The sequence below is a fragment of the Macrotis lagotis genome, chromosome X (genome assembly GCF_037893015.1).
Source record: "Macrotis lagotis isolate mMagLag1 chromosome X, bilby.v1.9.chrom.fasta, whole genome shotgun sequence".
Classification (NCBI taxonomy): domain Eukaryota; kingdom Metazoa; phylum Chordata; class Mammalia; order Peramelemorphia; family Peramelidae; genus Macrotis; species Macrotis lagotis.
Window position 1 is genome coordinate 124,517,499 of NC_133666.1, and position 72,089 is coordinate 124,589,587.

Genomic DNA, 72,089 nt, shown 5'->3' on the forward strand with positions numbered 1-72,089 from the left:
GGCAGCTAAGTGGCGAAGTGGATAGAGCACCAGCCCTGGAGTCAGGAGTACTTGAGTTCAAATCCGACCTCAGACACTTAAACAATTAGCTAGCTGTGTGGCCTTGGACAAGCCACTTAACTCCATTTGCCTTTCAAAAACCTAAAAAAAAAAAAAGTTGGAAGACCACTGTTTCAGCCCATTCCTCTCCATTTCCACAAAAACAGCATAAGAAATTTTATCAAATGCTTTGCTAAAAACTATAGTAGTTCCCTGATCCAACTCCCTTGTTCTAGAGATAAAGAAACTGCAGTGTGGAAAGGTCAAGTGACTTGGATAAATTTGGCAAAGCTTACTTTTGGATCCAGATTGTCTGGATCCAAATTCAGTATCTACTTTTCACTATATTAAGCTACCTATAGTTCCTATGGGTTAGAGTGGTCTAGGAAGGATGATGACAAAGGGAAGATATGAGCTGATCTTTGAAGGGCAATTAAAATTGAATAGATGAAAATGAAGTTGAAGTCAGGAAGAATAGCATGAGCATAAGGGAAAGTCAAATTTAAGGGTCATTGAAAGTTCATGTAACTGAATCAGATAAGGTTAGAAAGCTACAAAGGATACAGGTGATGAAGAGTCCCAATGAACAAACTAAGGAATCTGATCTTTATTTACCAGACAATGGGGAATCACAGAGTTCACCCATACAATACTCAGGACAGAGAAACAAAAGAAGTAATAAAAAAAATTAATGAAAAGGATCCATAATGTGCAACACTCTAGGAAATGTGAACTTCTCTCCATAGAGGATATAAGAGTGGGGCAAAAAAAACTAGAGGCTTTTAAAGAATAGTTTAGTTGATAGAGTATTGGACCAGAAGTCAGGAAGACATGAGTTCAAATCCTACCTCATACTTACTTGCTGTATGACCCTGGACAAGTCAGTTAACCTCTGATTGCCTCAGATTCCTCAACTGTAAAATGGTGATGATAATAGTATCTATCTAGAAGGGTTGTTATAAGGATCAAATGAGATAATATTTGTAAAGCGCTTAACAAACTGGTTACACTACAATGTAACTGCTTAAGAAATACTCGTTTCTTTCCTATTGATTACACTAAATCACAATCTTATTTATCCTATGATTTACCAATATCCTTCATGAGACTGCTGTAGTAGTCTTGTTCATTCTCCTCCACAAGATTTTTTAATAAGGTTTCCAAGTTGGGATTCTTTAGCAAATATGATGGAATAAGCTTTAGAATTCGGTCAAGTATATCCTCATCCTGCTGGGCAATCATGTCTTTCCGAATCCCATTAGTCACATAATAATAATATCTCTACCAAAAACAAAACAACAAACCAAACAGTAATAACAAGAACAGCTTTAAAAAGGAAACAAGTGATTGGATGGATTTCTTGGAAAGGCTCTAAATAACTTCACTAAAATTATTGATATTCTTTCTAGGGACATTTGACCTTAGACCCTGGGACTCCATTACTTTTCTATTTCAAATCCCCTTTAAGATTCTCCTTTTCTTGCGCAGGGTCATTCCCCTAGTAAGTGTTTAAAATCCAGATTTGAAATCAGCATCAAGGGAGCAGTTATTTACTATTGTTTTGATAAAGAGGCTGACCAGTCATTCTCTTTGCCTGCAGAGTACCAATCAACAGCAAAGGGTCTTAAACAAAAGCAAAAGAACTTTTGGTTGAACACAAGGAAATTCTTCTTGGACAATGGGGAATAATAATCAGTGAAGGGAAAGGGAACAAAATAGATCCCACCTCCAAGTCTAACTCTGAGGGCTCAGATTCTGATTTTGCCCTTTCCTTTTCTTCTTGCATCATCATATCAATCTGTTCTTCTGGACTCATTGGCCGACTTCCAGGGAGATCAGAAATATCCATTCCTGAGACCATCGAATTTGAGCCAATGGAAGTCAAATGCTTAGTGGGTAGTATGCCTCTGAAATAAGCACATCCTCTCTTAGTGATCTGTTTTACATCAAGATATTATGTTATCACATTCTACCTTCTGTGGACTGACAAAGGTAATTCTGTATAAATTTCTATGCAGGTTGCCTCTGCTCTGTATCTTTTAACAACATTTCTTTCCACATTTATTCCCTATGTAGTATATTCCTGTATGGTAGGTAAAAAATGAATTCTTATTATTGAGCATCTGCTAGGTATCCATGTCAATGGCTTGTTAGCTCAGTTGCATAGTGTATGTTCCAGTAAGACTAAGCTCAGAAGACATAAGTCAACTTATTTCCCTCTATCTTTTGTTAATAGACAACAACTCCTAATTCCATTCATCTCTCTCTCCCAAATATATGTAATGTATTTGATCATAAAGAGAAATGGGTGAGACAATGTGGATGAATCAATGAAAATCAATATATACTACTAGAAAATCATTAAATGTATACTTTTGACAGCTGCCATCATCTTCCTACATTAAGGGAAACACTTGCAACACACATAAGGCTACATTAAGTCAGGCTTAGGTGAGTGTAGTGATGTTGAAACCATGAGGAAGTCATTCATTACATTAATCTACATCCTTTCCACTGTAGTCCAAAAAAGTTATTTGTTCCACCCTCAAGGAATAAATAAGAGAATAGTAATTACTTGGTAGGAAAGGGTTCTTCATTATCTCTCTGATAATTCTGATGTCTTACTAGAGAAATTTAAAAAGGAAATTAAATTTTTTGAGTGGACAATGTAAAGGGAACTACATCTCTGGTTCCTAGATGACCTTGTATATTACACTCAGAGACCCTGATCAGGTTCTCCCTGTCCTTATGGACAGGATGAATAAGCAGCCACCAGCATGACTTGAAATATTTCCCCCTCCTGCCTTGACTTTCTTCCAAAATTCCTCTTCTTGCCTATTATTAAGGACTAAAATTCCACTAGCATGGAATTTCTCTAATGTTATTCTCTGATAAAATATGCAAATAACTGTATAAAAGGTAATAAATCAAAGCATTTATTAGTAATTTATATACCTTAAATGTATGAGGATGTCAGTTCCTTTCCACTGACAGAATAATGACAAAAAGAAAAATTGGAAGTGTATGAAGCATTAGATATTTGAGACCAGTCAAAGGATGCATTAAACTTACTTTAATAATTTAAAATAGCAGCTATCAAACTGTGCTTTGGGGAATCCCTACATCCTCTCAGTGAATCTGAGAAGTCATTATCATGTTTCAATTTCTAATAGCATAATTATCCATATGTGTGTGTATCTATATACACATATATAATCCACATGAATAAAACTTCTTCTGAGTGTAGGGTCCTCAACTTTTTTTTTGAAACTGTCCAAGATCCTGACACCAAAAGTTTGAGAGTCACTACTTTGAAACACTAGTGAGAGATATCACATGCAAAGTATTTAGTTAGCTTTCTAGAGTTTCAAAATATTATCCTCACAACCCAATATAGTATAATATTGTCAGTTACAGATGAGGAAACTGGGGTTCAGAGTGTGTTCACACTTCTAAGGAATAAAATCCATTAGTTAGGAAGTTATCAGATTCAAACCCCAGGTTCTTCTATCATTTTACCCATTACTGCCACATCCTATCCTGTGTCACCACTGGGGAACCTGGAAAAATCTCTAAGACTATAAATTGCATAAAGGATACTAAGAAAGCATATAAAAAGAGTTTTCTCATTCTCTCTCAAGGAAGTCACATGTCAGTTCCTTCAAATCTTTATCTACATCTATATCTTCTATATCTTTAAGGATGACTATAATGAATTTGAGGAAGGAAAAAGAGATCTCATAAAAGTAAAAAGGTCAACTTCACCTATTTTACAATTGAGTCTGAGATCAGTCTTGTCCCAATCTGGAATGCTTAATAAGGCAGATTACCTTAAATTATCACTTTTTTTTTTTGATGCAAACTTGAGTCTTTTGGCTTTGGGCCCATCTCTTGAAGCTGAAAAGTGGAAATGACAAAGACAATAAAGACAATGAAGTGACTTAGGATCATATCACTTCCTCTCTTATGAATTTTCTAATCCATGCGCAATTCTGTGTCCAGGAATTAGTGGGTACAGTATGATGGAGTAAACAATGAGCTGTTCTAGGAATCATGAAGGTCTGGGTTTCAGCCTCATCTTTTATGCATACTGGCTGAGATTATAGCATGTCAGTTAACTTCTCAGTGCTTAAGGCAAACTTTTTTGTTTTATAATTTTTTATCTCCCCACATTAAATGTAAAAAAGTTCTATACATTCATTTTTTTTTTAGTTTTGAGCTCCAAATTCTATCTTTCCCTCTCATCCCTCCATTTTTCCTGAGACAGTAAGCAGTCTGATATAGGTAATACAGGTGCAATCATGTAAAACTTATTTCCATATTAGTCATTTGTGGAAGACAATTCAACCCCCCCCAAAAAATCATTTTGAAAAAGAAATGAAAAATAACATGCTTCAATCTACATTCAGATGCCATCAGTTTTTTCTCTGGAAGTAGATAGCATTTTTCACCATAAGTCCTTTAGAATTGTCTAAGAGGCAACTCTTAAGTTGCATATAAATTGCCTACCACGTAAAAAAAATGTCCTCAACCCCAGAATTCTCTTTATGAATGAGATCACAGCTATCATACCGATCCCCTGATATCTACTGAGAAAATCTGAATAAGTCACTTAACCTAGCACTGATATGCTTCACTAAAAGGAAGTTTCCCACTGGGAGCTTTTTACAACAATGAAATCACAGGTCAGGAGAAAAAAAAATCACAAGAAAGCTAACACAAAGTGAGATAATGTCTGTTCTGAAGAATAGGCAGGATATAGGGGATTAACTAGAAGGTGTAATGGTGTGGAAAAGGAGCCAAACTCAAAAGTCAGCAGAAGTGAATTCTAGAGTCAAGTCCACCTCTTCCTGGCTAAATGTATTACCCAACTTCCCTGGACCACTATTTTCTGCTCTGTAAAACCAGGGATAATGATGCTTGCTATTACATACTCATTGTAGTGCTGATGGAATCAGATGATGTGTATATTACAAATTGTCAAAGTATAAAATGCTCTATAAATAAGAATTATAATAAACCACTAAGCACTCCAATTCATTCTCTATTTAACTATCAAGTTGATCTTCCTAAAGTTCAGGTCTGATCATGTCACTCATGTCCCCTCTTTTCCTTTCCAGCCCCATCCTCTTCCCATTCAATAAACTCCAGTGGTTTGTATGTTTTCTTGGATCAGGTTAAATAAAATTATATGGTTTTTTCCTAGGCCTTCATAAACTGGCCCCTTGCTATCTTCCCTTAGGCTTCTTATGTCTTACTCTTCTACATTTATTCTGCTATCCAGTAACATTGGCCTCTCTCTTGTTTCTCAAACAGACATTTCATTGCTATCCCTAGGGTCTGAAATTTGTCTCCCTCCTCTCCACCTCTTGGCTTCCCTGTCTTCCTTCAAGTGTCAGCTAAGGTTCCACTTCCTGCACAAAGTCCTTTCCCATTCCTCATTTAGTAGCTTGCCTTTGAGAGTAACCCCAATTTATCTTTAGATATTTGTATTTTGTCTCCTCCATTAAGCTGTAAGTCCTTAAGTATTGTTTTTGTCTTTATTTCTATCTCCAATATTTGACACATGTCTGCACATGGTAGTCATTAATAATTGCTAGTAGACTTACTGAAGCAGGGTTAGATTTAGGAGAATTTAGAGTTGCAAATATTGCTCTTTGCAAGGGTCTGAAATACACTTCCCTAGCATTCTGATACACCCACCTATTCTGTTTGGATTCTGGATCCAGATGTCTCTGAAGTGAGATTGGTGACTTAGCACAGCACTCCCCTTACTCAAATCCAATTCATGTGCTTGGATGCCATGATCATTATTCAGTCTCCCAGTTTGAGTCTGAACCTTTATTCCATTCCTAGGGCAGCTAGACAGCACAGTGGCTAGTGCACTGGATCTTGGAAGTTCAAATTTAGCCTCAGACACTTGACTCTTACTAGCTGTGTGACCTTGGGCAAGTCACTTCACCCTGATTGCCTTGCATCCAGGGCCATCTCCAGTTGTCCTGATTCATATCTGGTCACTGGACCTGTGACCCCCACCTCTGGAGGAGAAAGTGAGGCTGGTGACTGAACACAGTCCCCCTCACTCAAATCCAATTCATGTGTTTGTCATGGCATCACCTCCCCTGGTGTCATGGTCTTCTTCAAAAGTGAAGGACAAACATTATTACTTCCATTTCTATAAAACTAGTTTAATTTATACTGAACTTTGACTAAGACATAATTCCAACCTTCTAGAATTGTAACTTTAGGCCCACAATTAAATTTTTCTCTGGCAAAGGAAAAAGGACAAATTTTTAACCTTCCCCAGAAAGATTAAAGATAATGTTAGTTTTTTCCTCTCCCTTCCTGGATTACCAAATCTCAGTTCCTTCTCCACTCCAGTACACCCTCATCCTCCAACATGCAGATAAAGTGATTTTTCTTAAAAACAGATCTGAACAACTTGTATGAACTGATGTTGATTAACAGTAATATTGTGAAGTGATCAGCTATGATGGATGCAGCTCCTCTCAGTAGTTCAGTGATCAAGGAAAATCCTGAGAAACTTGTTATGGAAAATGCTGGGTGGCTAGGTGGCACAGTGGATAGAGCACTGACTCTGGAGTCAGGAGTACCTGAGTTCAAATCCGACCTCAGACACTTAATAATTACCTAGCTATGTGGCCTTGGGAAAGCCACTTAACCACATTACCTTGCAAAAAAACCCCTAAAAATTGTTAAAAAAAGAAAATGCCATCCACATTCAGGAAAAAAACTAGGGAGTCTGAATGTGGAGCAAAGCATACTCTGTTCACTTTTTAAAACTTCTTTTATGTTGTTTCTTTCTCATGATTCCCCCCCCAACCTTAGTTCTAATTCTTTTTTTTCACATGCTTAATATGGAAATATATTAAACATAATTGTAGATGTATAATGTATTATCAGATTGTTCACTGCCATGAAGAGAGAGAAAGGAAGGGAGGGTGGTAGAAAAATGTGGAACTCAAAAACTTGCAAAAGAATGAGTGTAGAAAACTACCTTTGCACATCATTGGAAAAAATAAATAAAATTTTTTTAAAAAAAGGAGATCTGAACATGTTAAGTCTCTGTTCAATAAGTTCAATTATCTTGATGCCTCTAGGCTAAAATATTAATTCTTCTGTTTGGCTTTAAGTACTACAATTTTTGCATATTTCTTCATATAAAGATAAAGATCTACTGTAACCCCTAATTAATTACAGAAAGCCCTGATTAAATTAAACAAGCAAACTAATTTTTTAAAAAAATAAGTTAGGTATGAGTAAATCCTTAATTGGAAGTGATTGATTGCAGAAGATGAAGGACTAACTCTTAGGTTACATCTAAAACCAGAAACCTAGTTCAGAATTAATCAGTCAAATGGAAGAGGACTCCTCCATATTTAGTGCTGAGAATCACAGGTCCCTGAAAGTGAATTACTTCTTTTTCTTCCCTAATACCCAACTTATTGGAGAGATTGAATTAGTAAGAAATGAAGTAACTAGTTGAGATTAAAGAATCATGGTCTAAGAGAAGATCTCTTAAGAAAAAATAACTGAGTATAAAGAGATGAAACTGATCAGTTTATAACTTTATATTACCTTTAAAAGCTGGAAGACCTGGAGGTCCCATTGATCAAAGTATTCACTGAAGGTGGTAGCAGTGTCTTGATACAATATTTGTATCAGGAACCAAAAATTATATTGAGGATAAGGTAGTCATATCACAAAAGGTAATATTATACTTCAAAGGGCACTGACATTGAGAACTCAACAGAGTTACACAACAAATATATTTTCCCTACCATAGACTATATTCCCTTGAGAGCAGGGATTGTTTCAGTCTTTGTCCTTGTATCCCCAGTACTCAGCACATGGTAGGTACTTAATAAAAGTTCAAGAATACTACTTTCCTTGTAATTAATCATATATATATATATATATATATATGGAAAACATAATCTATATATAATGTATATGCCCATACACATTATATATACACGTGTGTAAATTTATATTACCTTATTATTTTGAATTGCACCTATCTTGTATTGTTATCTTATTATTTTAAAGTACATTTCCCTCCCTAGTAACTTTATAAATTCCTTGAAGCTCTCAAATTTCTTTTGTATCTTTTACTAGGCAAAAACTCAATATTTATATGCTCAATAATATTGCTTTAATTATTCATTCTACCACATATTTTAAGTGTTTGAAGTTTTAAAACTAAATGAGCAACTTTCAGCTTTTCATTTAAAAATATTACTAGACTCATTATTTCTAGAGCACTCACTAATTTTAGCTGAATGTGTGGAGCTTTTTTGGAGTTTCATTTTTTGTTTTTATTTTTGTTTTTTTAAACAAACAGTTATTAATTCCAAAAGGTATAAACTAGTCAAAAAAAGACAATTCAACAAATTAGAGAATAATGACTATAAAATGAAAATTATAACTAATGAAACTCATTTAGAATCAAAAACTAGCAGACAGATTTCATGTTTCTAGACCACTTGAAATATTTCTTTGTATGTTTTCTCATTTGGTAATCACTAAAAATTAAATACAACTGATTCTCCATCATTGGAAATCAATGAGGACAGTAAAATCAGGAAATTAGACATTAATAATCGAAATAAAATATATTTTAATTGTATTTTAACTTTTTTTTCACCCTTTTACTTAACCTTTCATCAAAACTGCACTAAAATCCCAATTTACCTTTCCCCTCCTCTTCATAACCCAATCAACAAAATAGTCAAGGGAAAAATAAAGGGTTTCCATTGTTAACATGAGAGTAATGCTATGCTGTCTTTTTCCTTCTCCCTTTGCTTTCCCCTCCTTCAATGAAAAGATTAGCACCATTCAATTTTATCTTGTAGTTAAATATACCAATTTTTGATCTCTGATGTTCAGATGGGGTGATGATTGTAACAGGCTGGTAGATCTTCAGCAGGTCCCTCAATTTCAGTTCTCGAGCCGCCATAGAATAATTGTTAGCAATGGAATCACTGGGACCACAATAGTAGATTTGATCCTTGAATGGCGCAGCCTTAGTCCATGATGTCCTTTGCATCAAAGGAGGATAAAAGCTGTGTGACATGACTGTCTAGATTTGAAGAAAGCCAGAAGAAAATAATAGTAACAACTCATATTTATATAGTATATTACATAGTATATGAGTTCCTTGAGATCAGGGACTGTCTAATTTTCCTATTTTAAATCTCTAGTGGTTAGTATAGTGCTTTGCACATGGAAAGCATTTAATAAACACTTCTTTTTCATTCATTCATTCATTCATTCATTCATCCATTCATAGATTGTTGTCCATCTGTTAATCCATTTTTCAACCATTCATCTCCTTTCTTTGACTTTTTCTACTGTAAACCAATATGTTTAACAAGGTCCAATGGGATTTAAATGATCAAATACTCAAGTTAAACACTTCTTATATAAATCATTTTCTTCCCAGGAAATATCTACTCCATCTTTTCTAGTAGTATAGGGAGTAAGAAGCATTACCTATCTTGACAAATTAACTAAGTATCAAAAGGATACTGTGTAAATAAAATGGAAAATCAGTTAAGAACCTGGAAAGTCAAGAACTATGTAAATAAGGGTGTTATTACTATAGTACATTTTATAGTGCAAATAGATCTATTCTTAATTAGACATATCAGAACAAGTATATTAGCCAGTGTTTCCAGTCCCCAAGTGCCTAGCCCAATGCTTAATCAATGTTTATTGAATGTATGAGTTGAAGCTGACCCTGTAAAAAAATTAATTACCTTATAGAACAAGGACTGCTTATTGTTTTTCTATTTCCACCCAGCACAGCAACTTATCCATAGAAAACATTTAATAAATATTTACCCAATTGGGGAACCAGAAATTTTTGATCATGTGACAAATATAGATGGATGTCACTTCTGAAATGACAACCAAGTTGTTCAGAGGACCATCATGGTTTCTGAAAATAACAAAAATAAGCAAGTGTGACTAGTGATGTGTGTGAACCCTTGTTACATTTCCTGTGGGTCTAGCTTGACACTTCAAAAGAGTAGAATAATTTAAGTCCCAGCACATCTTCTCATGGGGAAAAAAACAACACTTCTACAAACAGACCTTGTAGAGATCAGATGGTTCTTCATTGGCAGATCGAGGCAGAGGTGGCAACTCTGGTCTCATTCTGGAATGGGTCATGTTGTGTATGGAGTCATTTCTCATAGACTGCAGAAAATAAGAACAAAGATTCTTTTCAAGGACCAGGATATGTTTGGAACACTCTGTTGGTATGGGAAAGAAAGGGGTAAGGTGAGAAAGACACAGACACATTACCAGTTTGGAATTGTAGACAATTGACCAAGTATGTATTTTCATTTTTAAATCCCCTCTTTGAGGGTTCTTCCTAGAAAATCATTCAGAAGATTCTATTTGCTTCTTTATTTAATTTCTACCTCTATATTGGTTTAAGGAAATCACTGTTAGAAAGAACCTAAATTTAGAAGCAGCTTCCAAACTGACCCCTTTTATTTCACACTTCCCAATCTCATATCAGCTATTATCCTATGACTCTTCTTCCTTTTCCAATAAAACTCCTAGAAAAAGCTATTTATTCTCATTGCCTCTATTTCTTCTCTCCTCAACTGTCTGCAAACTGCTTTCTGACTTAAGCATACATCTGAAACACAATAGTATCTTTTTAAAAAATGCTTTTTATTTATATCTTTAATTTGTATTTATCATCTACAATTTCCCCTGTTATTCCTTCTTCTCTTCAGAAAGGCTTCTATTAAATATAAATAGGGCATTATTTTCAACTTTTAATTCTATGTATCTAATCAGTCTTCAAATCTTGTCATTTATCTACAATATCTCTTGCATCTGATTCCATTTCTTCATATCTTCATCAATGTAGTTGAAACCTCATTCCAATGCAATCCTAATTGTTCTCCTTACTTTCTCTCATCCTAGTCCAATTCAGCCTCCATCTGGATAGTAAAAAGATTTTTTCTTAAGCATAAATCTGACAGTGTCACTCTCTTATCCAATAAACTTGAAAGTTCTCTGTCATTCTCATCAATAAACTTCAGCAGTTTCCTGTTACCTGTAGGACCAAATATAAATTCCTTAATTTGGCTTGTAAAGCCTTTCACAATTAGGACCTATTTTTTACTGTCTTTATTTTTTATTTATTTACACATAACTAAAATATTCTTGTTGTAAGAATAAACATAATCCCCCTTCCCCCCACAAAAAATATAAAACCTCATGAGAATTAAAGTTAAAGAAAGAGAAAAAAAATGTACTTCAGTCTGTGTTCTGATACTATCAGCTCTGTTTCTGGAGTGGATTGCATTCTTTATCATAATTCTATCAGAGAAGTTACTTCCATATTTTCCACCAGTTACTGTGGCTGATTGTAATTCCCTTCATCCATTGCTCTCTCCTTTCACTCTGTCCCTCTTCAAAACTGTGTTGTGGGGTAGCCAAGTGGGGCAGTGGACAGAGCACCGGCCCTAGTACCAGGAGGTCCCAAGCCTACATCCCACCCCAGAGACCCAGTAACCAACCATCCCCTTGGTTCTGGCAGGTCACCCAATCCCACCACCTTACAAAAAGTAATAAAGAAAATGTGTTATATTTGACTATCTTCTCCTCTATCATCTACATCCCCCCTCCCTTCCCCCTGTCCCCTTTCTCTCCTTTTTCTTTTAGATTTCTATACCCTATTGAGTATGTATGCTTTTTAGGACCTATTTTTTTGTGTTTAATTATACATTGCTGTTTTTCTGGCACTCTACAGTATAGCCAAATTAGTGTTTTCCCACTCACCATATTCCCATCTCTCCTTTTTATTTTGCATTCATTATCCCCTTTTTTTGGCATATACTCTTTCTTTCAAGACCCCTCCAAGCATGATCTTTGGTATGAAGTCTTTCCTTTTCTCATTCTGGCATAGCCTCTAAGAATTCAGAATCACCTACATACCACCCTGAATCCATGTAGTAGTATGATAGTGGAAAATGTCTCTGATTCTAAGTTTGAATACTTTGTTTTAGGGTATTTCAACTTTGCTTTATATATCCTGGACCTCAGGGATTACATCAAGAATTGGTAATTCAAGCAAAATGTGCCAGGACAATAAGCTGGCTACTAAATATGGAGCAGTTGACACTTGCCCTTTTATTTGCCTAGGAGAGTAGTCAATTACTATCCTACCTCCTCCAGAAGAGTTAGTTCAAATTCACTATCAATGATACCCGAGATACACAACCTACCAACCCCAGTCACAAACTTGGCATATCACTACTAAAAGATTGCCAAATCTTGCAATTCTTTAAGCAAAATCATGCATATAGGTGGCAATTTTAAAGCATTTTGAACCCTGGAGTTTTTCCTAAACAATAATAGAAGTGATTCTGTCCATCCAGCCTAGTTCTTTCAATTCTGAGTGCAACCTCAGAGTTGTACTGAAAACCTTTTTCTCTAGTAGTATCCAAGGTCAGGCAACCTAGTATACAATATCTCACAATTCTCCCTACTCCCCTTGCTTTTATTACCAAAAAACTCTCTGATCAATGAGCATAAAATCTCCCCAGGTAAACTTAATATGCCAAATAGACTCCTATTACCTTGGGTGATGATGTTTGTCCTTTGTTCTTGAAGAAGACCATGGGAAGTGATGCCATGTCAAGGAAGTGAATTGAATTTTAAGTGAGGGGTTGCTGTGCAAAGTCAACAGTCTCACCTTCTCCTCTGGACTCATCTGGGTCCAGTGACTTGATATGAATCAGGAAGACTAGAGATGACTTTTGATATGAGGCAATCAAGGTTAAATGACTTGCCCAAGGTCATATAGCTAAAAGTATCAAAGTCAAGTGTTTGGGTTCAGATTTGAACTCAGGTCCTTCTGACTCCAGGTTTTCTAAGCACAATACCACTATACCTTCAGAGTGGCTGTATGAAGCAAAAAAATCTTGGGCAGCAAAAGCAGGTTCTATACCATTCAAGAAAGATTTTTAAAATTGTATCTTCAGAGTCTTAAAGTCACATGTGATTTTCTTTCATGATCTCAGAAGAGAGTCACCTATTGTTTACTATGTAAGATTAGTCCCCTTTCCTCCCCTATCTCTTATCCACCTCCTCAGTGAGAGTTTTCCATCAATACCAGCCTGTCCCTTGGTCTAGATTTAAATCTAATTCAATCAAAGATCATGATTAAAAGAATGGTTCACAAATATCAGACAGTATCTGCTTCACTTTCAACAGTTGCACCTTGGGCTAATAATACCAATATAATATGGATTACTCACCTCAGAATAGAAGCTTTAAAGAATAATTAATTTTCAATCTATCCCTAAAATTTTTGTGGTGAGCTCCAAAGAAATCTATGTTCCAGAAATTTAAAAACTCAAGTTCAAAAGACAACAAATCACGGTCGTCATAGCTCAACAGGAACAATTAGACCAGTTCAGTCGGGAAGGTTCCATTACCTACCTTGGTCAGTTTATCACAAGACCACAAGAAAAATTTCCTTAACACAATGAACATAGAATTAAGGGTTATAGGGCATCCCTTAAAATTCCCACACCACTCACCCTTTCAGTAGAACATTTATAAGATGAAAAATTCATGATGTCCAGGCAAATGGGGTACCTATCCTGAGTCAACAGACAACCCTTAGTTTCTGAAGGCAAGTTTATATTAGACAGCTCCAAAACGTCCCAATTTATGCATCATAATGGAAGCATCACAATGGATTTTTCTCTGGAAATTCTTCCCATTAAGGAGGTCATAGGTCTTGGAAACAAGTAAATCCTTAGGAGGAGAAATAGGAAAAAGGAGACAAAAAATTAAAGAAACTGAGTTTGTCAAACTTCCTCTTTCTTGATCTGCACTTTGTCCACAGCCCTGTTCCTTCCCCTCAGACTGTCTTGCTAAGTTTACATCCAGTACAGTCCCAAGTAGAAAAGTATGCAGTTTTTTCTGGCAACTCAGTCAATTTCCCTCCCCTTCCTCATACACTTCTCCTTGCTCAGCTTTTTAAAAGCTAGAGTTTCATTTTCTCTGGTCTTAGGGCTGGTAACCAAAGCTACAGCGTCTGTTACTAAGAGAAGGAAAAGCTGTTCCCCTCCTTCCTAGGGGACACAGGGAAATTTGACTTCAACACATGTCCCAGGTTTCATGGGTTGTTATAGAAACCCCGATCCAAGCAGGGAGAGTATTTGGTGCAAAGTGTGAGGACATTATTTCTTCAATAATGAGAAATGGAGAACGAACAAAAACTAAATATGCCATTTTTTGCAAAAGAAAAGGACTTCATAAGCTCTACATATCCACACACCAGTAGATGAATACAGACTTGTATACATATCCACTATAGTGACTGCATTTACTGAAAATCATGTTGTGATTTGACAAATGACTTTTTCCCCTGACTTTTAATTTAGGTGAACAATCTTGTAAAAAAAATGAAACAAACCATATAAATTTTTTCATTTCACAAATTACCTCTATTGTAGTATGATACTGTAGAAAGAATTCTGATTCTGGATTCAAAAGACTTGATTTCAAATTCAGCTTCTGACACAACTTATTGGAACTAGAAGTTAAATGACTTAACCATGATCGTACTCTCCTCAAAAAATAAGAAAATTAGTTACTTCACTCCAGGAGCCCCATTTCTCAACTACTGTGCCTTTAGAATCTTCATGTACTCTGTGTCTAAAGTACAAAACTGGACACTGTCCAAGTCTTCCTGCATTCATCCCTTGCTTACTACTTCTTATAATAGTCTTTCACTTAGTTCACAGTCTCATTAACTTTTGCCTGAATTATTGCAAAAACATTCCTTAACTGCATACCACTCCTTGCATGATTAATTTCTTATTTTTTTTTTAGATTTTTTTTTTTTTGCAAGGCAGTTGGGTTAAGTGGCTTGCCCAAAGCCACACAGCTAGGTAATTATTAAGTGTCTGAGGTCGGGCCAGTGCTCTATCCATTACACCACCTAGCTGCCCTGATTAATTTCTTAATGTTCAGATCTAATCATGTCTCTAGACTACTGAAAAAACTTTTAATTGCCTTCCATTAGCTATCAAATCTACCAGACACCTTAATCTGGACTTCAAGATCTCCAGTTCTTCTGTTTTACTGTATTTTCCCATGTATAAGACATACCTTAATTTGGGGGCCCAAAATTTTAAAAAAAATTTATTACATAGAGTTATTGAACTCAAGTTTTATTCATCAAGAAATTCAAGAACCTTCTGCTCATAGTTTTCAGGCATCTTTTGGGCAAGTCTGGTGCATGGACACATGCTTAGTCCATTACATTTTATGAACCTGAAGCACCAACTGTGTGATTTGAAATCAGTCACTTTTTTAAAAATTATATTTATTTTATTTTTGTACAAATGATGTTTTTTTATACATTACTAAAATATTCTTTTTTAAGAGTAAACACAATGCCCCTTCCCCCCCAAAAAAATATAGACCCTCATGAGCAATAAAGTAAAGGAAAAAGAAAAAAATTAAAATAAAAAAATAGTAATAATAGGGGCAACTAGGTGGCACAGTGGATGGAGCACCGGCACTAGAGTCAAGAGCACCCGAGCTCAAATCCGGCCCCAGACACCCAACAATCACCCAGCTGTGCAGCCCTGGGCAAGCCAGCCCAACCCCACCCACTGCCCTGCAAAAGCCAAAAAAAACCCCCCAAAATAATAATAATAATAATAATAATAATAATAATAATGGCAGCCACGTAGCACAGTGGACAGAGCACCAGCCCCAGAGTCAAGAGCACCTGAATCCAAATCCAGCTTCAGACACCCAACAATCAGCCAGCTGTGAGGTCCTGAGCAAGCCACCCAACCCCATCTGCCCTGCAAACCCCCTCCCCAAATAATAATAATAAAAAATGTGCTTCAGTCTGTGTTCCAACACGACCAGCTCTGTTGCAAGTGGATCACATTCTTTAGGATAAGTCCATCACAAAAGCTACTTCTATATTTTTCCAATGTTGCCATTGCTGATCACAACTCCATGCATTCGTACTTCCCCACTACCATACACTATATTTTCTCCCTCCTTTCATTTCACTCTCTCCCTCTTCTTAAATGTGCTGTAGGGTAGCTGAGTAGGGCAGCAGACTGATCCCTGGCCCTGGGGTCCTGAGCTCACATACCACCCCTTAAGACCCAGCAACCACCTGGCCCTGTGGTCCTGGACAGGCCATCCAATCCCAGCCCCTTGCAAGAAGTAAAAAAAAAATGTGTTATATCTGACCACTCTCCCCCATGGTCCACCCTCTCCTCCATCACTCACATCCCCCCTTCCCCCTGTCCCCCTTCTCTCCTTCTTACTCTAGATGTCTGTACCCCATTAAGTATACATGCTGTTTCCTCTCTGGATCCCTCATTCCCCCTCGCCTTCCCCCCCTTCCATATCATTGCAATAGCTCATTATAATTAAAAAAACTTATTATATGAATTATCTTAGCCTCTTCCTCCTCTTCTTCTTCTTCTTACTCCCATTACATTTCCCTTTTTGCCATTGACTCTACTTTTACAATATATTATATCTTCAAATTCAGCTCTCTCCTGTTCTTCATCTATAAAAACTCCTTCTACCTGCTCTATTAAATGAGAAGTTTCTTATGAGTATTATCAGTATCATTTTTCCATGCAGGAATACTTGCAGTTCATCATTATTAAGTCCCTCATATTTTACCCTTCTCCTCCAGTCTCTATGCTTCACCTGAGTCCTGTATTTGAAGATCAAACTTTCTGTTCAGCTCTGACCATTTTAATAGGAACATTTGAAATTAACCCTGGTTCATTGAAAGTCGATCTTTTTCCCTGGAAGAGGACATTCATTTTTGCTGGGTAGTTGATTCTTAGTTGCATTTGGAACTCTTTTGTCTACCAGAATATTATATTCCAAGCCCTATGAGCCTTTAATGTAGTTACTGCTAAGTCTTGTGTGATCCTGACTGCAGCTCCACAATATTTGAATTGTGTCCTTCTGGCTGCTTGTAATATTTTCTCTTTGACTTGGGAGTTCTGGAACTTGGCTGTAATATTCCTGGGGGGGTTTTCTTTTGGATCTTTTTCTGGAGGAGATCGATGGATTCTCTCAATTTCTATTTTGCCCTCTGCTTCTAGGATATCTGGGCAATTATCCAGTAGGAATTCTTTAAAAACTATGTCAAGGCTCTTTTCTTGATCCTGACTTTCAGTTGTCCCAATAATTTTTAAATTATCTTTCCAAGGGGCAGCTAGGTGGCATAGTGGATAAAGCACCAGCCCTGGAGTCAGGAGTACCTGGGTTCAAATCTGGTCTCAGATACTTAATAATTACCTAGCTGTGTGGCCTTGGGCAAGCCACTTAACCCCATTTGCCTTGCAAAAACCTAAATAATAATAATAATTATTATTATTATTATAAAATAAATTATCTTTCCTGAATCTCTTTTCCAGATCAGTTGTTTTTTCAATGAGATGTTTCACATTTTCTTCTAATTTTTCATTCTTTTGGTGTTGAAGTATTGTGTCCTGACTTCTCATAGAGTCAGCAGCTTCCTTCAGCTCCATTCTAGATCTGAAGGATTTGTTTTCCTCAGAGAGCTTTATCTCCTTTTCCATCTGGCCAATTCTGCTTTTTAAGGCATTCTTCTCCTCAATAACTTTTTTGAACTGCTTTATCCATTCGACCTATGCTGGCTTTTTAACATACTATTTTCTTCAGCATTTTTTTGGATCTCCTTGACTAAGCTGCTGACTTCTTTTTCAGGTTTTTTCCTGCATCTCTCTCATTTCTTTTCCCAATTTTTCTTCTATCTCCCTCATTTGATTTTCAAAATCTATTTTGAGCTCTGTCATAACCTGAACCAAATTTCCATTTTTCTTGCAGTCTCTAGATGCAGGAGCTTGGACTTCCTCATCTTCAGACTGAGTATTTTGATCCTTCTTGGGATCATAGACAAAGTATTTCTCAGTGGTGTTCCTCTTTTTTCTCTGCTTACTCATTTCCCCAGCCTGTGCCTGGTCTTGGGGTGCTTCCTGAGCTTTTGAGCATTATTGGGACACCCCCACACACACACACACAAGGGTCTCAGTGTGTGAAGCTTTTTCTTCCCTCCTGGTCTGTGAATGACCACAAGCACACCCCTCTGCCATGGGGCTGAGGTGAGGCAGGCCCTGCTGTTCTATGGGGGGCCTAGACTGTGATCAGGATCTGAATGTGGCCAGAGCCCCAGAGTCCTGTTGCAGGGACAGAGGACAGACCTCAAAGGTCTTTCTCCACTCCCCTACCTAGGCTGAGTACTCAAGGCTGAGTTGCCTATAGGCTTCTGCTTACCCACTCTGCCTGCTTCTGGTTCCTGGATCTGGGCTGCCACAGCCACACTGCTCACTGAGTGCCCTGAGGGCTAGCTTCATGCACTCTCTCTGGCAGACCCCCCCCCCCCCCTGCTGATCTTCCAAGTTGTGCCTGGTGCTCCCTGGGGTATAGGTCAGGAAACTGCCCCTGCTGCCATAAATCGAAGCTCTCAGGCACCCTGGGGCTGACTCCAGGAAGCTGAAGTTCCTTTGCTCTAGTGGGCTGCCCCTCTAACCCCATGGAGCAGAGCCTTTCTGCCATTTTCCAGTTACCTTGAGCTGGAGAACTGCCTCACTGGATCCCTCTGTGGGTTCTGTCTCTCAAAAATTTAGTTAAATTCCTTATTTTATAAATTTTGAGGGAGAGCACCTAAGAGAGGCTCTTCTCTTGTCACCATCTTGGCTCTGCCCCCCTCCCCATCACACCTTTTTCAACAATTTTTCTTGCCTCCTGTTGAACCATCTTTGTGGACACAGGAATTCCACTTGCCCTTTGCTCTTCAATGCATATCTTTAATTCCCTCTCTAAATCAGTCCACTTTTTGACTTGCCTCTCATGGTCTTCTGCTGTGGCATTTTCAATAGGTTTTCTTCTTCTCATAGCCAATCTGGATTGTTTTCTCAGTTAGAGGAGGACCAAACTTACATTCGGCAAGACGATTTCTTTTTTATTTTATTTTATTTATTTAAGACAATGGGATTAAATGACTTGCCCAAGATCACATAGCTAGGCAATTTTTAAGTATCTGAGGCTGGATTTGAACTCAGGTCCTCCTGACTCCACTATGCCCCCTAACTGACCCCAGCAGCACAATTTCCATTCACTTTTGCAAACTGGATCATTTTGAACTTGAATTCAGCATTTTATCAAGATCTTTTCTGAGTCATTTCTGGGTAGATCCAGGCAAAACGTAAACCTAATATACCTGTAACAAATGCAAAGCAATGAGGGCAAAGATAAATGTGAAAAAGCAGGAAATGCAAGTAAAAAAATCTACAACCACTGTATAAGATGCTCCTAGTTTTTAGACTCCAAATTTTTTTTGAAAAAAAGGTGCACATAAAATTTGGGGAATAATGGTATTCATATTACTTTCTTTTTTTTTATTCACATTATTTTCCAACCACTTGATATTCCCCAAAATACTCCACCTCAATTTTTTTATTTATACTATTCCCTATATCTGCAATACTTTTCTCTCCTACCTTTTTTGTCTTTTGATATCCTGCTGGTTTTTCAAGATCTGAGCTCAAATTCCACTTCCACCATTAAGGCCTTGCTCGTCAACCCCAAATGTGGAAAGTCATTCCCCCACTTAGCTTATAGTGAAGTTGGGGGGTGGGGGCTTAAGGACCAATGTAGATTTGTTTTGGGTGAAGAAATCACCAGGCTTTCAGGGAGGTAAGGAAAGGCATAAATTTTAATTCACATATTACTGCAAAGGTTTACAAGTTACTACAAAAAGTTCACAGGTTGCTAAGGGAAAAAAAGGCTAAAGTGAAGACAGGAAACTGATGATACCCAAGCAGTTGTGAACTAAAGGGAAAGAGAGTCTAAAGGGGCAGGAAACTCCTGATCCCTAAGCAGAAAAGGAAGCTAACGGAAAGAACTACCTAAATTTAAACCTCAATGAGAGGTTGAGCAGTAAGAAAAGGTATAGGGGCAGGAGAGTTTGGGGAATCATACATCCTCAAAGTGGGCTGCCCTCCAAAGGATGACAAGCCAGCAGGGAATGAGTAGTAGAGAAGAGCAGAGGGGCATGAGAGGTTATTTGAGGGATGGTGCTCCTCCAGTGGACTAGCTTCAAGACAAGCTACTCAATTGAGGAGTGAGCTGAACTTTTAAAGGGGCAAGAAGATGAGTTAATTTAGGTCTAAGTTGATGGGGGCAGTAACTAGGGATATGTAATTGAGAGGTGGTAGGTCAAAGATTTAATCCTTTCAGGCTAAGGCAGGGATCCATTGTTTGTTGATGGAGGTTTGTTTTGTGCCTGTGGATAGGGATTTTCTAAAATCTTGCCAGGGAGGGACAAGGTACTTTACTAAAAGTTCATTGACCTACTGTCATAGCTTGGACAATGGGATGGGCTAGGGGTGGGGTCAGCTTTAATATAGGATATATGGTCAGTGCAGAGGGAACAGATGAATAACTATAAAACATATTTCTCTGTCCATTATTTCCCTCCACTTCAGGATCTTTTAATCTAGTTACTCACTTGCCATATTCTAAAGGATTCTATTACACTCATATTTATGTAGTTCTGCATGATTTACAAAGTGTTTTCCTTGTATAAAACCTGTGAGACAGATCAAGCAAGTAATATTATACTTATTTTACAGTGAGTGATTTTCTTACAGTCACATAGCTTAGCTAGCAGGTGTCAGAACCAGTGCTTGAAACCAGGTGTTCAAACTCCCCACAGAGTGTTCTTTATATTATACCTTCCCTCTGTGTCTCTATCTGTATATATATATATATATATATATATATATATATATATATATATATATATATGCTTTATATCTTCTAATAAGTTACAAACTTCTTGAGAAAAAGGACATTCCAATTTTTCTTTGTATAGCTGCAAGTTATGACATGCTATCCAAAGAATAGAAGGTAAAAATCTCTCAAAGGGCAATGAAGAGGTACCTGCCTGGTGTGAACAGGGAACAATTGTGAACTATCACAATAGATATGTAAGGGATGATGTTATTAAAGTAATTTATGAATGGAAAGAAAAAAGGATGGACTGGTCAAGTAATCATGTAAGGGACAGCTAATGAACAGTGATAGCCATGTAATGAGATGGTAAGAAAAATCTCTAGCATTATGAAAAGGTAAAGAAAAAAAGACACACATGGATGAGTTGAAATATGCATCATTGAATTAATATACACATTGGTGAAATAAAAGAGCCAGTGGAATATGGAAGCATTTCCATTAGTCCTAGCAAATTGGAATGCACATAGTAAAATACACATAAGGAAGATCATGAAGTCAGATATAAGAGTATTGGCTAGAATGCTGATGATTCTCATAATATTGCCTTTTCAGCAGGAAATAGCTGAAATTTTGCTGAAAATCGGTACCGAATCTGTGAATCACAGAAGAATATAACAAAACTTAAATATATTAGGAAATTAGATTATCATGAAAAACCTAACTTTTTTTATCAGACCTGCACTCTTAGCTTTTCTAGTACAAAATTCAGTTATATCTTTGACTATTCCCCTCACCATGTTGTAGACCCCTAGATTTTTACTGTAAGAATGTCATCTTTGGGAGTCTAGGTGGTGCAGTGGATAGAGTACTGGCCCTGGAGTCAGGAGGACCTGAGGTCAAATCCAGTATCAGACACTTAATAATTACCTAGCTGTATGGCCTTGGGCAAGCCACTTAATCCCATTTGCCCTGCAAAAACCTAAAAAAAACCCCCAAAACAAAAAAAACAAAAGAATGTCATCTTCTATGAAAATGTTTCACATAACTATACAAGTATAATGGGGACCATATTGCTTGTTTTCTCAATGAGTGGTAGGAGTAGGGGGATGAGGGGCTTAGAAGGAGAAAGAAATTGAAACTCAAAATTTAAAAAAGGATATTACTTTCAAGGTCTTGGGGGTTAGGGAGATATAGAATCCAAGGGATTAGTCCCAGAACTCAATTAGCAGTTTGACCTTGGGCAATTCATGTCATTTCTCTGGGTGTTGTTTATTCATCTCTAAAATGAGAAGTCTGGTCTAGATGACTTCTGTAGTCTCTTTCAGTTTTAACATTTTACCTTTCCAACAATCAATGTTCCTTCTCATCTTTTCTTTAGTATGTCTTTCATGGAAGCCTGGGAAATGACTCAGCAGGTAGTCAGTGGGAAAAGCTAGGAATTTCATTTCATAGAATCATAAAATGTTACACCTGGAAGAGTCAGATGTAGAAGTCATCCAGTTAAATCTCTTTGTTTTTCAGATGACAGAAAAACTGCAGAAGTGAAATTATTTTCCCAAGATCACACATCTAGTAAGAGACAAAAGGTGAAATTTAGAACGAGGCTTTCTTCATCCAGGTTCAATGTTCTTTCCACTATGCTACTGGAGTCTCTTGTATATAGTTTATTCAAATGCTCTAAAGTTATATACTACCCCACCCCCAATCTCAGAGGAGAAAGTCATTGCAATCAATTTTCTCATTTGTAAATTAAGGAATTAGATTTAAAATATCTAAAGATATCTCTAACTCAATAATATACCAACTTATTAATTATATTGCTTCAGACAAGAGGATTTAGTGTTGATTTTTCCAAGAATAACCTCTTTTAAAATATTAATGGGCTGTTGGAAGGAAAGAAGAAAAAAAGGAAGGAAAGAGGGAACATTGGAAGAGGGAAGGAAGGGAGAAAAGGAAATGAGAGGAGGAGGGAGGGAGAGAAGGGAAATGCTGCCAGAATAGCTGGGGTGAGGAGATCTGAGAGAGACATTTGTTATTTTGGGTAACGAAATCACCAGACTCTGACTCAGGAGGGTAAGAAAAGACATAGACATTCACAGGTTGCTGTATAAATTCACAGATTAACTACAAAAAGCTCACAAATTAAGTTCTTTAGCAAGGTAAAGAAAATGAGTTTTTAAGGAGATAGTAAGCTTAAGCAAAGAAGAAGCTACTTCAAGGAGGAAAGAGATACAGCCATAAGATTGGGCTTATGACTGAACTTAGATCAAAATGGCTCCACCTCATGGAGGGAGACTAGGTAGCGGTGGGTGGCTCAGAGAGCAGAGGATGAACCACTTCAAGGTTAAGGAAGGGGTCCGTTGTTTGATTGATAGGAGGTTGTTTTTCGCCTGGGGGCAGGGATTTACTAAATCCTTGCGTGGCAGGGGCAAGACAGTAGTAGGATTTACCCTGTTCTAATTTTATGTTGAGTTTGGTGAAGCAGTTGTTAAAATGGCACTTGCAATCAAGGTTCTCTCTAAGGTGGGCACTTTGGCGCTACCCAAAGTTCATCTGCGCAACAGTGTTTTTTTAAGCACCCATAGTAATGTTCATTCTGTTCATAGGTGAAAAAAATTGAAGAAACTATGCTTGTAATATTAATTCATTCATTTCTTAAAGCTCATTATACCTTAGATGAAATACTACATTTTAATTCCCTCATTTTTATTACTTCAGTAAACAAACATATACAAATAGGAAAAGAGCCAATCAGGGAATGACAAGCTGTCATTTGTTTACACTTTGTGTTATCCCCCAAATTCTCCCAAGATATTGTGTGCTAGTGTTCCTTGAATGATAAAACCAATAGGAATCTGGTACACAATAAACTAATAGAAATATAGATTTCAAGGATTATCTTACTGCCCATTCCAGAAGCCAAGAAAATAGAAGAAAAAAAGAGAATAAGTAGAATGAGTTTTGGTTCTGCATATGTCCCAACATTGGCTGCTGTGGTCACATAAGCTGTTTTCACTCCATAAGAATATGTTTATTTATTGTGAGTAATATAATCTAGTTTTGTGTATCTCTTTTATTGTTCTTATTTAAGTTTTAAATGCATGAAATATTAAACTGCCTTTAGGTATATATTTTTGTATACTTAAAATAGTCATTAAGGCAGAGAACCAATTATTAATTTATTTGAATCTCACCATTGGGGCAAAATACTTTACTAAAAGTTCATTGACCTCATCTCATAACTTGGACAATGGAATGGGGGAAAGGGTGTCAATGTTGATGTAAGATATTTGATCAGTGCAGAGGGAATAGATTAATTATGGAATATTTTTCTTTTAATATTTCCCCTATTTCAGAAAGAGAAAGGGAAGGTGGAAGGAAGGTTTAAAGAAGGAAGGAAGGGAGAGAGGAAAGAAAGGCAGAAGAGAGAGACAGAAAGAGAGAGGAAGAAAGGGAGGAAAAAGGAAAGAAAAATCTTGGAAAGCAGAGAAATAATAGTCCCCTCTTTTCACCACAAATAGGGACTAATTTTTACTAAGAGTCAAATTCTAGGGTTCCCCACTCTCAACAGAGTTGTGACTTATTTGATTGTATCTGAGATGTTTGAGATATATAATAAAATATTATATATTAATAATAATAGTAAAATAGACTGCAGCCCAGCCATGTTTGCCCATCCTGTACAACTTTTGCCCATGTTCTCCTAAAAGTTCATCACAGGGAATCTATCCAATATGTTGAAGCTTTCTCCTGTCAATGTGAGGTTACCAATGGAGCACTCTGGCTATTTATCCAACATAGAGAACTCTCATCATATGATCAGGGCCTATCTTTCTATCATTCTTTGACAATATATTTTACTTTGTTATTTGGAGATACATAATTGATCTGTTTTGCACACTGTTCACACTACCATGCCCATCTCTCACCCTCTCTTTGTTATTTATTTATTTTTAACTTATTTATTTAAAGCAATGGGGTTAAGTGACTTGCCCAAAGTCACACAGCTAGGCAAATTTTAAGTCTATGAGGCCAAATTTGAACTCAGGTCCTCCTGCCTCTAGGGTCTGTGCTCTATCCACTGTACTACCTATCTACCCCATGCTATTCATTTTTAACACTTTGGAGGCAATTGTATTCTATGTATTGCTACCAGATAGCCATATTAGAATGTTGGTGCTCAAAAGCTGGACATTTGTTTTTTGTTTGTTTTTTTTAGGTTTTTGCAAGGCAATGGGGTTTAAGTGGCTTGTCCAAGATCACACAGCTAGGTAATTATTAAGTGTCTGATGCCAGATTTGAACACAGGTACTCCTAACTCCAGAGCTGGTGATCTATCCATTGCGCCACCTAGCCACCCTGACATTTGTTTTCAAGGGAAAACTGCATCAATCAAGACACTGCATGATTTCCTGAGGGCAATTCAATCTATTCTCTTATTCTTCAACTCTGAGCCTAGTTCTTTGTCCACTTGTACTGTATATCCCAGATATATATCTTGATAGACAAGTTTTAATGAGGTATCCATCCAAATGCATATTGAAATCTGGGCAATAAGTACTCCAAAATTCATTTGTTTTTTCTTTTTGTATCAATTTGCAGCCTAGAGATCTACTAATTCTTTATTTAATGAGAAGTATGAGTTCTTTTATATAATATAAAGAACTTCCTTGATCATCTAGGATAGAGAAGTAGTTTGGTACAGTAGAAAAAATACTGAATCTGAAGTCTAAAAATCTGAGATGAAATCCTGACTCTGCCTCATACTACTTTCTTGGGCCTAAGTTTCCTTATTAGTTAAAAAGAAAGCTCATTCAACAGGTTGAACTAAAGATGACCTCAAGGGTCCTTCTAGTTCTAATCTTCTAATTTGACTCAAGTCTTTGGAGTAATAGAGACTTTGTACAAGAAAATTATCATAAGCGTTCTTGTATGAGATTGATCTTAGCAAAAGAACTCGGAGAAGATGAGAAGGGACAAGTGATGGTTGAAGTTTCCCTATTGTATTTCTTTCCAGATCAGTCTGACAACACAAGATTTCCCTTCTTCCTTTGCTCTCATAACTTAATGATTTTTGACATTTGAGGCAGAAACGCTTTCCAGACATGAAATTTATATCCTTCTTTCTGGCTAGAATATAAGTCCCTAGAGGTTTTAGGCTTCTATGAAGGTGACAAGAGAAGAAGATTCCCAAACTGCTCAGAGATTCATGAGGCAACTCAGAGATCCATCAGAGCAACCCTAATATCATAATTTCACACCCTTTAGGGTAATCAGGGATCATATTATTAACTTACATTATCCTGCCCAGTCAGCAATAGGGAACTGGGCCAAGGGACTTGCAATTTTCTATAAGTACAGATTGGTTTCTTGGATTGAAGCTCAGGCATTTAGTGTTTACTATTAATTTATTATATAACCCCTTTAGGGTACTATAATAAACCTGTGAATCTGTGCTTGCAACACTACATTCTTCACCAATAAATTTCCCATTAAATTGCCAGCAGACAACTTTTGTTACTATTGTTTTCAGTCAGGCCTGTCCAATTCTTCGTGATCTCAAAGATGCTAACGTAGTGTGCCACTTCCTTCTTCCACTCATTTTACAGATGAGGAAACTGAGACAAACAATTGACTTTCCTAGGGTCACATAGCTATTAAATGTGTCAGGTAAAATTTGAACTCAGAAAGATCAGTCTTCCTGATTTTAAGTCCAATCATCTATTCATTGTGCCACACAGCTGCCCCTGAGGATAGAACTATCTCCTAGCAAAGGTATTTTACTAGTATATCATGATTTAAAAAAACATCAAAAAACCAAACCAAAAGAAAAAAAATACTCATAAAACACTCTTCTCCTGTCCTCTTCCATAAACCTGGAACACACTTTCCCACAAATATCAGCATCCTAGGTAGAATGACTCAAATCTAAGAGTACATTGGTAGTGAGGTACATATGTAGGATACATATGTAACAAAGACAATTCATAACTCCTTATATTTCAGTACTGAAAGTCTTTTTTTTTCACTTTGTAGAGTCCTCACCAAGCTTATTCTGGTTACAGTATCCTCAATGGGTTGCTCAACTGGGTGCCCAGGGTCAGATCCATGGCTCTAATTCTCATTTGTCAGGATTAACTCTCCAGTTCAAAGTTGGTTCTGTTCTCTGTCACAAGGAATTCTATTCTTCTAGGCTGCTTCTTTCCTCAAGTGACCTTTCTGTATCAGTGTTTGGGAATAATATGTCTCTCCCTCTCAATTGTGCCTCAAATATTTAATTTTACAAATGCTACATGATCTTAAAATGCTACAAGAAGTATTTCACTCTAGACAAGTTGTCTCTAAATGACATAGTTAATAGGAAAGGAAGACAAAGAAATCCCCTTTTCCTGGACCCCAGGATTTTCCCTACAAAATGTTCTTGAATCTTAGCTCCCCTTCAAAGTGACCCAACTAATGGAGAAAAGGAGAAATCTCCCAGCTTCTCCAGTGAATTCCTGTTGGGGCAAGATTCTCTATCCATCAATAATTTGAATTAATGTGTGTTTTATGTTTTTAGTTATGTCCAACTCTTCATCCCCAGTTACGCTATATCTAAATCTTTATAACCTATTTGGGATTTTCTGGAAACTGAGTATATCAGAGATAGTATTCTAGTTAGTGGATCCTGGAGTGGTTTACCATTTCCTTCTCCTATTCATTTTATAGATGAGGAACTGAGGTAAACAGGGTGAAATGACTTGCTCAGGATTCCAGATTTAAATATCCTAGTGCGTTTTTCAAGTCCTTAGAGGGGGAATTTGTTAACTTAATCACACTTTCCTTTTATGTCTCATTCAGGGATCTGGTCAGACTTTGTAGAAGGAATTACAAGCAGTTAAGACATTACTATTATATTATTGTCCATTCTTTGCTTTCTGTGACTTCTCAATTGATTTGAAGGGTGGATAAGAATCACCTCACCCCCTCTTATTATTTTCCTAATTTTACCCTATTGTTTATTTTAGGAAACTTTGATATGATATGTGGAATTCAAAGTAAAAGTCTTTTTAGGAAAAAAAATCAAAGGGATTAGGGAATTATGAGCATCAATTTGAACAGATTGGACCCAAACCAGGCTTTAAAAGTTTAAAAGTGATAGTGGATAGGGAGGGAAGCAAAAGACTAGAATTCTAACTGATTCATTATCCACAGGCAATTAATAAAGCCCAGAAGATTCTTGGAAGGGAGAAAAAGGAGAGGACATAAGAACTTACTTCTCAGCTGTTTTAGAGGTCCACCAATAAAAAATAGTTTCTCAACCTTCTATTTTGATTCCATGGTATATAAGACTTTTACTTTTGTCCTAGTGATGCTTGAAGATGCTAGAGGGTATCAGAGTTGTGAGCACATGAGGAAGAGGAGGAGACAGGTACTGTTAAATCCTATTCTGATTGTCATCTACAAGGGCAATATTTATAGAATTTGCTGCACAGGGTTATTGTGAAGATTAAATGAGATAATTTTGCAAATGTACTATGTGTCAGTTATTATTATGAATTTTAAGATTTTCAAAGAGAGGAGGGTAAATTAGATTCTGAATTTGGCCCCATAGGGCAGTTCTCAAACAACAGGTAGAAAAATGCAGAAGGGTAGCTTAAGTTTCAGTATATGGAAGTTTTTTTTTAACAATTAGACCTGCCCAAAAATGGAACTGGCTCCCTTGGGAAGTCATAGAATACTAGGAATCATTGACTTAAAAATGAAAGGTACTTCAGAGATTCTCTTTTCTGGGAATAGTGAATTTGCTTCTTAAATATAAATATATGTATGAAATCATTTCAGTATAACTGGTTTCTTTGTAATCTTTTAAAAATTATACATTTAAAAGCATGGAGTCCACAAGCTCCAATTACTAGCAAATGGCATTAAAAGGGTTAAGAACCCTGGATCTAGTCCAACCTGAAAATGGTGGCCCAGGGAGATTATTTGTTTATAATTAGGAGAAGAAGGAAGATTTGAATCAAAGTCCTGTGTTTCCAGAGTGGGGGCTCTTTCTGTTGAATCACACTCCTGGTCATTGGGGATCTTCAAATGGAGGTTACTTGATTACTTGAGCATCCAGTTCAAGGAATTTCTTTTGGGGGGAACCAGTTGGACAAGATGACTGCTGAGTGGTGATTTGGTAAATAGTTAACAACTGGCTCTCAAAAAAGATGTATGCATCTTAAGCTTAAATTTAACATTAACATTTTTCTTCACTGCTTTTTTTTAAGTCTCAAAAAATAAATTTTATCCCTGATGTGTAGGTTTTGCTGATTTTTGAGGGGAAAAATGCTCACACTACATTTTTAACAATCTACTGTCATCTTGCAGCTGGCTCCAGGACAACCCTGTTTCTAGCTTTAGATTTATGATTTTGTAATATACAACATTAACAGTTAATAGGTGTGACTTCTACTTTTCCTGTAATCACTGTATTCATGACTTTAAGACACTCACAGGTCTTCTCTGTCTTCATAAAAAATTAGGCAGAGAAACCAGGATATAACATATCTTGACCTTGGATAAATCTTATTTCCCTTGTTTGGACATAATCCTTGGTATCCAGACTGGACTTCAGAATTTTGGTAATTTCAGCCTAGCAGCTGACTTAGAGATGGTGAGAATCAGGGGAATTTGACTTTAAAACAAAGCATCTCCAGGGTCCAAGGGATATAATTTCCCCAGTACTCTAAATGTCAAAATGAAGAAATTCAAATAAGTATAGTTTTACTTTGAAGAAATTAAGTGCTCAATGCAGGTCCAAAATAATCTGGATACCTCAACTAAAAAGTTCTATTTTGCTGGTTTTCAGAACTGGGGACATGATTAAGAGTGGTGCCACTAGAAAGTAAAATTCTTGGACCATTGAATTATTCTCAGGACTACTAGGCAGCTTCCTGGAAACCAAAGTGTTTGGGTTGCAGGAAAGTATGGTTGTAGAGCTGAGAACAATTCAACCACATACTGAAAATTAGACCATCAAGAGACATGGTCTTCTTTGATTACAGTGGATAACAATCAATCACTTTCTTCTAACACAAGACATTTGTCCAGTGTGAGTCAACACTTCAGTAAGGTGTGAGTAGATAAGACAGTCTTTTCAACTGGGTCCCAGTGTACCTTCTGGTTTACATTCTAAAGTGGTGGGGTAGATGGGCGGGAATCAGAGAATGTAAAAGATTAAAGGGAAAAGGGGAAGAAGAGAAAATACTGATGATAGGGCATGGTGACCAAGTTTGGAAATCAGAACCATGAAGCATGGCTGGTCTGGGCCTATCCCTAAAATGAGATGCCTTCCCCCAAATGTTGCTCACTCCCACCCCCTTCTACCTCCAAGGAATTTCATCAGGAGAAATTCCACTCTCTCCAGTGACTGAGGGAAGTTCCGGGGTAAGAAGGGAACTAAGGTATGATCATTGTGGCAAAGTCCAGGAAAATCAAAACCACAGGTGGGAGGGGAAATATAACAGAAAGAAAGGTTTCTCCTTAAAGATAGCTTAAGTTCTATTGCCAGGAGTTCAGGACCTGGAAAGGGAGTGTGGTGTCAAAAGATGGGGTCTTGGACCTAAAGTTCCTGTCCTATCTCCCATATTGATGATCTCTGGGACCATGGGCAAGACATTGAACTCTTTGAATTTTTCCAATTCACATCTCCCACCCAGGGTGGTCTTTCTGGTAGACCCTTTCTTATTTTTCCCATCTTCTAATGCAGTACTCCACTCCAAGCACTAGTAATTCAATTACACAGGCTTCTTGGCTGCTCTTCAAACTAAAAGATTAATCAACCTTCAAATTGTTGTCGCCGGCTCCCGACCCTACCTGGGGCACTCCTCTTATCTCTATTGTTTTGCTTTCTTTCCACTCTCACCTAAAATCCTACTTTCTACAGGAAGCTTTTTCTAATCCTTCTTAATCTTAGGCTTGTCTGGAACCTTATCTCCAATTTATTCCGTCTTTATCTTGTTTGCAACCTCCTCTCTTTCCATTAAGAGAGTGAGTTTCTGGAGAGCAGGGATTGTCTTTTGCCTTCCCTTGTGCCCCAGAGTTTACTCGTATCTGGTACTGAGAAAGGGCTTAGTAAATTCCATTAATTTTTTTTTTCTTTAGGTATCTGCAAGGCAGGGGGTTAAGTGGCTAGCCCAAGGCCACACAGCTAGGTAATTATTAAGTGTCTTGAGGCCGGATTTGAACTCAGGCACTCCTGACTCCTGGGCCGGTTCTCTATCCACTGTGCCACCTAGCCGCCCCGCTTACTAAATTCTAATAAGTGTTTGTTGACTTTAGGCGTACACACACACACACTCACACACACACACACACACACACACACACACGCGCGCATCGCGAGGCTCCGAATTCTCCCCTCTCCTCCTCGGGCTCCTTCCCGCAAGCGCCCCTCGTAGTACGATGCTAGTGGGGCGTCCCGGCCGCTGCCGGCCCGGAGGAGCAGGGCAGCCCGCGGCTGGCGCCGGGCGGAGAGAGAGGGCTCCGCGCCTCTCCTTTTCTGGACTGGGGAGGACAGGGGCGGTGCGGGCTGCGGGGGGCGGAGAGAAGCCGTCACTCAGCTCCCGCCCAGAGAGCCCGGCCCCGGCCCGGGCCCGGCCCCAGCCCCAGCTCCAGCTCCAGCCCCAGCTCCAGCTCCTCCTCCAGCTCCTCCTCCTCCTCCTCCTCCTCCTCCTCCTCCTCCTCCTCCTCGCTGTCTCCCCGCCTCCTTCCACGCGCAGCCGGGGGCCCTGGGTTCTCCGCTCCACTGGCCCGCGCGGGTGGGCAGCGGGGACTGGGGCGGCTGGAGCTGCGAGGGGAATCCAGAGCAGGTGAGAGGACTGGGGTGTCTTGAGCTGGGAAGGCAGGGAGCCCGGAGGTGGGAAGCGCGGGGGCCCCGCAAAACCCCTCCCCTAGCCCAGCCCAACCCAACCCAAGCTGCTCTGTGTTTAGGAAGAGGGTGGCCGCTCCTTTGACCCCCTCTCTGCCTCCCTATGGCCCTAAAGGGAGCCTAGGAGCTTCTTGCACCTAACTTTCGGGGTCCTTTGGGAACCAGGAGGCTCTGAGCCGCGGCTCCATGGGAAGGAGAAAATACCGTATTTGAATATCTCAGAAAGGAAAGAACCCGCTCTTAATCGAGCCCAGTTCAGCCTAGTCTCAGCTCTGAGCTGGATTAGAATGTTGTTGGGGTGACAGTTTGGCCCCCGGAGAAGGGTAAAAGAGGAAAACAGGCAGCATTTATTTTGGGGCTCAGAGATGAGAGTAGATTGTTGGCTTCCCTGCTTGAACTCTTAACTTATAAAATTTGTTAAGAGACAAATTGGTAAGACCCTGACTTCTCCCCGTGGGGGTTGGGTTGTTGCCTATGGGAGCTGCTGGGGTTTATTCTATCTTTTTTTGGATGAAATATTCTAACTAGGCCTTCTTAAGATGGGATTCATGAAATTTTTATACTTATATGTGTATATGCATTTATACATATAGAATGCATGTAGATAACACAATATACTAATACAATTGCATGTAATAGAGATAAGCATATATTTATTTATATATTTATATGTTATTTATAAATAGATGTCTATAGATTAAATTATTTCAATATTAGCTTCCTTTGTAATTCTATATATTTTGCTTCATGCATTTAAAAACATTCCTCTGAGAAGAGACCCACAAGCATTATTAATTTGCCAAAGGGATCCTTTATACATAAAAAGTTAAAAATCATTAGATAGTAAAGACCCTAGAAACAGATGTGTTGATGCTTTTTTATATGCTCGGTGACAGATGGGGAAGAGGAAAGCTTTATTGATGTAGTCTTTCCAGTTTCTCAGTTCCTGAAGAAATGACCCCGGGAACATAAGGCTGCCTAGAACAGAAATGAGATAAATAGAATCCATAAGATGTCCTAAACCTCCAGCTATTGCTGAAGAATTGTTTTAAGCAGACCTGAATTGAGAACCTAGACTTGATGCAAACGATCAGTCAGAAGGGAATATCTGCTTGATAAAATGATTTTTTTGCTTTATTGTAGTATTAATGTACATATATATATGGAGTATAATTTGATTTATAAAGATTTAGTTTATATGACAGGAATTCAGTAAATATTTGTTGTTCAGTAGCTGTTTGGTATTATTTACTTTGTAATATTAGCTCACTACCTAATTTGACTTTTTGATATAAAGGGCTTTGGAAATCAGACAAATCTTGAATAAGCCTGGGAACTGCTCAAGTAAATTAGGACTTGAGATAAGATCATTTTGGGGTTGATATTACAAACCAAGGGGGTCACTTGGTGATAGGGGAGAAAGAGAATGATCATGGTTGTAGACTCAATTCACCTTTGTACTATAAGGCTTGAAGTCAATTCAGTTCTTAATGAGTTTACATTGAATACCCACAATGAGGTGTTGTGGGCACAGTTTTCAGGAACAATGGAAAGACTGAGTACATAAAGCAAATAGAACCAAAATTCAAGACAATATAAATTTAGGGACTCAATTATGTGATACCTATAATTAAATGGCAGGGGGAGATCAGTGGTCAGTGGGAATTATCAGATGAGTCCTTTATGAAAGAAAGTAGGTCCTTTAGCTTCTCAGCAGCTACAACACTGATTTGTTGCAAACCCTTAATTGATTAAGCACTACCTTTCTTCTCTTGCTTGCAGCTAGAAGTAAACACAGACATGTGAAATAGAGTTGGGTTGCTTTGTTTGCCTCCTCACTAAGCAAGTTTGAGCAGATAGAAAAGAAGTATGGTGAAAATGGAGACTTCTAGTACATCCAGAGATCTGCAGGAGCTGCAGAAGAAGCTAGCTTCATTAATCAATTCCATTCAGAGCAACTCCAAGGTAAGTCTGAATCATCTGCAGACTGCCCAGAGCCAGAACATGGCTATTCATTTTAGGATTTAGAGCTGGAAGGAACCTTTATAGATCATCTAAGCCAATGGTTCACAATGTTTTTTGTTCCATATTGTTTCAACAACCACAACAACAAAAGTATGCTGTAAACTCCCTCAAGGTAATTTAATATGCCAACATAAAATTCTAAAATTATTTTTGAGGAGACATTAAAGAATTTGAGTGTGAATTTGTTGGACTATAGACTCAAACCACCGATGAGCTGCAGACCACTAAATGGGAACCACTAATCTTATCCAACCCCATCATTTTACAAATGAAGTGCACATATAGTACCAGCTTTGAACCCAAAGTTCTCTCATTTGACATCTAATGTTCTTTCCTTTAAACTATGTGGCTTGTAAATTTTTTTTCCTATTTTATTGGGTAGTTCTTTGTGAATAAGCCAACACCTTCCAAATGAGGAGCCAGACCTATTAGAAACTCTTCATTGTTTTCCTTTAATTCAATATGGAGACAATGGAAACAAGTGTAGTGGATTGAAAGTAGGTCTTGGAGCCTAAAAGACCTGGCTTTAAGATCTTCCTCTGATACATATTAGCTTTGGGATCAGGCAAATCATTTAACATCTCCATGTTCTAGGCATTTCTTTAGGAGTATAAATTGTATAGAAGGTGTTAATTTGCTTTGGGTAGCAGGAATTTCCTTATTCAGTTTTTATTATTTATAGTGTTTTAGTCACATAAGTTGGGTTTTGGTTTTTTTTCTTTTTCAGTTTTTGCAAGGCAATGGGGTAAGCGGCTTGCCCAAGGCCACACAGCTAGATAATTATTTAAGTGTCTGAGGTCAGATTTGAGCTCAGGTTCTCCTGACTCCAGGGCCCGTGCTCTTTCCACTGCACCACCTAGCTGCAATGTGGGGTTTTCTTGAAAAATACTGGAGTCATTTTACAGAGGAGGAAACTGAGGCAAACAAGATTAAGTGACTTGTCTAGAGTTACACAACTAGTAAGTATCTGAGACCCGATTTGAACTCATGAATATGAGTCTTCCTGGCTCTAGATCTGGCATTTCTATACATTATGACACCATCTAGCTGCCCCTCATCTAATAGCTCTCTAACAAAATAACAGATCCAGTCCCTATCACTACCCTACTATGGAGAGAGACCTTATTTCTTGCAAAGGCTTAACTTTTGGATAGAGAGAAACCAAGAAAGGAGCAATCTGTAAACTTGCTTGGCATTTCTATCCAGTCTTCAGCAGCCCAGAATTCAGAGTGATGAGACTGAGGTTTTGCTATGTTGACCAATATACAAAGAGGAATTCATCAGTCAAGTTAGGTCATCTAATCTGGAGTGGAGAATAAGAGTATCCAGTTGGACAAGTAAATTTAGATATCCCCTAAATATCCAGGAATAATTTCTCTTCCAAGGGTAATTTTTAGGCTTTTATCAAACTCTCTAACTATAGAAAAGAGAACAGATTTCACCTCATTTGCATCTGTACAATCCCCATTATTTTGCACAGCAACTGACATAAATAGCTTGGAAATTTTCAAGTGTCTTCCTTCACAATGACCCTGTGAAGTAGATTGTGCAGGTATTATCTCCATTTTAAAGGATAAGGAAACTGAGTTTAGAGAAATGAAGTGACTTAATGGGTCACATAACTAAGAAGTATCAGAACCAGAATTTGAATCAAAGTGTCCTGACTTGATAAAGTGCAAAGTCTTCAAGGGCAGGATGTATTTTTTTTTCTGTGCTTGCTTAGTGCCAGGCAATGTCTATTAATTGTCTATCATTGTATATTAATTGATTCCCTCATGGTATTCTGCCTCAGTTTTGTCCCTCACCACATAAAACAATCAACTGATTTTTCATATTATGAATTATTAGAGGCAAACAATTTATTTTTTCCTCAAAAAGTATTTATTTTTGGAAGTTTTGAAATAAGAAATTTAAAAAAACTTCAAAATTCTTTATCCCCAAAATATCACATCAGCCACCATTTTTTCCATGCAGAGGTATGCTGATTATTTCCTGAAAAAAAATGAGGCAATTATTTTAAATCTTGAGAGGCAATATTTTAGTGGAGAGAGAGAGCTAATCTTTGAAGGAAAGAAGACTTGGGTGGGGGGTCTCACTTCTGCCATATCACTAATTGGGGGACCGGGAAACTCTCTTAATTAAGATTGTAAATTGAAGAACATGGGGCAATTATACATTGACAGAGGAAGTAACTCATTGGAAGCTTTCAACACTAGTGATATCACTGATGACATCATTTAAAAAAATTAAATTTTAAACTGACTTTCCTTGTTATCTTGAAAATTTCTGTGCTCCCCACCCCATCTCTCTAGTCATCAATAAATGTGTGCTTAAGGAACTCAGACTCCTTAGAAGATTAGTCCACGGGGTAAACATTTAGGGAAGCTAAGTGTGTTGTCAAAATCCTTTTTCTAATGGCTATTATGAGTAATTTTTTAGGTTTTTTAAATATTCTTTAGACAACTCCTTCCATTAGGGAAAAAAAGTATGGTTGAAAGTGTTGAATTTGGGGGTTATTTGTTCTGGATTCAAATCTGGATTATATCACTATCTTATTGGGGGTCAGTGATGTAGTAATAAGGACAGCATATTCTCATTTGACCATCCTTTTTTTTTTTTTTTGCAAGGCAAATGGGGTTAAGTGGCTTGCCCAAGGCCACACAGCTAGGTAATTATTAAGTGTCTGAGGCCGGATTTGAACCCAGGTACTCCTGACTCCAAGGCTGATGCTTTATCCACTACACCACCTAGCTGCTCCATCATTTGACCATTCTTGAACAAATCACTATAATCTCTCTGTGATTCAATTTCCTCATATGTAAAATGAATATTTGTACTACCCATCTTACTATTTTATTGTAAGCAGTTCATTAATGAATGAATAAAATAGCATTATAGGGATACAAGTAGTCCTTTCTTACAAGAAAGTCTTCTCTCAAGGAGAAGACTCACCATCTAATAGGAAGATATCATGGATATGTTTCACTTCCAAATGTGATCCTTAAGGTATAGCAGCATCTTCTTTGATATCTTTTTACCTAGAAAATCATGTTCATTTCTGACATTGAACAATTTGTCACTTCCCATATCATTGGTGTCCAGAAGAGTTTTCTAGGTCTTTTGAGGCTATCCTCTACAGAAATAGTTACACATACAGCTCCAGCTCCATTGGGATTGCTTCCTGGGATGATGGCTTTGCAGGTTGGGCTAGAAGCAGACCACCATGTCTGGAAGATGCTACCACTGCCAAGACTCTAGGACCTGACTGTTGATAAACAGTTGGTCAGTTGTTGGTATTAGCAGATAGGTGATTCAGAGTGTAGTATGTTATGATGGACCTGGAATCAAGAAGATTGTGGTTTCCTATACTATCTTATGGCCTTGAGCAAACGTTCTGCTTACTTCAGTTTCCTCAACCATAAAATGGAGATAATAATAGTAGTCACTTTCCTGGATTGTTCTGAGGATTAAATGAGATATTTGTAATGTGTTTAGCACAGTGCTTAGTACATAGTAGGCTCTAGATAAATGTTTTTATAAAGGTGCCACAAGTGATTGTCCTCTCATTGATGGCTTTGGATGGCACTGGAAATAGACTATAGGAAAGTAATATTCTCAAGTTTCTTGGGTTTAGGGTCTTTAGGGTCCTCTTTGGGATTGGAGGGGAGGTGGTTGTTGAAGTGATGATGGTGGTTTGATTTGCATGGCACATGTTGCCACCTTTCTCTCCTTCAGGGTGCTTTTAAAAACTGGAAACAAAAATGTAAGTATGCAAACTTAAATCTTTCCCCCCCCTCCAGTTTCAAATTCTCTCCTTCCCTTCTTCAATGCAAAAGCACAAAAATTGAAACCTGCAAATACGTACAGTTGTGCAAAATATATTTTGTCTTACATTCTGATTCCAAGGTATTGAATTTCTGGTTTAGTGATTTCAAAAGTGTAAGGAATTCCATTGTAGACATTTTTTCCACATACACAGAGCCATAACTCCTCTATAACCTACTTACCTGGAGATATGTTCATGAGAATTTTAAGTAGAGCATTCAGTTCCTTTAGTATAGGCCAACTCATTCCCTGTTTTTATGAACAGCAGGGGGAAAACAAACATTTTAAGGTGCCCTCTTTTTCCCCCTCAGGGTGGTCAAATTTTTGAAAGAAAGCAGGGGCCCTTTATTTTAGGGAGTCTGGGTTACTAAGAGAAGGGTAGTAATCTTGTGGGTTAATTTTCACCTTGACCTATCACCACCACCAGGACATCTCACCTGTTGGTAGAGTAGAAACAGTAGGAAAGAGCAATCAACAAAATGTCCTAAGTCACATTGGATGTCTCCTCTTCCTCATTTGGCAGCCTCTGACCTGGAGGTTTGAGTGGTTCCCAATGGAACTAGTTAGTTCCAGCTAGTTCCCCTTATCTAAAAATGAATCTGTCTTTATAAGGAGCAACATGTTAAGATCAGTTTCTCCTTGAAGCACTGTAGGAACCCACTAAACGGCTGCTGAATTCAGAAATGGCTCAAGACCAATGCTCTCTTTGTTGTTGGTTCTGCTATTTTGGGGTAGGCAAAGCATTGTGAGTATTCAAACATTTGTTGGGGTGCAGATGGGAGAATATGATGATGTTTTAATCCTTAGAGTTAGAAAACTTTACTTTCCATAACACTTTGTATATCTATAAACATATAAGTCCCACAAATATTTTTGTGTCTATAAATATATATATATATATATGTATATCCAGCACTTAGCCCAGTGCTTAATGTTTACTGATTTGTTGCTGCATAAATATATGTACACACACATTGATGACATATACATAATTCTAATTTTTGTATAGAGGTGTGATTTCATTAGTGTGAAAGAACTCCCAATGGGGAAATTCCTCCGACCAATGTAATAAAAGCAAAAAATTAATACTTAGCACTTATACAGTACTTACCATATGCTAGACACTTTGCTAGGCAGCTTACAAATATTTTCTCATTTGATCTTCACAACAGCCCTGGGAGGTAGGTATTATTATTATCTCCATTTTTTCAGATGAAGAAACTGAGGCAAACAGAAATGAATTGTCTTGAAGGCTGGAGTTGTCTTTTGCCTCCTTTGCATAAAGTAGTTATTTAATAAATGTTTGATTAAAGGCCAAATTTGAACTCAGGTCTTTCTAAGTCCAGCCCCAAATCTCTATCCTCTGAGTTAGATCTCTGATGAGTCTAAATTAATCATCTTGGAGAGTGCTTAAGGCACTAGTGTCCACACAACTAAACTTTAACAGGGCCAGGACTTGAACCCAGGCCTATCTCATGAGAAGATTCCTCCTGAACCCAGCTACCACTTATGGATGCGTGTGCATAATTTTTAAAAATCTTTATAATTAAGGTTTAGGTATATTCTAGGATGCTTGACCTATTTTTTTTAAAAAAAGTTCTGATTTTATTGCCAGAGAAAACTATGGGTCTGAAAATTCTCTTCTACTAATGTATCTTCTCTAAAATTACAGTTATCCCTTACCCATCACTGGGATTATGGGTGAAGCACTCTGCAGTCTAGAAAATCTGTGTAAAATTTTTTGTCCTCACTTCTTACTAGAGGAGAATTTTTATGGTATTAAAAGATACAATATGGATTGAGAGGTATAAGAGGTTTACCTGTGATCCCACAGTCATTTGGTTTAGAACTAGGACTTGAACCTGTGACACCCAGGTCAGAGCATAATGTTATGGTGCTCTTGATAGAAAACCCATAATTGTTAATAATAGAGAATTTAAGGCAATTTAAGGTCACCTTCTATCTTCTGGAGAATGACATTATGGAAAACTGCTATATTCTTTCCACCAAACAACCAGCAATGCTATTATATGCAAGTTTTGTACTGGAGACAGGTTCTGAGCTAAATAGAATAGGAAGCTTCTCTGATCCAAATTCTCTGACAATCTAGTATTTATTTGTTTATTTGTCTGTTTATTTATTTTTTAAGGTTTTTGCCAGGCAGATGGAGTTAAGTGGCTTGCCCAAGGCCACACAGCTAGGTAATTGTCTGAGGCAGGATTTGGACCCAGGTACTCCTGACTCCAGAGCCGGTGCTTTATCCACTGCGCCACCTAGCCGCCCCCTCATATTTATTTTTAAAGTTTTGCTTTTGTTGCTTGATCTGAGTTATGTTTTTTTGAACAATTATAGGGCTTAAATAGAAATATTGGAGTTTAAAATCAATCATATCATCCCTTCCCCAACCCTTTGCTGACCCAGGCAGATGTTACAAATGCCTCATTTGGTAAGAAGGACTAGTTGAGAGTATAGATATAATGCAAGCCTATCACTACTCCTGGAAAAAGAGTTTACTTGTCTTACTGCCTGGTCTTTATTGTCTTACTGGTAGGCTTCAGTGGGTGGGGTATTAAAAGGACTTCACATTGTAATTTGATTGGTCTTTGCTAATGACTGCAATAAAAAACTGTAAACAAACACAACATTATGCAATGTTTTAGGGCAGGAAGAATTTAGTAAAGAGTCCCTTTCCTTCATTTACTTGGAAAGTAAGGTGTTAAAGGAGAATGTAAAATGAAATGGCTTATTGATCATCCTGGTTTATTAGTAATTCCCTTATCCATTCCCCAAATGGCCTCAAAATATTTACTTATTATTTTAACAAGTTATTGGTTGATAGTTGGTAAAGTCTTGACTCCTATATGTTGCTTCTACTTCTGTGCCTGACCAGAATGAAAAGTCCCTGGTTTCACTTTGCCCCCCCCTTTAAATAATTTAAACACTTGCCAGCTGTTTTTCTGCCAGTCCTGATTTTGTGAATGGTCTCATCAAAGATGTTACCCCAAGAAAAGCACTTAAAGGTATTCAGAAGTAAACATAACCAGCCCCCCAAGATCTGGGGCCATTGGCCAGCCAGTTTTTGTAGGCCTGTTAATTTCTCACTGTACAGAGATCCTTCTCCACTCTCTGTCTTGACTATGAACCTCTTGAATCAAAATTAAATTTGGGAGATATGAATAGAGATATTTAAGGAAATGCTATAGGTCTAAGGAGGATCACAGAGCTTCCCCTTTTCTCTGAAATGAGTTATTGTAGTAAGAAAGATTGGTCACACATAGATGGAGGAGGTTAGATGACTCTTTATATGGCACACTTTTTGAAAGTTGCTTAAAAGCCTGTTCCTCTCCCATGCTCTCTACTTATCTGGCATCACACCTGAAACATCCACCATTAGAGTCACTCCTATTTTAATGCTTTGCTTCTAGCAGATCCCCATAGAAATGCAGCAGTTTTAGTTAGAACACCATTACCTTATAATATATCAATCTGAAGGTCAGTCAGTGGGCAGATAGGTAATGTAGTGGATGAAGATTCATTTTCCTGAATTAAAATCTGGTTTCAGACACTATGTGACCCTCAACAAGTCACTTTACCTGTTTACTTCAGTTTCCTTATCTGTAAAATGAGCTGGAGAAGGAAATGGTAAACTACTTCAGTATCTTTGCCAAGAAAACCCCAAAGGGATTCATGAAGAGTCAGACTCAGTTGAAAAAGGACTAAATAACAGTCAGTAAATATGAACCAAGCACTTCACTATGTAGTTCTGGCTATTGCCCTCAAGGAGCTTATGTGTAAATGGAGGAGATATTATATATAAATATATATATATATATATACATATATCTATATACATATATATATGTGTGTGTGTGTGTATGTGTATATATATATAATACAAGATATAAAGTAGACAAGATAATTTCTGAAGAAAAGCATTAAATATGGGAAAAAATTGGAGAAGACTGCAAAAGTTTTCCTATAAAAGGTACAATTATCACATTAGCTAGTTATTACCCCAAAGGGTCCTAGGGTAATGTAAGAAAAGTTGTAATAAAGTAGGGAGATCAGAAAAATTTGGAGCATGGGGCATTGCCTAGAATAGAGTATCGAGGTGGGATGCTGCAGACAAAACATTAGATATTAAATATCTAATGGGGTTGGGTTAGATTGGAAATGCAACCTCAGAAATTTTCCTAGGTCTTTGCTTCTATTTAAGCAATCTTTCCTTGAATTAGATCCAAAAATATCTTCTATATCATTGCCTCAGAGGATTTATTTCAACATAGTTTCAACATTGGCCTCTAAATTATAGGTTTGGCACCATATGGAAAAGAAAACCTTTTGGAGCTGAACCTTGGAATCACTGGATTGAAAGAGACTACGAGACCATCTGGGTCAATGTGAACTGAATAAATGATGAATTAATGAACGATTGAATGAGAGAATAATTGAAAAGGCATTTAATCTCTTTTTTATGCACCAATCACTGTGCTTAGCATAGGATGAAAGTTGAAAAGTGAGATGAACACTGCTCTCAAGGTATTCACATTCCCATCTGGGGAAGCAACAAATATAGGAGACTTATTCCTAGATGAATGGAAAAATTCTTTGGTTTTGGTTCCAAGCATGCTTTTGAGATAAGCAGACTGAAACAAAGAGACAAAGGCTTCCCTGGAAGACTGGAATTGTAGTTCTTCTTTTATGTGATTTGCTTTTGTATTTCTGTTGAATATCTTCCATATGTATGGCTACTTTTGGGTCTAGGCAGTAGACATTTATCAAATGCCCACCATAGCAGGGAACAGAAATCTGATTATAGAATCACATATTAAGAAGTGGGAGGTCATCAGGTTTCCAATCTGGTGTATGCATACACCAGGGGGAATGTAAAGCTTCTCTAGGGATTGTTGAGGAATACTTGGTAAATAACCATGTTATCCTTTTGAAATGGTCTAAAGTTAGAACTATTAGTAGAAGGGGAAAATGTCACATGCTGAATTAAGTTTTCTTTATGAAAAATTTATCTTATTTTACTTTACTATCTTATTTAACACATTTACTTACTTTACATCTTATTTGTAAACTCTATACTGGTAAACTTTATAATTTATTTCTTTTCATATTGACTATAGTTATAAGAAGAATAATTAAAAGCCACAGGATACCAGGGGTCCAAATAAGTTTGGGTAACCATGATCTAGTACAATTTCCTTATTTTACAGGTAACAAAACTGAGGGAAGACTAGTTTTGTTAAGTGACTTGGCCAAGATTGCAGGTAGTTAAATACCTCAACTGAAATTTGTACCTACATCCTCTCACTCAAAATCCAAATAAGAACCTCAGTGATAGATAGAGAGTCACATACGCTCCTCTTCCTATGATTATCGGCTGCTTCCTTACCTTTCAAGGAAAGTACCCAGGTCAACTATATCAACCCTGGTCTTCATTCTGACTTTCCATTTTTTTGTTTATCATCCTTCCCTCCCCATCCCATCTCCAAGCTTCACTATCGCTATTCCCTATTTCCTGTTCCCATTCCCTGTCTCCTATTCTTTATTCCTATACTATTTTCCTGGCCACCCAGATTCACCATCTTGATTCTTCTCACCACTGCTCCCCCCATGTTCAAACAATTGCCAATTGCCAATGTGTGGTCTATTTTATCTTTACCACATCTCTTCCATCCCTTTCTATCCTCTTCTCTTTAATTCATTCAAATCATTATTATCTCAGTCACCTCATCACCCTCTCACCTGGCCTCTCCTGGTCTCCTAGTTGGCCTTCCTGCTTCTATTATCTCCTTTCTTGGGTCTGTCTTATCACAGTTGTATAAACCACAGTATCACTTTCAGGCTCAGAAACCTTCATTTACTCCCTGTTGGATAAAATAAAAATTCTTCAATCTGGCATTTAACACCCTTCTCAATATGGCTCCAGGTTTTCCACATTATTTCAAATTATTCCCTTTTATGTGTTCCTACCCAACTAGACTTCCTAACCATTCTCTGAATTCCAGATTGTCCATCTCACTTTTTTGCACAGTGGATTGATTACCTGTAACTGGGGTATGGTCCTTTCTTATCTTAACCTCCCAGAATCTTTAAAGACTTTTTTTAAAGACTCAGTTTAGGTGTGACCTCCTCTTTAATGCCTTACTGATCTCTCTGTCTTTAAGTGTTTTTTTCTCTCTCCTTAAATTAACTTAAATAACTCAATAAATCAATCACCAAATATTTATTAGGCCCCCTAATATGGGGTAGATACTAGGGATAGAAAGGTAAAAATTAAATAGTCTTTGCCTTTCTCAGGAAGCTTTCATTGTATTCAGAAAGAGAACATTATATAACGACATAAAATATACAAAGTAAACATAAATTTGTTGGGGAAAAACACTTACTGTAAGTATATATAAAATAAACACAAGGTAAATTTGTTGGGTGATGAAGAAAGGCTTCCTCTAGTACAGGGTGTTTGGGCAAAGTTTTAAAGGAAATGAAGGGATGTAAACGCTAGCTATAAGGGATAGCTATCCAGTGCAAAAGCACAAGATAATAGTGAAAAGGGGTCATGTAAAAGGAAAAACAAAAAAGGCAATTTTGGCCTGACCATAGAGTATGGGGAAAGGGAATGATAGGTAATTTTGGAAAAGTAGGCTGGGACCAGGGAGGTTGTGAAGGGCTTTTTTTCCCCCCAAGGCAACAAGGGTTAAGATTTGTCCAGGTTCACACAGCTAGCTAGTGTCAGGTATCTGAGCTCATATCCATCATGACTCCAGGGCCAGTGTTCTTTCCACTGTACCACCTAGTGGCCTCACTGGGAGAGACTTTAAAAGCCAAACAGAAGCTTATATTTGATTCTAGAAGCAATAGACAACCATTAGAATTTATTGAGTAGGAAATGATAGGATCAGACACTTTGTCAGCTGGGTATATCTTATATTAATTCAATTCATTTCAAGAAATATTTATTGTATAAACAATATATAGATTTATTATGTAAATTATTATATAAATAAGAAGGAGACAGTATCTATTCTCAAGGAGCTTACAATCTAAAAGGGGGACAGCACATGAAAGGAAGCTGGCAGGAGGAGGGATGGGATATCAGGAAGAGTGAGGGGAGCATCTTATACTGGGGAGTTGAAATCAGATAGAGCTGTGGCTGCACAGTGGAATAACTCAGAAGTCTAATTTCTGTAAGGAAGACTTTGGGAGTTGTAAGGTCAGAAAATCAATGTAAGGTTGGAAAGCCTGCAGTATTAGCAGGACAGCAACAAGAGTTGAATGGGGGGCGGTGATTATAAAGCTGCTTATTAAAGGAAGGAATGGTAAACTGGCTCAGAGAAGACCCAATACTTAAAGTTGGAAGAGTACACCTTTTATAGGGTGAGAGCTATAGGAAAACAGGGTGTTGTGGTTTCAATAGGGATTGAGAGTTGTTTATGGTATCTATGGAGATTGAGAGTTGTTTGGGATTTCTATGGAGATTAAAATTTGTTTTCTCAGTCCAGTTCATTTCTCTGGAAGCTATACTCAGCCAGGCTCAACTGGGCAAGAGTGAAACCAGGCCTGGATGAATCCAGATGGGTTGGTGATCTGTATGTGTCTGAATTTCCACCATGGTGGAGGGAGTTTCAATATTGTGAATTCCCTTCATAATAGCTAACATTTATATAGTATCTTGGGGTAGCCAGGTGGTACAGTGGATAGAGCTGTTGGAGTCAGAAGGATTCATTTTTCTTGAGTTCAGATCCAATCTCAGACATTTATTAGCTATTTGATCTTGGACAAGTCACTTAAGCCTCTTTACCTCAGTTTTCTCATCTGTAAAATGAGCTGAAGAAAGAAATGGAAAATCACTCTATTTTCTTTGCCAAGAAAATCCCAAATGAGGTCATAAAAACTCTCATATGATGGAAAATGACTGAACAGCAATTTCATTCAATGTGTATTTGTTTCTAGTAGGTGCTATATTTTGTTGTTGTTTAGTTATGCTCCCAGAAGCTGTAGCATGGGTAGTGGCCACACCCCAGTAAAACTCTCCCCTGTAAAACCATCTTGGCAAAGTCAGTGATTTAGGAGGATGTAAAGAATTCCCCTGTCTAGAGGCAAGTGCTTAGATCCTGGTCAGACATGGAAGACACTAAGGTCATCCATTGTATCACAGGCCATCAACAATTGTCTTGAGTTTTTTGCTGCCATTAAGACTTCAATGACTCTGGAAGAGAGAGTGAAGCTGAGGACTTTGTGCAATTCTGCCTCATTTCAGTCCAATTAACACTTGAGTCAAGACATCACTCCTTGATGTCATTGGTTCTCTTTCAAACAAAGCACAAAAGACAAAGCCCCAAACCCTTTGTTTGGCCTAAGTTTTAGACTATCTCCTTGACTCTGGATGCATCAGGATATTTCACTCTCACAATTTGGTTGACTTTTGAAGGAGGGATCCTCTCTGAGTTTTGGCCTTAAAAATGATAATTAGATTAAATATGTGTTAACCCTCAGAGTTTGTCTTAAGAAGGAAACATTGACTTCCAGAGTTTGACCTAATGAAAGAGTAAGAAAGAATTCGGTAAACAGATTCATTTATTATCATGTCTCTAAATTCACAGATTATGCAGGTATGCATGGGGGCCAAATCCCCAAAGGTACAGCTTTGAAAAGGGCTTTTATATACCTTCCACTATTAGAAGGTGGGATCTGAAAAGATACCTCTGACTTGTCTATCAAAGGAAAGCAGTAGCCACCGGCCTAGGATGGGGGCAGATATCAGATTCACCCCCTAAGGAAGTAAGTCTAGAAGAAAATGCCAAGAAGGATGGCTCCTCCATATTTGTGCCTTATCAGTTATGCCAGGACCTCATCAAATATGAGTCTTCTGTTCAGGATGTAGGCATATCCAGTGATCTTTGATCTTAGTTATTAGAGGTCAACACTATTTACTCACACTTCTTTGATTTTTTTTGACCCACAGTAAAATCATATTAAGAATATGAGTGGGAGAAAATATGTTAAGATGCTGTACCCCCAAAGTAGTTAAAATGACAACCTACCTCATATATAGTAACTCTGTATCTGCTTTGTCAACAGGTAATTGCTTTTATGAACTCTCCAGTTGGTCAATACCTAGATAAACATCCTTTTGTTGCCTTAACCTTGCTGATGTTCATTATGGTATCTGCCATTCCTGTTGGAGTCTTCTTGCTGATTGTTATCCTGATGTCGCTGGCTGCCTGTGTTGGGGTTATATTAATGGAAGGTATTTCGTATTTTCTCTCCATAAAATGGATTAGTCATAGGATCCTAAATGTAGAGTTGGAAGGAACCCTGCAGTTCATCTGTCAATCAATATTTAATCAGTGACTATTAGGCACTGTGCTAAGCACTGGGGATAAAAAAAAAGAGGCAAAAGACCATCTCTCCCTTCAGTAAGCTTACAATGTATTGAGGGAGACAATTTACCATCAAATATATACAAAGCAAACCATATACAGGAAAAATAAAAAATAATTAAGAGGGAAGGGACTAGAATTAAGAGGGGACGGGGGACAGCTAGGTGGCACAAGGGATAGAGCACTGACCCTGGAGTTAGGAGGATGTGAATTCAAATCTAACCTCAAATATTTACTAGCTCTGTGACCCTGGGCAAGTCATTTAACCCCTACTGCCTCCAGAGAGAGGGGGGGAGGGAGGGAGGGAGGGAGGGAGGGAGAGAGTAACATTTATTGAGCACTTATGTGCATTATGTCTGTTATAATCAACTTTCTTAGTCTAAGTGCTTCTGATTAAGTTCAGAACCCCTTTTTTTTTATCTTTCCCTCATATAGTTCTTAACACAGACTAGAATTTATTTATTTTGATGGAATTCTTAAGTATCAGTTCCTAGCTGTTTGACCTTGAAGGGAGAATTTTATACCTCTCTCTGCTAGTTCTTTGTCATATTTTTTCTTTATGTTTCTCTGAAAAGCACCTTGGAAAGCATTCTAGACTTTCCAGATGGCAAGCACTGTGAAAATACAAGGTATCTATTTCTATACTCTGCTTTCCTTCCTCCTCCTTGCCTCTGCCCTTGGAACAGGGAGAGCCCTACCTCTAAGACTCAGTTACCAACAAAGAATATTGATCATGACTTTGTGTCACTGGGTCCAATGCAGTCCTTGGATCTTGGCTGAGCCCCTCTCAAAATTGGTATTTCTCGGGGCAGCTAGGTGGCATAGTGAATAAAGCACCGGCCCTGGAGTCAGGAGTACCTGGGTTCAAATCCGGGCTCAGACACTTAATAATTACCTAGCTGTGTGACCTTGGGCAAGTCACTTAACCCTGTTTGCCTTGCAAAAAACTAAAAAATTGGTATTTCTCCCCTCTCTAGGAGTCCTTATTTCTGTTGGTGGCCTCACCCTGCTCTGTGTGCTGTGTGGCTTGGGTTTTGTGTCATTGGCCATGTCTGGGACACTAAGTGTATGCTACGTGATCCTCTCAAGCCTTATCAACTATTGGTTCTCTTTGGGGTAAGTATATAAGAATATAACTTCCTTATTTGAGGATTTAAAAAAATACATGTATAACAACTTCTGATTGCTCTTTCAATGAAGAATCTTTAATCTAATTTCTGTGAATTTTTAAGGGAAAAATATGGATAATTTTATTTAATAATAATTGGTTTTATTTTAATGTATTTTATTTTATACATTGAGAAACATTACTCATACATTTCCCAAAGGATCCATACTACTAAAATGGTTAAGAATTCTTGGAAAGTCCAGGAGTTTCCTATTACATGTCATATATCAAGCCCAGGAGAATTTTAGAATATCAATTGGTTCACTTCCACATTTATATGTAAAGACCATGAATAGAGTCCTTCCTAAGGTCCAATCTAACTCTAGGATCTATTGTTTTTATAATCAATCAATAATCATTTATTAAGCACTTACTATATTCTACATACTGTATTGGGCATTGGGAATACAAAGACAAAAATGAAATTTCCTGCTTTGGGAGCTTAGGGAAACAACCTGCACACAAAAGAGTATTTATGAACTAAATGCAAAGGAACTTTTCAGGAAGAGGCACTACCCTGAAGAGCAAGGATGATAAGGAAAGGCCTCATGGTAGGAGATTGGTGGCATTTGAGCTGAATTCTGAAGGAAAGTGGAGATTCCAAGAGGCAGAGGTAAATAGGGAACACATTCTAGGCATGAGGCACAGCCTGTGTTCAAAGTCACAGAGAGTGTAGATGAAATGTTACATACCAAACAGCAAAAGGCCAGGTTTTTTTTTTCAATTTATTTTTAAAAAATATTTTATTAGTTTCCCAATTATATACAATAGTGGTTTCATTTTTGGTAAGGTTTTTGCATTTTACAATTTTTCCCCACCCTCCCTTCCCTCCATCCCCCCACAGAAGGCAGTTTAATAATCTTTACATTGTTTCCATGATATACATTAATCGAAACTGAATGTGTTGAGAGAAGAATCATATCCTTGTGCAGAAAATAAAATATTAGAGAGAGCAAAATTATGTTGTACATAAGACAATTATTATGGTAAAATCAAAAATCATTGATCACAGATTACCATCACAGATATAACAATAACAATAATAATGACATAAGATAATTTTTAAAAATTGAAGGTAATAGACTTTTGTCTTTGTTTAAACTCCACAGTTCTTTCTCTGGATATAGGTGGTATTCTCCATCACAGGCATTCTAAAATTGTCCCTTATTATTGCTTTGATGGAATGAGCAAGTCCATTAAGATTGATCATCACCCCCATATTGCTATTAGGATGTACATTTTCTCCTACTCATATTCTTAAAATGATTGAGGAATATTAAGCTCTTCATTGTTCCTGAGCAAATTACTCTAGCAACAGCCATAAGGAGACAGTGTTTTTAAATATATGAAGTAACAGCAGACAGCATGGTGTTAAGGGTGCCTTGGATTCAGGAAGTCCTAAGTCCAAGCATTATTTCTGACACATATTAATACAAAATGTGTGTGTGTGTGTGTGTGTGTGTGTGTGTGTGTGTGTATGGCAATTTCCTAAACCAAGACAACAAGAAAGTTTGCTGCCTTTTCACTTGAATACTAGAGGCCATTATAGGGTTTTTAATTGGTCTAATTCCAATCCTGTTGTGTCTCAGGGAATAGGGATGCCCAAGGAGTTGGAGAAAGAGGGGAATAGTGTATCAGTGAAGCAGACAGAATAAACACAACATTTGTCATTTTTTATGGGCATGGTTCATGGCATCCCAAAACAATTATTATGGTAAAATCAAAAATCATTGATTGCAGATTACCATAACAGATATAACAATAACAATAATAATGTTAATGACAAAGTTTGAAAAGTTGTGAGAATTACCAAAATGTGACATGATGTTGGAAAACTGGCATCAATATAGTTGCTCAATGTAAGGTTGCCACAAACCTTCAATTTGTAAAAAATTGGTTCTGTGAAGTGCAGTAAAACAAAGCACAGTAAAATTAATTTAATGCCTATATACATATATTAATTACGAATACAACATGTACACAGATACACCTACTTAATGAAGAGGTTCAAAATCATTAGAAATAAGAAACCTGTTCACATCTCACCTCAGACACAACTGTGTGATTATAGATAAATCACAACCCCTTAAAGAGCCTTAGTTTTCTTTCCTATAAATTGGAGATAATATTTGCATTACCTACCTCACAGGGTTGTTGTGGAAAACCTAAAATTTCTAATTTTAGAATTTGTTTTCTTTTCTGTAAACTGGAGTTAATATTTATATTAGTTACCTTACAAGGTTGTGGAGGAAAGTCCAAAATTGTTTATTCCCTGCTCTGAGACTTCAGGAAGGGAAAGTTTTACTTTTGTTCTGTTTTGTTTTATTTTATTTTTGGGGGGGGGGGTGGAGTTAGGAAGGTAGGAAGATGGGAGGGAGAGAAAAGAAATGCTTGTTAATTGAAAAAAAAAAGTAAAGAAAGACTTCTACTTCCATCTCATGTTCATTCCTCAGAGTCACCTTTTATTCCTCTCAACAAATTCTAGTCTCTGAGACAAGTCCAGAACTTTTAAGGTTATCATCACCAGATAATATCTCCTTTGTCTTCATCATCACCTCCCCTTTTTTTTTTTATCACTTTTCCTTTTGTTCTTTATCAACTCCTTGAGATTAGAAGTGAGATTGTACTGGTTTCTTTTGGCCAGGTCTATGGTCTTTGAGGTTTTATACCCTGACTAGAAAATGAAGAGATCCATGAAGTCTGATAGAAACACTGCTCAATTTTCTTTTCTCCAATCTAACCATATTAACCTTATTTCAGGCTGGAGTTGTAGAAGTTTAACTATTGTGTGTTCACGGGTACTCTACTCATTTGCCAGAAAAAGAAAAATCTTCCTTCAATTTGGAGCAACACTACAGCCTTAGCCAGCATCTTGTCAGCACTGAATAATCGGATGTTTAGCACAATATCTGGCTTAATAATTATCATAACAATAATAACAATAGCTAGCATTAGATAATACTTCCTATATACTAAGCAATTTGCAATTTTTGTATCAGTTGAACCTCACTACAAACCTAGGAAGTGGCTTCTATGATCCCTATTTTATAAATGAAGAAACTGAGGCAGACAGGTTAAGTGACTTGTCTAGAATCACGCAGCTAAGTGTCTGAGGTCACATTTGAATTCAGGAGGTTAAGTCTTCCAGACCCTGGTGCTCTGTGCAATATGTCACCACCTAGTTGTCTCACAATAATACTTCAATAATTAATTGAGTTGATCATTATATATAGATAAAAACCTAAAAATGCTTCCACAGAATAATTTTAAAGGCAAAGAGTACATTGCTTTACAAAATAAATTATATTGAAATATACTTATATTATAAAATATAAAATGAAAACAAACATATAATACACACACACAAGCACACACACACACACACACACACACATATTCCCACATATAGGGGAGAGAAAGGATGGGATAGGATGCAAGGTTAAGTAACTTGTCTAAGGTCATGGGGCTAATAAATATCTGAGGCTAGATCTGAACTCAGGTACTCCTGATTCCCAGGATAGTATTCTATCCACTAAGTCATCTAGTTTCCCCTAAAAGTTTTATTTATATATTAGTATAATTTAGGTGTGATTATAACTATGTTGAAGGGAAACATAATATCTTATCTTTGGAGTAATGAAGATGCTATAGGAGTAAAATATTGAGATTCATGTGACCTTAATATACTTATTTTCTTATCAGTGAGAATGTCAAGATACAAAGATCAAATAATGCACTACAAGCTGAAGGACTTCGAATGCTAATCTCTACACCTTTCCTTAATACTAATTAATTATGTGATTTAAGTAATTCATTAAACCCCCAAGGCTCTTCATTTCCTTCTCTGTAATAATAATAATAATAATAATAATCATAACAATTAGCATTTACATAGTACCTTTTACAAAGTATTTTACAAATATGATCTCATTTGATCTTCACAACAATCCTGGGAAGTAGATGCTATGATTATCCTCACTTTACAGATGAGGAAACTGAGACAGGTGGTGGTTAAGTGACTTGCCCAGGTTCACACAGCAAGTAAGTTTTGAGGCTGAAGCTGAACTCAGGTCTTCTTGACCTCAGTTCTAGTGCTTGGTCCACTGTGCCATCTAGCTGCCTGTAAAATGGCTCCAACAGTAACAACCTGGCTCAGGTGCATGGTTGTAAGGAATGGCAAAGAAAGCTAAGTATTTAGTTATGTACACACTCTAATGAAGTCTTAGAGCTGACTCTTCACTTTTTGTTCTGCAGCTCACTGAAGCATCAGCAGATCCTTGGGAACAAGTGTCCAATGACCATCCAATATCCTGACTCTTCAAGGCATGACTGAGTGAAACCAGTACTTTGTGTTCAAGGCTTTGGGAGACATGCTGTCTTTATGATATTGGATTATGGCTTTTGTCAGGGGCAGGACTAATAGGATAGATGGGTGGGAATAGAAAAATTCTTTAGTATTTTCAGGGTTGATTGTGGTAAGACCCTTGGGACAACAGGCTCCTGGAGGATTTACAGAATCCTTCAGATTATTGGTGCAGCTATAGTGAGGAAGGCTTTGTCATGGGGCCATACTCATGAGAGCACTACTAGCACTCTTGGAAATGACACAGTTCCCTCCTTTTCCCCATTCCTCTTCTAAATAAAACAATAAGAATAAAAAAATCCTTTCCAGGACAAGGAGGCTGCTAGTGTTCTGAAAAAGCCCAAAGCTAAACCTTAAGATTTACCTCTTTGGGCCTAACATATGCCAAACTTTATTCCAAGCAGATTGATAAAGGATTGTGCCCTCTTCCATTTGGAGTCTGGGGGTGGGGAGATAAAACACTTAAGCCTTAATTGCTTTTTCAGAATAATAACATTTAGGTACATTAGCAGTCACTTATTCAAGACTGAAATTCTGTTATTGGATTTTATTGTTAAAGATATTTGACAAAAAGGAATATACTCCAAATATGTAACTGTTAATCTTTTTTTTAATGGTTTTTAAAAAAAAACACTTGAGCATTTTGGGGGGGATATTGTTTCAGAGAGTTCGCTCTATTAGTCCATTTCCAGGAAAATGTATGTAAAAAGAATACACTTTAGCACTTCTGTTCCTGTGGTAATGCCTTTTTTTTGCCATGTTACTTTATTAAATTGAATTCTATTTATTTACTTTGTCTTTTAATCTTTTCTAAGTTGGGACTTGGGTGCTAGCCAATGTCTCCATAGTATCTGCATTTCAGAGAAGCTAATCAGGTTTTGTTGGTTTAAACCTAGAGGCTGTTTTAATTAATTTCATAATATTGAAGTCACTTCATGAGTCCCAGATTTTCTTTCCCCTCTTTACTATAAATCAGGGGTCCTTAATCGTGCGCATGCACGTGTGTGTGTGTGTGTGTGTGTGTGTGTGAGAAATGGACTCATTTAGCAGTCTGGTAAAACCTATAAATGCTTTCACAGAACATTTTTAAAGACAAAAGTTTATTGCTTTACTAAGGAAATCATATTGAAATATAATTCATATTTTAAATATAAAATAAAACAAATGTATATATATAGATAGATAGATATAGATATAGATAGATAGATAGATATATGAGGGAGGGGATGGGATGCAATCAAGGTTAAGTAACTTACTTAGGGTCATGGAGCTAATAAATATCTGAAGCTAGATTTGAACTAAGGTCCTCCTGATTCCCAGATGGTACTCTATTCACTAAGTCATCTAGTTACCCCTAAAAGTTTATATACATATATACATATATATATATATATATGTATATTAGTTATATTAGTTTTTTGCAAGGCAATGGGGTTAAGTGATTTGCCCAAGATCACATGGCTAGATAATTATTAAGCATATGGGGCTAGATATGAATTCAGGTCCTCCTGACTCCAGGGTCAGTACTCTATCCACTATTCTAACTAGCTGCCCCAAAAGTTATATTTTTTAAAAATATTTTTTAATTTTTAATTTTTTGAAATTTGTAGCAGTCAGCCGGGTCTAAATTTTTAGTCTCATTCTAAGATAGCTTTCACTACATTTCAAATTCCAATTTCAATTCCTTAAATGTTGAATGCCTACTAAGAATTCAGAGACAGCATAGTGCAGAGCACAGTGCAGTGCATAGTGATCTGGCTATGGAGCCAGGAACACTTGGGTTTAAGCCCTATCTCTACTTGATTCTTTGGAATCTTGGCATATCATAATCCTTTGGTACCCCAGCCAGCTCTATAGGAATTTGAGTTACAGAGCAAGGGTTGATCTACGTTGTTAGAGTTAGATGAGATAGCACAGACCTTGTTCTCAAGGACCTTACAATCTATTATAGGAGAGAGAAATACACACATCATGGCACAGTAGGAAGTGCTATATTGGGAGTGGAGTGTGGAGAAGGAGAGGTATCAGATGACCTGAATTTGAATTCCATCTCCACCACTTGTAATTAGGGCAAATAGCTTCCTCTCTCTGTGCCTTCATTTTAAAAACAAAACAAAACAGTTTATTTTCTAGCTACTATCATTCATTTATCTATCAGCATTCATTTTTTAGCATTCGTTTCCTTTGTAAAGCATTCATTTAACAATGAATTTCAAATTCTCCTTTAGCCCCATCTCCACCCATCAAGAAAGCAAGATACACATTGTATGTGAAGTAATAAAAAATATATTTCTATATTTTATGCCTCCATTTTCTCATCTGTATCATGAAAGTTTGAGATAGATTGGCTCTGAGGTCCCTCTTAATCTTAAATGTAGTATACTAATTACATTGTAATATAGACTGGGATATAGGCAAAGGGGTAGAGTGGAAGGGTCAGAGTTCCAAATAAAGTGCTTTACAAAATTAAAGGAGAGTAGAGATCACTTTCAGCTAGAGGCAGATGATGAGGGAAAAGAACAAAGGAAGAAGGAAGATTCTTCTGTGCTACAGGTGAACATTAGTTGGAGGAACTAAAGTTTAGATCAGAGAAAAGATTTGGGGACTGGGAAATAATAGCTGTCTTCAAGTCCTAGAAATTCTGTCACATGAAACAAAGCAGAAAGCAAGGCTTCAGGGTCAGGAAGACTTAAATGAATTCAGCCTTAACACATATTAGCAGTGTGACTTTGAGTAAGTCTTTTAATCCCTCTGCATGCCTTAGTTTCTTTGTAAAGTAGTGACTGTAGCACCTATCTCACAGAATAATTATGAGGATCAAATGAGTTAAAATATGTAAAACTCTTGGAAAACCTCAAAAAGCACTATATAAATGCTTGTTATTAGATATACTGTTATATATTATAGAATACAATGTTACATTGTATTCTATAATATATAACAGTATATTCTATAAATATAAACATAATATAATAAATTTATAATTATATGGTTTTAATAATATATTGTAAATGATATAAGAATATAATTAATCAGCAGGCAGAACTAGAACAGAAACTGGAGAAAAGCTGCAGATTTAGGAAAAACTTACTGATAAATCTTCTCAAGGACTACATTACTTTGGGAAGCAATAGTTTCTCACTTTGAAGGACTTCAAGCATCATGGAGGATGTGGCCTCTGAGGGAGATCCCTTCCAACTTGGAGCTTCTGTGATTCTGGGTAATAGCTACAATTGACACTAAAGCTGATTTCATATCTATGAGTAGGCAAAGGCTCCCTATGAAACAAGTTTTTAAGCCAAAACTGCCTATACTTATGACAGTTTCCCTTCAATTATAGATTGAACACCCCCTGGACATGCCTGCTTCAAAGGTCCACCTGCATTGCCATAGTTGTGAGAAGTCAAATTATAGTAACACTTGAGGAGCAAGCTCCATAAATGGTGATTCAAACCATGAACATGCTGGAAGCTTTTAAAGTTCTAATCACAGTCAATTTTGAAATCTTTAGCTAACAGCCTTTCTGGTGTAAGCTCCCTATGATTTAGACTTCTTAGAAAAACATTTTCTCCTAATGAGCTCTTGCCCGGTTATAATAGCTTATGCTTAAAAAAAAAAAGGAAAACTGACCTAATGGATAGAGGTTTAGTCTTTAATCCTTTGATTTAGTCAAAAAAGTCCTGGGTTCATATTCTGTCTGTGGGGCACTGGAAGTGTGACCAGGGTCATAAATCACTTAATGTCCCATAGTGCCCACCATTATTCTTTTTATGAATAGTTAAAGAGGAGCAATTCCACTCTAATAGTCCCCAATACAGTTGTACTCCCTGGTCTGGAACAAAACCCTTAAAACTTTAGAGAAGATAACAATGATTTTAATAAGCCTTGCAAATAATCTTTAGAATTTATCAGCCTGCACTGATCTGAAAGCTCTCAATAGGTCCATCTTTAAATTCATTACATAAAGATGGTATACAGCCATGGTACACACAAGAGATTCTTTGTGTTGTCCATGATTACAGACCTGTCAACTTTCCAGAGGTTCATATGGGAACACTCAATGAGAACAAACTGTCCCAGGACTATAGTTGTTATCTCTGAGATTTTCTCTTGGCAGCAACACAGAGGCATCTTCCAAATATAATTCCCTTTGACTAATCACCCATATAAGACCTTACTACTACTCAATGGAATGTGGTCTTGGACTAGGACTATACCTTTTGTCCCTTTGAGAATAGGAGCTATGACCACTGAGGGATTTTTTTTTCCTAATGCTTCTGATTTTTATATCACTTTGATTACTGAATAAACTCCTTTCTTCCTTTTCTGCTTGGCAAGCCTTCCAACAAAAATTTTAAAACAAGAAATAACTGAACAAAAATTAACCAATATATTGATCAACTTTGACAGTATATACAATATTCCACTTAGTTCCCCACCCTCTCAATGAAGTAAGAAAATGAATTTTTTCAACTCTTCTCCTTGGCCAAATTTATGTATTCCACTGTATTCAGGCTGGGATTCTCCTATATTATAGTGAAGTATAGTGTCTTCCTGTTTCTCTTAACTTTATCCTATATATGTTCCTAAAAAATTGTCCTATATTTCTCTGAACTCTTTATAGTTAATAATTTCTTATGGCATATCAGTATTCCATTATATTTATAGGGTCACATTGTTTAGTCTCCTCTCCACTACCCCCCAACCTCAATGGATAAAGTGCTGACCTAGAGTCAAGAAGACTCATCTTCCTAAGTTCAAATCTGGTCTTAGATACTTACTGGCTGTGTGAACTTGGACAAGTCACTCAATCCCAGTTGTCTCCCAAAATTATCTCATTTAAAAATAACAATATGGGCATACCTATCTTCCTGCAATTCTTCTAACATTTTCCATTTTTTGTCATCTCTGCTAATTTGCTAAGAGGGAGAAAAAAAACCCTATCCAGTAATTACTGGTGACAAAAGCATAGTTATCATCAAAATAGATTTTTCTTTATGAGAAGCAAGTAGGTGATGCAATGGATAGAGTACTGGATCTGAAGACAGAATAGACTTAAATTCAAATTTGGCCTGATAAACCTGTTAGACAAATCACTTAACTTTTACCTGGCTCAATTTTCTCAGTTGTAAAATGGGGATAATTATAACATCTATTATCCAAGATTGCTGCTTACCACAGAGCCCGACACATAGAAGGCAATTAATAAATGTTATTTTTCTTCTTTATTTTTCTCTTAGAGTCCTACTCCTCAGCCTCTTCTCAACAAACGGGATGATTTTTCTTTCTTGAATCACTTTATTTGATCCATCATGGTCCTCTGTTCTGTGCTTCCTCTCTGCCTAAATATATAATCATATGGAACCTATAACCATTTCACATCTCCCATCCCCACAACAAACACACACATACCATGACCTTCAGTTTGAATTTACAATTTCCTTTTGTGTCTTTTCTTCCTCACTACATTATAAGTTTCTGAAGGGCAGGAACTGTCTTTTTTTTTATTATTTTTATTTGTGTTCCCAGCAATGCCTGGTGAATAATATATACTTAATGTTTATTAACATATTGATTAGATCTAGGATCCAATGAAATCAAGTTTCCTCAGTTCAAGACACACCTTCTTTAAACTGTCAGGTATTTAATAGCTCTCTCTGGTTTCCATTACAATTGGTTGAAAGGGAGACTAGGCAATTGAAAAGTTTGGAAGTCAAAAACTTCCCATACCTGTAGCATTTTGGAATTTAAAATTCATTCACTGGACAAAGATGCCAGTATAGAGCTTTACTTCCGTTGGAACTGTAAGCTTTCTTCTCTCCCATTTAAGCCTAAGAAACTACAGTGGGACAAGAGAAAGATAAAAAAAAAAAAAAAAAAGTCAAATTGGATGCATTAGTCTTACTTAACCAGAAGAGGGAGTACAAGTTCAGGAGATTTTTTTAAAGCTGATCTATTGGTTTGGTTCTTCTCCTTTATCAAAGAACAAAATGACATTCCTATGTTTGAGACAAATTAAGCGTGTCTGACTGTGGCTGATCAGACCAATACAAGCTCAGAATGCACTACCACAGGTTGGGCATAAATAGACAATGTGAACACCTAGGGTGGATACTCTAAACTTAAGAATGTCATGTTTCCTTTGAGCTGCTTCAGTTCTGCCCTTCTCATACAGTGCAGCACCCTCACTGATGAGGGCACACCATGCTGGGCAGTCCTGTTCCAGTGTCTCCCATGCTGCACAATCAAATGCAAAGTTTTTAAGAGAGACCTTTAGGATATTCTGGTATCACTTCTTACTCCCTTGTGAGCACTTGCCCTGAGAGTTCTCCATGAAATAGGTTTTTTGGGCAAGCATAGGTCTGGCATTCTAACAACATGACCAGCCCATCATAGTTGCACTCTGTAGTAACGTTAGAATGTTAGACAGTTTAGCTCAAGAAAGGACTTCAGTGTTTGCTAACTTGTCCTGCTAGGTGATCTTCAGAATCTTCCTTAAACAATTTAAATGGAAGTGATTCAGTTTTCTGACATGGGGTGGGAGACTGCCCAGGTTTCACAGGTATATAGCAGGAAGGTCAGCACAATGGCTCTGCTGATCTTCAGTTTGGTAGTCAGCCTAATACCTCTTCTCTCCCACACTTTCTTTCTGAGGCTCCCAAATACTGAACTAGTTCTGGCAATGTGTGTCAACCTCACTGTCTATATATGTACCTCCCTGGAAAGGACACTGACAAAGCAAGTGAACTTGTCCCCAGTACTCAAAACTCCTCCAATTGCTGTAGTTGATGGTTCCACAAATTGATGGTGTGGTGCTGTCTGATTGGAGCACTTGTGTTTTCTTGGTGTTGTTAGACCAAAATTAGCACAAGCAGCAGAGAATTGATCCATACTTTGTTGCATCTTAGCTTCAGATGCTGCATTGAGTGTACAATCATCTGCAAACAGAAGATCATGCACCAATACTCCCTTCACTTTGGTCTTGGTTCGTAGCCTTTTTAATTTGAAGAATTTCCCTTCAGTGGTGTAGCTGACCTTGAGGCCATGTTCATCCTCATTGAAGGCATTTGATAACATAGTTGAAAACATCATGCTAAAAAATATGGGAGCAAGGATACATCCTTGTTTTACTCCATTGGTGACTGGAAAATCTTGAGTGTCATCCACTATCCAGAACCTGGCATGCATGCCCTCATGGAACTGAAGTATAATACTGATTAACTTCTCTGGGCTGATCTATTAATAAGCAGAAAATTTTGTGTGTGTGTGTGTGTGTGGTATGGGATGGTCATAGGACTGGGGACAATGATTTAGTATAATGCTAGGTATTAGGAACCCCAAGTCCCTAATTAGAAAGAGACATTATTCTAACCAGTGTCAAGTTTTGACAATTCTGGGAACTACAAAGATATTGCCAATCCTAACTGAAAAGAGAGTATGAGGATTCTTTATAGTAAAACACTTTCACAGTAATCAAATTTATAAAATGCCTACCATTTACCAAGACTACGACTCTGGAAGAGAGAGTGAGGTTGATGACTTTGTACAACTCTTCCTCACTTAAATCTAATTCACCTCTGAGTCAAGATATCATCCTGTGATGTCACTGGTCTTTTCCAAAAAAAAGGAAGGATGAACTACCATTAACCAAACACTGTAGGACAGAAGTGTCAAGCACCTGAGCAGGACATCATAACAGACAGTAGTATTCCTGGTCTGAATGAGAAGAAAATTAACAAAATAAATATAATTACAATAGGACATTATATAACTATGTATGGTATACCTCTTTTTGTGTCTTTAATATTTTTCGCCAATTAAACATAAAAACAATTTTAACATCTTTTTTTTCAAAATTTGAGTTCTCAATTCTCTCCCTTCTCCATTTCCCCAATTTGACCTAGGTTATTCATGTGTAGTCATACAAAACACATTTCCATATATCCTATTGTGAAAAAAAGGTCAAAAGTCCAAGAAAAATAAAGTAAAAAATACCTTTGATCTGCATTCAGCTTCTACCCATTTTTTTCTCTGGTGATAGACAGCACCTTTTTCTTTTTTTTTTAATCATAAAGTCTTTCAGAATTGTGTAAGATTGTTATATTGCTAAGAAAAGTTAAGTATTCACAGTAGATTATCATACAATATTGCTGTTACTGCTGTTACTATTTTCCTGTTTCTGCTCATTTCAGCTTGTAAGTTTTTCCAGTTTTTATCTGGGAGCATCCTGCTCATCATTTCTTAAAGCACTGAAAAGTATTTTATCACATCACATACAACTCAATGGCTATCCCCCTCAGTTTCCAATTCTTTGCCACCATTAAAAGAGCTATTTAAAATATTTTTGTGCAGGTAGGTCCTCCCCCCTCCCTTTTTTTGGTAAGACAATGGGGTTAAGTGAATTGCTCACAGTCATTCAGCAAGTATCAAGTGTCTGAGACCTGATTTGAGTTCAGGTTCTCCTGAATCCAGGGCTGGTATTCTATCTACTTTACCACCTAGCTGCCCCTCCTTTCCTTTTTTATGATCTCTTTGGGATACAGACGTAGTAGTGGTATGCATAGCTTTATAGCCCTTTGGTCATAATTCCAAAAGTGCACCCCCCTTTTATTTGAGTTTGACAATACTGCAGAAGAGAATATAGGCATGAGAAATTTAAGATACTCGAGGTCTATAGAACCACTAGTTAAAGGCAAAACAAAAAAAGTCACCTTACATTTAAGAGTCCTCCACCAACATAGACAAGGCATAAAAAATCAACTGTAAGTGTGTAGTAGAGTTAGTAAGGTGTAGAAATCATTTGAACTTAAGATTTTCTGATTCAGTACAGTACATTATTTAGTTTGCCAGGCTAATAGAACTATAGTTATTTGAGTATGCATTTATTAAAGATGTTGCTTGGGATATTAGAATAAGAAGTGGATGTGGATTCAAAGGATCTAAACTCCCTGCTGATCCCTAGTTGTGTGACATGGGTTGAGTTCCATATTCTTGGTCTCAGTTTTCTCATCTGTAAAATTTGGATAATAATCCTTGTTTCACTTAACACTATAGGGTTGTTGTGAGGATCAAAGTGGAAATCTTCAAGAACTATAGAAATGTGTGTTCTTATTATTTCTACTTAAGTCAGAGGAAAGTATTTGGTATCCTGTTGAGCACTATAACATACCATAAATGTATACTACTTACCTCACAAGGTCATTGTAAGGATTAGAGAAAAAGTAATTTGTAACAGAAATCATGATACAAATGATACAAATGATGCTGTTAAAGAAAAAAAGGCTTTACCCATATTGTATTCTTGTTCTTTTTTTCCCCCTCTTTTTAGGAGGCAATGGAGTTAAGTAAATTGCTCAGGGTCATATAGCCAGTACGTGTCTGAGGACAGATTTGAATTTAAGTTCTTCTGATTCAAGGACTGGTGTTCTATTCACTGTGCCATGTTCTTGTTCTTTCAAGGCAAACTGTTGTCATGAGTAACTTGGCTGAAATTTTTTACTTAACTATAAGGGACAAAACAGTAGCAATAAACTCTTGATTGAGTTTGGTTTGGGCATATATTTAGGTTCAGGTTGGTCCTACCAGATCTAGAGTCTTAGTACTCTATTAACATGTGGGACCATAGCCAGTAGACCCAATTAGAGTCTAAGGACAACGCTTTTGGGAGATAGGGCAAACTCTTAAATCTGCTGTATTGGTAGAGGTGGTAGTAGTAGCAGCAGCAGCAGTAGTAATAGTAATAATAATAATAATAAGAGGAAGAGAAGGAGGAGGAACAGCAGTAATAGCAGTATTAGTATTAGCAGTGGTGGTGGTGGGCAATGGTAGTAGTAGTAGTAGTAGTAGTAGTCATCGTCGTCGTCATTGTCAGTGGTAATAAAATCAAACAAATGGTCAGTCCCCAGTGCTGGTGGAACCAGAAATTACATATAGTTCAGAGGCAGATGGGTGGTGAAATGGATTGAGCACTGGCCTTGAAGTCAGGAGGATCAGAGTATAAAACTGGCCTCATTTACTTAATAATTACCTAGCTGTGTGATTTTGAGCAAGTCACTTAACCCCATTGCCTTGCAAAAAAAAAAAAAAAAACAACAAGATTTAATTGGGAAATATTTTACAAAAATATAAAATAGATATTAACATGTGCTTTTCTAAGTCTATATGTGAAACACAGGGATCCTTATGAATGGTTTAGTGACCTCTATTTATGAGTTTGAGACCACTGTTCTAAGTAGTAAAGATTAGCAGCCAGACACACTGCCCCTGCATGATTGGGGAGCTAATAATCTGGAGAAGTAATGATTCCTAGGCAATTTGAAGAGATTAAAAAAAACCCTACTCCCTACATCACTATCAACATCAGTAAGCATTAATTACCAGATCAGAAAAGCTAGGAATTCCCTGAGCTCTGCCAAATGATACTGGTGATATGATAACTTCAAAGGTCTGAAGTAGAGGTTCTTGAAGTTGCCTTTAGCATATTCAGCTTAAAATGTCCAAGATACTTGGTGAACTATTATTTTACTATTATAGCTGTCATTTTTATGTATTATCTACCAGTGATTTACTATGCTTTTGTGCCATCTCATAGGACTTTAATTTTTAGTTTGTGAGAAAACTGTCAGTTGTTGAAAGTTATGTTTTGTATATTATAATACTGTATTGTATATATTGTTTCTTCCATGAACCATAAATTTCTCATGATTACTTTGGAAATGGTATAAAAATTATGCAGATATACAAAAGACATGGATGTGAGATTGTACTGAATTTAATTATTGTTTCCTTTTCTATTTCAGAAGAGGTTGAAGGTAAAATATCAGGTATTTATGCTAACTTTGAAACCCTAGTGAGTTATTGGACTTATTTCTCTGAAAACTTGCTTTGTTGATTTTTAAAAACCTTTTAATTTTCAGTATTTTAATGAAATTTAATTTGATTAAATTTGACCACTCAGCATTAAGTACTTTTTGGGGGGAGGGTTTGGGGGGGGAAGACTTGAGTTTGCAAAAATCAGAACCCAACATACCTGATCACACACTCCCACACAAGCTGTTCTCATTTCAAAGGAGTCCATGCTAATCATTTTTGCAGACATGAGGACCAAGTTTACAAAAAAATGTTGCCCTCTCTTTGCTTAGATATTTCTTCTTCCAGGCTTCCATGGAAACAAGCATATTTTAGTTGCTGTTAAACAGCAAAATTTAGGCCTTGCTATTCTTTTGTTATTTCTCAGACTCGAGACTATGACTCCTCATTTTCACTGATGTAACACCAACAACAAATGTCCATCATTTTGTTCTATGGTGGGATTACAGCTTACATCATCCTCTTAAATATATACACATAAATACTATGGATCTATATGTCGAACATTAAGTAGCATGATAAAAATAGACCAAAAATCAGGAAAAACCTGGATTAAAGTCTTGCTTCTGATAAATATTGGCTGTGTGATCCTGGAATAGTTGTTCAATCCCTTAGTGCTTGAAATAATTCTAAAACAGAGTCTAACTTGGCATCCATGGACTTGTTTTTAAAATATTTTAATAATTCTGTTTCAATATTGTTGACTTCCTTTGTAATCTGACAGTATTCTGAGAAGGGAGATTAAGAATTCTTAATCCAAGTCTGTCAGTCAAAGCTAAGGGGTTGATGAAAAAGGGTTGAATTTCCTCCCCATGAAGTTCCTTACCAATTGAAATCACAGGTTCGAAGACTCTATCACTATTGCTATTATTGTGCCTTAATTTTCTTTGATTAGTTTTTTTTTAATTTCTGCAAGGCAATGAGGTTAAGTGACTTAACCAAGTTCACATAGTTAAGTATTAAGCATCTGAATTCAGACTTGAACCCATTTCCTACTGACTCCAGGCCCTGTACCCTGGATGCAGAGCACACCAACATGAGAACATAGATTTAGAACTGCAAGAACCATCAATTCCATCTAATCCCTTCATTTTTACAAAGGAGAAAAATTAAGGCTCAGAGGTTATTACTTGTTCTAATTACATGAGTAGTGGTAATAATATTTATATAATTTTAAGGTTTGTAAAGTGCTTTACATATATATTTTAAAAATATATTTTATTTCATTAAATATTTCTTACTCACATGTAAAATTTTTTTAATATTCCTTTTAAAAAATTTGAGTTCCAAATTCTCTCCCTCCTCACCCCTCCCTCTTCCTTGAGAAAGGAAACAATTTGACATCAATTACATATGTGAAGTCATACACATATTGTTTAAAGCACAAAATCCTGGGAGGTAGATGCCATAGATGAGAAAACTGAGCAGTTTAAGCTGGATTTGAAACTAGGTCTTCTCACAACAAAGTTTATATCCTTTCTGTATACCACAATGACTCTTTTTTTTGGGGGGGGTTGCAAGACAATGGGGTAAAATGACTTGCCCAAGGTCACACATCTAGGAAATTAGTAAGTGTCTGAAGCCGAATTTGAACTCAGGTCCTCCTGACTCCAGGGTTGGTATTTTATTCACTGCATCACCTAGCTGCCCTACTGACTCTTAAAACTTTGCAAAATTGTTTTTAATTGATTATAGATTTTTTACAACCATGAAGTAGAGAGCTAACTTTGGGGAAATCACTTGACATCTCTAGCTCTCAAGTTCTTCCTCTATGTACAGGTCCAACTTGCTTTGATAGTATGATGATTCTGATGTTATTGGTCTAGGTACTCCCTCTACCAATTAAGGTAGAAACTCTATGTGATTTTTTTACTCCACATCCTTCCACAAGTTTTCTCACAGATCTTCCCAATAGCCTAGAGTTTTTCCTCTAGTACCTTGAATATTTTTAAAGGTACCACTTGAGAAATCCATCTATTAGTTCTGATTCTCACTGGACTGTCTTTCCCAATTATACATCTTACTTTCCCTCTCCTGCACTAATCATCATCAGTAATAAATACAACTTGTTTATGTCCACCATATCTCTTTTCATGGTGCATTATCCATTCCTCTGAAACCATGATTTCAATGATTTGTAATCATATAGCATTACTGAGAGAATATAGTAGTTAAAGAGAGGGACTTTGCAGCAGTTACCAGTTCAAAAGGATTGTAAGCTTTTAGATAGATGGAACAAATCTTAGAAGTTAGCTATAGTTTAATCTCCTCCTTTTACAGATGAAGAGGCTGAGACCCAGGGAGACAGTGATGCTTCCCAGGTCATTTAGTAATAGGGGAGTCTGTGATCAGGAATGCAGTCGTGATCATATGCATGTTACACACAAATGACATATTTCTAAGTTTAACCTGCATTACTATTATTTTCTCTAAAATTTTCTTAAATTTAGTCAATCAACAAGATAATAAACCAAGATTTGTAGCATTTGCCATTTTTCTTAGATACAAATGCTTACACTAAAAATTTAATGATTGGCTATTGATTCAAATGGTTTTCAGCATAGCCCTGGATAGGGTTCAAATCTAGGTACTCTGACTTGACTCCCACGGTTTTTCATCAGAGAAAGTCCTACATGGTTTCCCAGATGAAATATATCCCTATCTATTCCTTAGATCTGGGCCTAGTATACCGTAGGGTGCAGACAAGCAGCAGCATGTGCCAGGCAAATTGAATTACCATTACCATTTGACCAACACCTCCTCACAAACCATGACAAAGACAAACCAGGGCCCCGGACCCAAGAACCTTTGGAATAACATTGTTTCCAGCCCAAGTGTCCTTAAGCCATCATGTTAAGAAGCAGCCCCTCTGGATATAGAATGGCAAATGCTTTTGCAGTTGAGACAGTTATATCTACTAAAGATCCAGAAAATAGAAAATAGAGGAGTCCTTGCCAAAAACTAATGGTTTTACATTAGAAACATTTTATCAGTCAACAAGACATTAAAGAGGCAACAATGCCATTTGTTTGCCTTTGTTCCCTAAAGACTAAGGAACCTTCCACTTGAATTGTGTCCTCCATTGGAATGAGAGCAGGAACCATTTTTTTTTCTTTTCTATTTGTATTCCAAGCACTTATCTCAATGTTTTACTCAGAGGAAGCAATCAATAAATACTTTATTCATTTACTATGTATAGCACTTATCCGTTATCATATGTTTATAGACTAAGTGGGATGCCCATTGAACTACATCTCATAATCTAGGCAACAAGATTGCACCTTGTTTTCCAGTAACAATTTATAAGAAGTAGATATTAAGAAATGCATCATCATATGATAGAGAACTACAGGACTTGGTGGCCATACAATTTTAAAAAAGGACTTGGACTTGCAGGGATTCTTAATCGTTTTATGAGTCTTGAGTCCTTTGGAAGTCTGGTAAAATCTATGGACTGCTAATCAGATAATGTCTATTACTGACATGCTTAATTGAAGGAAATAGTAAATTTCAGTTAGAAGCTTATGAAAATAAAGATATAACCCCCCCTTCCACATTCAGTTTATAGAACCTCTGAGGTTTATCTACGGACTCCTTGAATTCTTTGGATGTTAATGGACAAGTCTTTCAGCTAAAAGGCAAATTTGGAAATTAATAAATGGGTAGGATGTGAGATTATTCATTATCAGAAGATATGAACAGGCAGTTTTCAGTTCTGAAAAAATACTCTCAATCACTATTCATCAGAAAAATGCAAATTAAAGCAACTCTGAGGTGCCATATCACATCTGTCAGATTGGTTAATATGACAATAAAGGAAAATGTTGAAGGGGATGTGGGAAAACTGGGACATTAATGTACTGTTAGTGGAATTATGAACTGATCCAACCATTCTATTTTTTTAAACAAGGCAGTGGGGTTAATTGATTTACCTAAGGTCACATAGCTAGGTAATTATTAAATGGCTGAGTCTGAATTTGAATTCAGGTCCTCCTGACTTCAAGGAGACCTGACTTCAAGGCTGGTGCTCTATCAACTACACACCTAGTTGCTCCTGATTCAACCATTCTAGAGAGAAATTTGGAACTATGTCCAAGGAGGGCTATAAAACTGCATACCCTTTGATCTGACAATATCACTTCTAAACCTATATACCAAGGACTTCCAAAAAAAGAGAAGAGGACCTATTAATAGGAAAATATTTATACCAGATATTTTTGTGGTGGCTAAGAAGTAGAAATCGAAGGGATGCCCACCATTTTTGTGGTGGCTAAAAAGTAGAAATCCAAGGGATGCAAATCAAAGGGGAATGTTTAGTAAACTGTAGTTTGTGATTATAATTGAACATTATTGTTCTATAAGAAATGATAAGCAGGATGATTTCAGAAAAACCTGGAAAGACTTATATTAATTGATTCATAGTTAAATTAACAGAACCAGGACAATGTTGTTTATAGCAATAGCTATATTATTTATGCAAGAACTATGAATGACTTAGCTATTCTCTATAATATAATGATCCAAGATAATTCCAAAGGACTAATGATGAAGCAAATTATCTACCACCAGAGAAAGAACTGATACAGTTTGAATACAGACTGAACCATGCTATTTTCTAGTTTCATTTTTCTTTTGTTTGTCTTCTTGCACAGAATTACTAATATAGAAATGTATTACATAATTGTAATAATAACTAATATATATCTACTTGTTTACCATCTCAGGGAGGGAGAAGAAAGAAGAAATAAAATTTGGAACTCAGAATTTTAAAGATATTAACAATAAAGAAAAGATTATACATTTGGTCAGAACCATATTCAATCAGTAGTCCTATACCACCAAGTATTAAGATGTGTGTATAGTCAGTATATATACCATATATACATGTTGCTAGTATATATATACATATATGTATGTATATATTTATATACTAGATGATTTAATATGGTTCTGGCAGAATATATGACCTTCCTTGCTTTATGCTGCTCCAGAGATTGGTACATTTGGTCTTTACATCAGAGCTACATGTTTGAATTGCTTAGAGCCAATGTACTCCTGGTCAAGGATGGAATGAATTTAAAAAAAATGAGTTTCCCATTTCTCTTAGGCTGCCCTCCTCTAGAATATTTCATATTTAATCAAAAGGACTTTAGGCTGAAAATGAAGATGGACATAGAAGGAAGAAAGCTAGAGATTACAGAGAGTAGCTACAATGTAGGAAAAATAGTAATAAATGTATCCAAACATCCACTTGAGATAATTAAAAAAAGAACCAGCAGTAAAAAAACATGATCTCAGATGTCTATATACAAAAGCACAGATTATAAAGCACCAAGAAGATATCTGATTCATCCTAACACAAGGAGGTGACATTTCCTTCATGTTCCCTACATATTCAAATTGCTTGGGTCCTATTTAGCAGAACTTTACAGACAAATTCTATTCCTTTTAAATATGCATCAAAGTTATCATGTAAATTTTTAACCTTTCTCTCCTCCCTTACCTCCAAGAGATTACCATTATATATGTATGTGTGTGTATACACACACACACATACACACACACACACACACACACACACACAAATATGGGAGGTTTTTTTGGATACAAGCACCATCTTCTTTCATAAGACCTTTATAGTTAATTTGGGTATTTATAATAGAAGGACTCACTTAAAGCTGCTCTTGAAACAATATTGCTGTTATTGTATTCAATGTTCTCTTGGTTCTCATTTTGCTCTTCTTTATTTTGTCAAGCTTTTTTGTATTTTTCTAAAATTATTGAGCTCATCAACTTTTACAGAAGAGCCATACTTCATCAAGGACACATACTACGATTTGTTGAGCCATTCCTCAATTAACAGGCATTCCCTGCAATTTCCAGTTCTTTGTCACCCTAAGAGAGCTGCTATAAATACTTTAAAGCATATAGGTTCTTTTCCTCTTCTTCTAATCTTCTTGGGAAACAAACCTAGCAGTGATATTTTTAAATCAAGAGGCATAGGTGCTTTAACAACTCTTTGGGTACAATTCCAAATAGCTCAAAATGGTCGATCAGCTAACAGATGCATCAACAATGAATTAAGGTCCCAATTTTTCCACAAGTCCTTCAACATTTATCACTTTCCCCTTCTATCCTTTCAACCTGATAGACATAAAAATGGCAGAGCAAGGTTGTTTTAATACACATTTTCTCTAATCAATAATGGTATAGAGCATTTTAATGACTATAAATTGTTTTGATTTCTTCATCAGAAAACTGCCAATTCATATCCTTTGACCATTTATCAACTGGAGCTCATTCTTGTAAATCTGACAAAGTTCTTTATATAATTAAGAGAGGAGGCTTTTAGTTGAAGAATTGCCCAAATTTTTTCCCCATGTTTTCAGTTTTCCCCCTTTTGATTTTGGCTACATTGATTTTATTTGTGCAACCATTTTCAATTTTATCAAAACCATCCATTTTATATCAATGCTATTTCTTGTTTGTTCATAAACTTTTACCTGTCCATAAGTCTGATAGGCAATATGTTCCATGTTTTCAAATTTTCTTGTAATTTCTTTTTATATCTAGGGCATGTATCCATTTTGATCTTATCTGGATACCTAGTATAAGATAATGATCCATGCCCAATTTCTGCCAGATTGCTTTCCAGCTTTCACAATAATTTTATATCAAATAATGAAATTTTTGTCCCCCAAACTCATTTTCACATTTATTAAATACAATGATCTACCTTTCTATTTTTTTATCCATTTTCAGAAAACTTGGATAATTACTGCTTTATAAATATAGTTTCAGATTTGGCACTGCTAAAACTTCCTTCCTTTACTCCTCCACTCCCATTAGTTTCTTTGATATTCTTGACATTTTGATTTCCAAATGAGTTTTGTTATTTTTCTCTAGCCCTAGTAATTTTTTTGTATTGAATAGATTAATTTTGGTAAAATTTGTTATTTTTATGGTATCAGCCTTGCCTACCCAAGAACAATTAAACTAATTTTATTTATATATAAACTGATTTTTTTTAATGATCTTTATGCTGTCTAGAGTTAACTTTAAATGGGATCTCTCTTCTTGCAGGGTCTTGTTGATAACATATATAGAAATGTTGATTATTTATATGGGTTTACTTTGTATCCTGATACTTTGTTAAAATTATTAATTACTTCAATTCATTTTAGTTGATATTCTAGGATTTTCCAAGTAGATTATCGTATCACTACAAAAGAGATAGTTTTCTGATTCCCTCTTTCTTTCTCTTATAGTTAGGATTTCCAATATAATACTGAATAATATTGGTGACAGTGGGCATCCTTGTTTTATACTTGATCTTACTGGGAAGACTTCTAAAGTGATGTTTACAGATGGTTTTAGGTTAATGTTTTTTTAAATCAATTTAAGGAAAAGTCCATTCAAACTTTTAAAATTTTTTAAGAGAAATGTGTTGTATTTTACCAAATGCATTTTCTGAATCTATGGATATGATTAATAGATATTTTCAATATCATCATTTACAATTCAGATGCTATGCATGGTCTTCAGAAGAAAAAAAAGAAACCAAGACGAAGTCAAATAGTAGTAAGAAAGAATGCCACAAATTCTGGAACTCAGGCCTGGTACCCATAAAGAGTCAAATATCTTTTCTACTTGCATGTTGTATTGAAGTTTAAGTGTAAAGGTTGGACTCTCTTCATCTCATAGTTCTAATCTAAACCTAATTCTGATAAGAAGAAACTAATTTCTGGGTGGAAATAATGGAAAACTTGAGGGAAAGTAACCCTTCCAATTTAAATTTGTGATAGAAATGGAAAGGAAATCCAGGCCCTCAGAATCTGAATTGAAAGAAACTACAGAGGCCATGTTGTCAACCTATATAACCTAGTTAAGAACACTTTTGTAGTACTCCTTTTTTTTTAGATTGTTGCAAGGCAATGGGGTCAAGTGACTTGCCCAAGGCCACACAGCTAGGTAATTATTGTAGCACTCTTGAGAAGTACTCATTCAGACTTTGTTTAAAAATTTCTAGTGAGGGCACAGTGGATAGAGCACCAGCCCTTGAGTTAGGAGTACCTGAGTTCAAATCCAGCCTCAGACACTTAATAATTACCTAGCTGTGTGGCCTTGGGAAAATCACTTAACCCCATTGCCAAGTAAAAAACCTGAAAAAAAGATTTCCAGTGAGAAAAAACTTCCCACCTGAGACAGCCCATTCTACTTCTGGAGATATTGAATTTCTAGGAAATTTCTCTTTATGTCAATATTAAATTTATCTTTTTTTTTGGCAACTTCTACTGATCATTTGTAGTTCTGTCTTCTGCAGTCAATCGAATCAATTCTAAATTCTATTCCTTATGACAATCCTTAGACTTGAAGACAGCAATATTATGTTGCTCCATCCCCATGCAAATCTTTTCTTCTTTAAATAATTATTATAGAATCTTGAGACTCTCACTATGCTGACTGAAGGTATACTACTTCCCAACATATACTTTTTGTTTGACCTAAACTAGACTTACTATCCCATTCTTCTTCTATCTGTGCTTCTGATTCTCCAGTTTCATAACGTTAATTCGATTGCCTTCCTCTTCTGCTGGCCACCTCATTCCAATGGAAAGTTACTTTCCCCCCCTCTATTTGGGGGATGGACTCAGATTAGCCATGCAATATTCCTCTCCCAGTTATACT

General features: G+C 36.8%; 2 protein-coding genes across 8 annotated transcripts in view; one reads left to right on the plus strand and one right to left on the minus strand.

Moving 5' to 3' along the window:
- The window catches only part of DNAH3 (dynein axonemal heavy chain 3), a 195,390-nt gene extending 181,310 nt beyond the window's left edge, over positions 1–14,080 (minus strand). For 4 of the 6 annotated variants that reach the window (XM_074208288.1, XM_074208290.1, XM_074208292.1 and 1 more), the window contains exons 1-6: positions 13,635–14,080; positions 10,159–10,263; positions 8,926–9,142; positions 3,870–3,936; positions 1,766–1,946; positions 1,131–1,320 (exon numbers count right to left, since the gene is read on the minus strand). In XM_074208288.1, coding sequence (XP_074064389.1) covers positions 1,131–1,320; positions 1,766–1,946; positions 3,870–3,936; positions 8,926–9,142; positions 10,159–10,263; positions 13,635–13,670 — 796 coding nt within the window. In that variant the 5' untranslated portion in view covers positions 13,671–14,080. Of the gene's footprint in view, positions 1–1,130; positions 1,321–1,765; positions 1,947–3,869; positions 3,937–8,925; positions 9,143–10,158; positions 10,264–13,634 lie in introns of those variants that run through there. The other 2 variants (XM_074208289.1, XM_074208291.1) reach the window with 2 other exon arrangements.
- Positions 14,081–31,594: 17,514 nt separating this feature from the next.
- On the plus strand, positions 31,595–53,322 carry LDAF1 (lipid droplet assembly factor 1). 2 transcript variants are annotated; one of them, XM_074200360.1, is made up of 5 exons: positions 31,595–31,700; positions 33,542–33,724; positions 46,700–46,868; positions 47,979–48,117; positions 52,424–53,322. In XM_074200360.1, the coding sequence occupies exons 2-5, from the start codon at positions 33,629–33,631 to the stop codon at positions 52,500–52,502; spliced, it is 483 nt and encodes a 160-aa protein (XP_074056461.1). In that variant the 5' UTR covers positions 31,595–31,700; positions 33,542–33,628; the 3' UTR covers positions 52,503–53,322. The 2 variants fall into 2 exon arrangements, with proteins under 2 accessions (XP_074056461.1, XP_074056462.1); XM_074200361.1 differs by lacking the exon at positions 31,595–31,700 and adding an exon at positions 32,012–32,191.
- The last annotated feature ends 18,767 nt before the right edge of the window (positions 53,323–72,089 follow it).

Bases quoted from the DNA above. Each gene is read 5' to 3' on its own strand.
- LDAF1 (XM_074200360.1), top strand. From the start codon at position 33,629: ATGGTGAAAATGGAGACTTCTAGTACATCCAGAGATCTGCAGGAGCTG. The intron at 46,869-47,978 runs GTATTTCGTATT...TCCCCTCTCTAG, and splicing joins TGGGGTTATATTAATGGAAG to GAGTCCTTATTTCTGTTGGT. The intron at 48,118-52,423 runs GTAAGTATATAA...TTTGTTCTGCAG, and splicing joins AACTATTGGTTCTCTTTGGG to CTCACTGAAGCATCAGCAGA.